This window comes from Lytechinus variegatus, chromosome 14 (assembly GCF_018143015.1).
Source record: "Lytechinus variegatus isolate NC3 chromosome 14, Lvar_3.0, whole genome shotgun sequence".
In the NCBI taxonomy this organism is placed as follows: Eukaryota; Metazoa; Echinodermata; class Echinoidea; order Temnopleuroida; family Toxopneustidae; genus Lytechinus; species Lytechinus variegatus.
In genome coordinates this window covers 2,078,744-2,150,832 of record NC_054753.1, presented here as the reverse complement: position 1 = coordinate 2,150,832, position 72,089 = coordinate 2,078,744, and the positions used below count along the sequence as shown (strand labels likewise).

Here is a 72,089-nt window from a genome sequence, read left to right as displayed (position 1 = left end):
GAGATTGAACTTAACACCAAAGAGTGTAAATGTAACAACCAAAGGTGTTGTAATAGAGATTGCAACAGATCAACAGATTGCATTAAATTTCTATTAGACCTTTAGTATATTTCTGCTGGATTTCCAGTAGACTATAAACAGTGCGTCCCACAAAAAACGAAACCAAATTTTATCGATGATTTATCATCAACTTAATCACAAATACAATAGACAAATGACCTACCATTTTAAAGCTTAGAATCACCTCTTTCATCCGCAATCACTTAGATATTACTCATTCAAGCATAAGCGAGCAAAAACAATTTGAAGAGGGGATACCAACAAGTCATTTGGCGGGCTGTATCTGGGTTTCAAAAGAAAACCACACTTTCAAAAAGTTTATTATTTGCTCTTTAATTTGATACCTCAATAACAGAAAATGGTCAAGAAATAAGCTGGTTATTTGAAATAAGGCTTGAATTTCAATAATTTCATAAAATGAAGAGGTTTTAAAGGCTAGCGTTCAAACTCACTTGACACTCCGTTTTGTTAACTATGCATTAAGTCTTTTGTTAATCATGCGATCATAGCTTCAGTGGGAAACCGGTGAAAACACGTTTATGGAAATACAAGCAATGTTTCGAGCGAACAACTTTTTTACTTCTTTACCATTTTTTTGTGATTAAGGTGTCAAATAAACGAGCAGATATTGAGCTTTTTAGGCATGTGATTTTCTTTTTGAAATTCAGATACCCACCGCCAAATGAGTTTTTGGTATCCTTTCTTCAAATTGTTTTTGCTCACTCATGCGTGAATGGGGAATAATCTTAGTAATATCAGATGAAAGAGATTCTAACATGTCTAAGCTCTACATTGGTATGCCATTTGTCTATTGTATTTGTGATTAAGTTATGAAAAATCATCGCTTAATCTCGGTTTCGTTTTTTTGGGGGGACGCACTGTACATATGTGTGCCGAAAGAATGGAGCGTTGTGGCCCAGTGGATAAGTCTTCTGACTTTGAAACAGAGGGTGGTGGGTTCGAATCCCAGCCATGGCGTAATTTCCTTCAGCAAGAAATTTATCCAGATTGTGCTGCACTCGACCCAGGTGAGGTGAATGGGTACCCGGCAGGATTAATTCCTTGAATGCATGAGCGCTGAGAGGCATCTCGAGCTAAAGCCGGGGTAATAATAATGATAACAACGCGCCTCGGAATAGAATATTTCTAGATAGATGGCGCTATATAAATGCCTATTATTATTATTAATTGTCCAGTGATGTCGATCTATATGGGTCCAACAGCCTGCTTGACTTTCGACTCATTATTCATTTCATGCTTTTTTTTCTCCCTTTTTCCTAATCTGTCTACAGAATAAAGTTCAAGTTCCTAGATTTGTCGAGCACCGAAGAATCCCAGTTACTTGGACTGTCTGACCGGAAACCTCTCTTTTTCCATCTTTTAACATGTTTAATGGAATACCAATCAACCTTCACGAATCATTGCTTTATTTTCTGTTATCCAACTGGAGTTATCGAATCATTTTCTTGCAACTTAAATGTGAATCGGGCGATTCCATACGTGTCGTACGGGACATTTTGTCAACAATTTCTAGTCTGATTGCTTGAGCAATGTACAATTATTATTAGTCAATAATAAAGTTATAGTTGGTATCATGTGAAAAACTGATTACCAACCAAAAATATGTGATTATGGCTGAATTAAGGGCGAAAATGTTGTGTGTCGTACGGGATTCAGAAATGTCCCGTACGACTCGCTACATTTTCACCTCTAATTCACCCATGGACAGCATATTTTTGTTGGTTGTTACTACCCAGTAGTACTCTATCATTACCACAAAACAGGTTGAAGTTCTGCGTTCGTTTGGACAATAGTTTGAAAAATGTTGCGAAAATAGCTGACTTTTCTAGCATGGAATCGTCCATGAGATTTACCGCCCTTTCAAACGGTAAAAAAAAATCGTGATTTTAACGATGATTCCAGTGAAAATAAGACTAATGACGAATTTTAGCACGTGTGAAACCAAACTAGAACATGATTAGAATCACGAACGCCTGCAATTATCATTACAGTGATGATTCAAGATTCACGTGTGAAAAGGCCCGAAGTTTGTTGAAATAAATCATCAGCGAGTTGAAATTGTTCCTCTGTAACGGAAAATGATGAAAATGGTTTATTCGTATAATTGTTTAATTTGATGTCTGGTTCGATGTCAAGCTATCGCAAAGATTCTATTGACTATAAGGGTTTGAATTATTTATCGATGATTATTCAGGATGCCAGTCTGAATATATTTAGTGGTATACAACTATTTCATGTATTAGAAAAATTATATTACTCAATAGATGATAAATGTCATATTGATTTGATTTGATGAACTTTCTTATATCTCTATAAGCCTTCAGGATTTCTAAAATTAAAATCAATAACAAAAATGTAACTGAAAATCATTTTCTCTCATTTAGAATATCAGTTCCAAAAATAATACAGAACTGAAAGAAGTGTGTTGCTATGGTAGTCCCAGTGACCTTTCCATGTTTGCATTGATTTTTTTCTTGTTGGGGGTATCATAAATATGATTCAATCGTCTAATGTGCAGAAATAGTGATTAAAACAAGCAGAAATCTATTATCATTTACCTTTCTGTATTCATTTCCAAGCGTCAGTCTGTGTTCTTAGGAAATGTCAAATTACTTCCTTGTTATGACTCGATGTCATTCACATGTGTATGTATGTAAACAGTGAAAAGGCACGAGTGTTATGGTACGAGATTTTGCATTAGGTGAATGAAAGATGCTCTATAATCCAGGGGGCCACTTCCATTCACGAGTGGATACCATGCGCGACCATGGGGTCTCGAAAAGCACCCTAAACACGTAATTTCCATATTCTGAAAGTGCATCCCTTAACAAGTACTAGCGTGTGAAACCCTACCCTTGGCAAATATTCCCCGAAATGAACCCCTAAACAAGTACAGGAATGTTTTATTGTTACGGGTCATTCGGTCGTCGGCTTTACCTTATTTGGTTTAGAACGACCCCATGCACCTTCTTCTACACCTCGCGCAAATCGGACTCTAAACACGTATTGGGGCAAAAAGGACATCCTTTATAAAACATTTTAATTTTGTTCTAGCATCCCCGCAAAATGGACCCTAAACACGTAATTTTCCAAGAGATATAGATACCCTTTTTTCATTATTTTTGTGTTTTTGACACCCTTATCACGTTACGTACGTAACGTGCCCTATCGTGAAAAAGACATCCTTTTTACGTGTTTTTTTTGGGGGGGTCGCGCATGGTATCCACTCGTCAATGTAAGTGGCCTCCCGGGTCTATAATCCAATGATGCAGTAGCCAATTCTTCTTCTCCTCCTCTTTCTTCTCCTTTTCTTCTTATTTTGTTTTATATTACATACAATAATAACTTAGTAAGAATTAATCTTTATACCATACATACAAAAATAATATTTAAAATAAAAGCGATTTTCAAAGATTTCCTATTAAGTAGGGAAAAATCTGAAGTAAAATAGCGTATTAAATATTGAGAGTATGACATCAATATGGCAAAAAAATTATAGGCTTATGATCAGAAATTAGCTTTAAAACTATGATATCTTTAAAAAATGAAATGAAACCATTCGAAATTTATTGTAACATTAATTAAAACTGGATCATTTCTGAATTAGGCTAACTAGTTTGTGCCGTGTGCGGGCAGTAATGCTATTTTACTTGCTGATAACATGGACCTTCTTTATGGGGTCCATGCTGATAATATTGACTGTGGAATAGGCCAAGGGCGGCAACCGGTTCTGAAAATGGTGGGGAGCATTATAATTATGAGCGAGAGAACGAAGTGTCCGAGATCGCGAATCAAGCGAGGGGTGTAGATGTGTCCCCCTCCCGGAACAGCAGTGACGTAATGAACCAGAAATTTTGGAACAAAAATTCAAAAATTCGAGAGCATGCAAAGGATCGTATCTCTATGCCCCCTCCCGCGACAGAAGTGGCATAATAACACCGAACTTTTGAGAGGTGAAAAATGGTGGAGCAAAGACTCCAATGATGATGATTTTGATGATGGTGGTGGTGACGATGATGAGGAGGAGGAGGCAGATTATGATAGTGATGATGATGATGTTAATGATGATAATGGTGGTTGTGATGATGATGATGATGATGATGATGATGATGATGATGATGATTATGATGGTGGTGATGATGATGGTGGTGATGATGATGATGATGTAGATGATGATGGTTGTGATGATGGTGATTATGAATTAGGTGGTGGTGGGAGGAATGTGGTAATGGAAGCTTTGATAAATTTTGCACTATCCGCCGTTTCTGCCCCCGAAAGATTAGACTTGTAAACCCTCTATCCCCACCCCCTCCTCCACTCAAAGAAAAGAAAATCCTTCACAGGAAACATTTGTGCCAGTCATCCGCAACCTCACCCCCCCCCCTTTCTCTCCCTCTCTATTCCCATTTTCCCTATCTCTCAATTAATCTATCCTCACACTTTTCCTCATTCACTATATGACTCTTACCACCCCCCCCCCCCCCATCATAGCAATCCACATTATTAATTCACTTTTCTCCCCCCCCCCCCCTTCCATCGTCAATGTCTTACAACACAGAAATATCACTCGAAGCCAATGTTTAATCTTTTTTACCATTTATTTTCAAGTTCCAAAAGAAACAACAAAAAAATCTCTAGTTTTACATGCACATGAATAAAGATAGAATGAAATTTCCAGACCGGACATCGTAGTATAACCGTGTATATACCGTGCATGAACGGACATTCCGCACTGCACAACACGCAATAAATTCACTCTCTTTTACAACAAAGAAGTCAGAAAAATGGAGAGAAAAAAATAATGAAAAACCTCGGTGCACTGCCTACAAGTTAGTGTGTGAGTATAATACAAAGGTGCTCCGTAAGTATTCACAGAAAAATCACAGGTATCATAAAGGTCATTATTTATATCCAAGATCTTTATACACCAGGGTACCGCTTCAAGACTACGCCATCTTTACCTCCATGGTTTCTCCCTCCCATGGAAACATTCATTCTGATTGGCTGAGGAGCCATGTTACCATGGTAACAACCAGGACTGTTACCATTATCATATTCCTTGATGTGAGACAGGGCTCTGGATATGGCAGTTATGAGGTATTCTTCAAAGAATATGGGCATCTTAGATATTTCATCATTTACAGGGTCTATTATTATACAAAGGAATATAAATATGCGTTGTCATGGTTACAGCTTAATAAGAGTCATGATGTAGGTTACAATATTAAATCAACAAAACAGCACATTGCAATAGGGAAATACTTCATGAATTTCAATGATTCAAATGCTTCTATGAAATTATTTCACTTTCAAATCAAATTTACAAATTGTGCTTTCAAAAAACTGAAAGGGGTAAAATGTCAAGTCATAAAGTCAGACGTGATTACAAATACGAAATTTGAAAATTCCATCTGCTAAAGCAGCAAAGGTCCACATAGCAGAATATGACCAATGCAAATATATGTGTGGTATACCTCATGCAACTCATCATAAGCAACACACATTCATTTCTACTCCACTCGTTGCAAAACGGTCCCTAAGTATATTTTGAAAAGTGTGGGTATCAAAAGATAAATAGAATTTGAAGGCCCAATCTCAATACACATAAACACCCTTCTTCACAAAATAACATCTCTATCATGTAATATATAACTTTGTGGCAATGAGGTATATTATATATATATATTCTTTGATTAAAGGTGTTAAAATACTTATTATTCATACGCATATCCGACTGTCTTTGGTAATCTGCCTGAAGGGCTGTTATATGAAATTAAGTTTAATCTTCCCAACGGCTAAAGTTATGCAAAGAGATAAGTGTCAAACATTTTGTTTACAATGTATGCCTCTTGTGCGATCACACATTTTTTTTCCACAGAGCCAATTGACACACATTTTTTTATTATCTATTCTGTTCAAACTCATTCTGAGATTGTTACCAGAACTGGTATTTATATTTAAACCCTTATTTATATCATGGTTTAAGTTAAATCAGAGTTCAGCATACCACATGGGCCTGGCAGTAAAATTTCCTCTACCATGAAACTGTGAAGGGAAAGAAATTGGGGGCGCCATGGAGAGATCCGTCCCAGAGACAAATTTTACTTCAAATAAAATGAAGAAGAACTCCAAATGATGATAAGAATGTTAGTTTAACAACAAGCATGGGTACAGACTACACCTGGAATGCATTGATGATAACTCAAACACAAATACTCCAATAAACAGCACTGCATTCTAAGAAAATAAACTCCTCCTCCTCAGAGATAAAACCAAATTATAAGCAAACATGTAGAGTACATCATGTTGTTCTAGTCACATGTTATCAGTTGCATTGATTGGCTTTTTCTTTAAAATTCATCCAAACCTTACATTGCTTACAATGAATGAATTTGTGAAAGAAACACGAGGGCTCCGTAACACAAAGATTAGCGATCAATCGCTAAATGAACTGACCAATCAAGATCAATGTTACACGCGCATTTGTCGCAAAATACTGACTAGGAACCAATCGGAAGTGTTCTTTCATATTTGCTATTCATCGCAAACCTTTGTGTTATGGAGCCCAGGTTTTATTCCAAACCTGAAAACTCTATTATATCATTCAAACAGGTGATGTCTAATCACGAAAATGCAATTTTCCAAAGAGACAACAATTTGCAGGGAAAAAGACATGAACTATTCAATTACTGTCATCTCTGATGAGTTCATTGAGATAACTCACCCTCATGGCACAATAACTCAATAAGCAGCATTACAGAATCAACTCTACTTTGTCTTTTGTGAAAATTAAATGCAGCAAAAATGACCAAGAATCACCTAGATATACAGCCCCATGCACAGGAAATGATGCAGTCAAGGTTCTGGTAATTATTTGATGCATAAATTTGGCTATAAAATCAACAATTTTGTATTGTCTGGTATCATATTTTCTTTCTAATATACCAGGTGGGCGTTTCACGAAGCTGTTTGTAAATTATGAGCAACCTTACCCAACGACTGGTGATCCTATCTATCTATGGTAAGTTATGAGCACCTGAATATCATTGGTGTTGATTAAACTCCTAATTAATGATCACCAGTCTACTTATGAACAGCATTAGGAAACATTCATCAAGTCGCCTAACTTCGTGAAATTAACCCAATGGAGACTTTGCCTGCATATATGCAGTTCCGGAGCCCTGTTTTCCAAAGAGTTACGATTAATCCAATCAATTACAATTATGGACGGCCAGCAACGTCAACATCTATAATAATGCATGTTTGTTCAAAATATTTTCTAACTGTGATGTATTTTCATGCATTCATTGTTTTCTTGAAAATTCACTGTGCTTCTCTTTGTTTACAAAGGACATCGTGCCAATCTCCTCTTAAGAGAATTATGACACTGATGGATTTCCGTACAGTTACGATTGATTGGATCAATCGTAACTCTTTGTAAGACGGGGCCCTAGAATCTATTTTTAAAAATGTTATAGTGAAATCATTCATTATCCCAACAAGTTAAACACTTTGTTTACTGTACCTGAATTTCAACACAACATTTCTGATGATTTATCTTTTCTTATTTACAAAACAAATCAACACCAGAAAAAAAAAACATTAGAATTCTTAAACAATGAACAAGTCAATTTAACGAATTTACATCACAACTACAAGAGGCTACATTCTACATCATTAAAACGGCTGTCAAATACACTAATCCAACTTCTAAATCACAATCTTTAACTCTCATACATATCTAATTCAGCAATGCAAATAAGTGCATTGATGAATATAAGTCCGAAATTAAATAATTACAACCAAGAAAATTAAATTTGTAAAAGATTATAATTTCCACATAATTATAGTTGTCTTTTAAACTTCATATGCGAATGGGGTACAATGTCCATGATCAAAGCAAAAGTTCAAACAATTCAATCAGACAAAATCTATGTATTATAAAAAAAAGATACTTTGGATAATCAGCTGTCAAATAAGGAAGGATGCTGTCCATTACAAAATGCAGTTAGATTTTAAAAGGTTCCAATTCGGTGCCTTAACCCGGTCTGCGATGCGTCTTTCAGCAAGAAACGTACTCGGCTTCTTTCGTCTGTAATTCTCACATTTCAATGTACAATCCACAACGGGGAATGCAGGAATGAAAGTTACATGTATGCTAATGAGATTCCTGCTGAAAGGACGCAGAAAGGACGCAGAACAGACTTTTAGTGCGGTGCTTGTTGCAGTTATTTTCATTGGCCCGTATTCTGAAGTCGGGTTTAACTTAAACTCGGATTTAAAGTTGTGGTTTAAGTATGGGAAGCCAAAAGTATCAAAAGTTTTATTAAGTTGTACGTTTCTCATGTTTACTGTGCTCTTTCCTGATTCATCGATGGTGAAGACAATCATCTATGTATACTTCCTACACAATTATGAATGATTTGAGAGCCGAATGAGCTGAAGTATGATATTTCTACTGTTAGTGATTATGTAACAATTGGCCGTCCATACTTACACCACAACTTTAGAGCCGAGTTTAAGTTAAACCCGACTTCAGAATACAGGCCATAAAGTTTAAAGATATGTCCATCAATACTGCACCATGGCTCATCAGCTGGTCAAGTTATTAAGCTGCAATGCTGTTAAAAAATTATCTTTGGCGTAGGATTCCCGTTATAAAAATACTAAGTAAATTGAAATAATTTGGCACCCAAAAATATCTAAGAGATATAGGAATCAAAGAATATAATACTGATTTTAATGCCATAATGTCCACATTCCCATGATAAAATATATTGTTTGATAATACTTTGATTGTATTGGCAAAGAGTGAAATTCAATAAATACCTTTAAAAATTTCAAAGGTTTTATTTTCAATTAAGATAAAAAGATCTAAAATGAGATTGAGATATTTTTCACAAGATGGATGATCTTTTCAATCTTAATCCAACAAAATACATCAGATGAATCTATTTTTCTTGACTGCATGGGAAAAATCATTTCATCAAAGTATTTGATCAATTTAATTCATTCAAGTGCACCTCCTAATGACAAAATGCATCTTCATCTCCTCCGTAAATGCTAACTTAAGAATGTTGCGCTCTTCGTAATAACAGAAAAGTGTTCTCTTTAATGTCTTAAAGGCCAATAGATAATACAAAAAATACCGAAAGATCAGCTAGTGTGACCTGTGCTCATCCAGTTTGACCTTTGACTTACGATATACCACAGCTTTTCCCACACGACTACACTCCCTGTATGTTATAGAATACACAGCTTATAAATATTAAACTCTATTTTGTATGAGTGTTTTGAAAATAATAGAATGGTACATAATATACCACTCCTCTTCACCACAACTCTAGTTGCTACTCACTCCCTACAGTGCGCTATAAGAAAATATCGACCAAAAGGCACTTCATGTAATATTTCCTATAAGTTGGAGTGGCAGGATAAGAGCCGACATTCTTTACTACCCTGTGCGCAGTAATGTCTATGGAATGCTTTTGGATAATCTTTTATATAATTCTTTTTTATTGAATATTCACAGGAAGCTCATAATGTTCATGCATATTTTTCCCATTTTGTTTCTCTACAAAGTGGACAGATGCATATGAAGATTCTTGTTTCAAATCTCCCTAATGATACTGAACTACCGTGTATAACATATTTTACTATGAGGTAGTTCTACTTCAAAGCTGATTTGAAAAAAAGGGGGGGAGATACATTCATAAAGCCCAGTCCTGTTTAGTAGTTATCAGACATATTTTGTTTATATTTGTAGCTTTGTTTAGATATATACAGGAGAACTGTTGTTGGCCTAGTGCAACAAAAAAATATTTGGGCGGTGCGTCCACTCTACAAAACACCATTATCATTATTCCAAGTCAAATTCCTAACTCCTTGTTATAGAGTAATCATCATATCTATTCTCCCTATGGAGCATTTGATAAACTAACTCGTATGATTTCTTCCCATCATTTAGTATACATGGGACTAACAAAAGAAAACCTGAACATGCATTGACTCTACATTGCAAAACTGAAAAGAAACAATCCAAATCGTTGATTCTCTCCAAAAAAATATATATACACTTGATCTCCATGCGCATGCCCAGAAAAATATGATACGACACACGAATGGACTACATATACACTACAACGTACAAAGATAGAAATTATTTGCACAATTTGTTGAATCAAAAATATTTTACACATAACAGTAGTACCCTGTGTGACTGTCAAAACTTATAATCTGTCGCGATCACTCAGTAGTGAGTATTGGTGAGTTTCACCGACTCGTTTGCTCTCCACCAATCAGATGCATGGATTTCAGTAGCTTATAACGACAATCAGTGAACGTCTCATGAAACGATCCCTTGGAGACACTCACATTACAGATGCTGCCTGCGGTTAATACTGACCGAGTCTTGTTAATTTTCACTTCATTCAGTCTAATACCACACTGTCAAAATGCCTGCCTGGTCTCATCCGAATTGCGCTAATGAAGTGGACGTTCCATAAAGCTGTTCGTAACGTTTCGCACAACTTTACAAACAACTGGAACGTGTTCTTAGGTGGTAAGTCAGTTAGGGATACATCCATGACAGATCACTGAGCAAAAGATAGGGTCACCAGTCTTGCATAAAGTCATTTGTAACTTATGAATATCTTTATGAAACAGCCTACTGGTGCAAGTAACAGAAAGCTAAGCAATCATCTTATAAGAATATCTTTGCCACTGATTGCATCGACTACAATGCACAATCAGTCGTAAAAATCAAGCATACGATTAATCGCTAAACTTTGTGTTACGGGACCCTGAGTTCGTTTCATAACATTTCCTCAAGAATGTATTAGGATTACAGTCACACTAACGAATGAAACAGACTCCTATCCAATCCAACGTAAGAGCATAGATCGATCTGGAGTAGGTTTCGTTGGTTTAGACCTCCCATTAGGTCTAAGGATTGAGACTAGGCAAGCAGTGTCAGATTATATCTGAGAATAGTCAAAATGATATTAGACCAAATGAATAAAGCCAAAATGCTAAATTTGTCCAATTTGGTAGAATATCACCAGAAAACTACATCATACAAGTCAATAGTTTCAAAGATTCATAAAAGAAGAATAGATTTTCATTTCAGAATATATTTCATTTCTAGTGCGGTTTACAACAAGTAATCTGTTAACATAAAATACACCTCCTCATACTGTCCAAATATCTGCTATACAATGAACAAAAAAGAAACAATTTGAAAATCAACTTGTGAAACTCGTCAAAATATACATCATATGTATTTCTCCCTATATACCTACTTAGTTTTCATATTTTTATCATTTTTTTTCTATTTTTATAGCTTATTTTCTTTTCAAATGTTTTTTTTTTTCATAATTCATATCAAATCATCAAGCTTTTAGATTTTTTTTTCTATTATTTGTCTAACTATTTTATTGAAGTTTTAGGTTGACAATGGTAATGAAAAGCCAATTAAATTCTACAAGGTTTTTTGTATATATCATATTAAGAGGAAGAAAGTCATTATGACACAACATCCTTCTTGCTCCAGCTTTATACATGAGACATCTGCTGAATGACATAAGGGCATCATTTTTGGTTGAAAAGAAAATGAATCAGTGCCTTTATGCCTCTCAGCATAAGACCGACGGGTGAGAAACAAAGGGGAGTTATCAAAACAAATCTCTACAACACCATTTTGTTTCTCACCCGATAAAATACATAGATACAGGTATGTATATAATATACATAAACATATGAATACATATATACATATGTGTACATACATACATATATACATGTATGTCTATATGTATATATATATATATATATATATATATATATATTCTTTTCTACAACTAGAATTCAGCCGTAGGTTTATATGTAGTGTGGCATCCCTCTATATTATGTTCAAGGGCCTACTCAAAAATGTGCAAGCATTGGGAGGCAACGATGAATCTATTATTTTTTATGTAATATGCTTTTAAAGCCTGACCACCGCCTGTGGTTAAGGCAACATTTGATTGATTCAGTGTAAGAAGTAATTCTGCTTTGACAGATCAACCCACATTTTCATGTACAGTTTGAAAGAAAGAGAGGCATGTCTTTAACACCTATACGAGGAAAATCTTTCTGAAATTGACGACATTTTCATCAATGTCTTTCCACAGATATTTCATATCACTTTGATCGTTTTTGTTCATCCCAGAACCGAGAATATGAAGTTTTTATGCAAATTAAATACTAGTCGGGTATTACGAATCAAACATTTATTTAAAAATACACTCTTTCCGATGCACACAATTTATTTGTTGTTGTCAAATTTGACTTTATAGCTACCAATGTAAAACAATTAATGGGATCCACCAGGAAAGCGATCACTGAGTAATTTCGGCGTCCCCCTTGAATTGCATGCTAGCTCTCAGGGAGGAAAGACATAAAGTGACCACTGCATACAGGTGACCGCTGCATACAGGTGACCGCTCCATACAGGTGACCGCTCCATACAGGTGACCTCTGCATACAGGTGGCACTACATACAGGCGATCACACAGGACTACCACTGAGGCTTGACAAACACAGACTGAAAATCATCTACACGTACAATAACCACTTTTCCTACATGAAAAAGTGTTTTCTAAGGCCGAAAGTATGTTGCAAAGGGTCTGAATTCGGACTTAAGTCTGAAGAGTGGCATCCCTGGACCACAAGACGAGTGACCACTACAGACTACTACAGATGTAAGTATGGATAGACAAGATAGGCTGCACCGTAGGGTTTTGGACTTCACACTACATATGATACGGTCTAGATGAGCATCATCATGCTTTGTTGGCGTTGTCTTGGAGCTCGTAATCACCGCCGCCCTTCTTTGACTTCCCCTTCCTGAAGCCGCTGATGATGTCGTCGAACGTCCTGTTCTTCGTCTCGGGAACGTAGAAGTAGGAGAAGATGGTGGTTAGTATCACAAAGAACATGAAGACCAGGAAGGAGTATGCCTTGATGGTTTCCTGCGGGTCACAAATAGAAATAAAAAGATGGATTTTGGTTAAATTCTTGCTGATTTCAGTGAATATCAATCGGCTACTGTCCAAATTGCCATGGTGCACTAGCAGACGAAACAGCTCAACACTTGCTGCTTTACTGTGTTCCCTAACCCCTCCCACAACCTCACAAGATATCATACACATTCAGTAGGTTTAGAAATGATTATCACACAAAATGGTGAATGGACTTATTAGACAATTAGACCAGATGGTTAGTTGTCATCTGGGACCGTAACACAAAGATAAGTGGCTAACTGAAATGGCCTATCAAGATCATCGTTGCATGCAAATTTTGTGCTACGGTACCCTGGTGTGACTGTATCCATGGCGATGGTAACAAGAACAGAGAACTCAGCCAAACAAAGGGGGAATGGCCAGTTTACCTGTGCATGACATGAACCTTCCCACCCCTCCCACTTTTCTCCCTCTACCCATGGTGACAACTACCAAGCAAGGGAGAACTCACCTACATGTAAATAGATGGGAAAGACCTGTTTACCTGTGCATGACAGGAACCTTCCCATCCCCTCCCACTTTTCTCCTTCTACCCATTGGTGCCAACTGCCAAGCAAAGGAGAACTCACCTACATGTAAATAGATGGGAAAGACCTGTTTACCTGTGCATGACAGGAACCTTCCCATCCCCTCCCACTTTTCTCCTTCTATCCATTGGTGCCAACTGCCAAGCAAAGGAGAACTCACCTACATGTAAATAGATGGGAAAGACCAGTTTACCTCGTGACACAAACCTTCCCACCCCCTCCCACTTTTCTCCTTCTATCCACTAGTGCCAACTGCCAAGCAAAGGAGAACTCACCTGAATAAATGGGAAAGTAAGACCGACGAGGAAGTTGCACCACCAATTTGTCTGGATAGCGATACTCATGGCAGCCGGGCGGGGTCCTTGGGTCCAGAGCTCGGGAACAATCACAAACGGTACAGGTCCTAGATGGGGAAGAATATATCACAGTGATTTTTGTTTTAAATGTTGCTCATTTCGTAGGTAACTGCCTATAATCATTTGTAGCTATCAATGATTACACATGAATTATTTGTTAAGGGCCTATCCACAACAAGCTTTTGCTTTACTTTAGGTCCATCCACTTAGAATCTGCATTTATATTGTAATTATGCATACTATTTAGGAATCAGTTGTATGTTTTTCTTTGTATTTTGATTGATTTGTGGAAAATAAATGAAATGAAATGAATGAAAAGTTGACCTTCCATGAGTTGAATAATCTTTAAGTCGAAGCAATATTTCAGACCAGATTATTAAAAATGTGTTATATACATGTACCTGTTCTAAACATGTTAAATACCTCTTCAAAACGTGTTATAAACCTCTTCAAAACGTGCTATATATCTCTTCAAAACATAGATAATTGGAATAGATGTGCTCTTCAGGGCCCCGTCTTGCAAAGGGTTACGACTGATCAGATCAGCCACAACTATAGAAAACAAGCAACGTCAACATCTATAAGGCATTTTTGTTCAAATATATTCTAGATGTGATGTATAATCATATATTCATTGTTTTCTTGAAAGTTCAGTGTACTCTCTTTGTTTACAAAGGACATCATGAAAATTTTCTGGGGAAAAAATTACGACATTGTTGGACATCCATATAGTTTAAGGTCGATCAGATCAATCGTAACTCTTTGTAAGACGGGGCCCAGGAATTATTTATACATAAAATAGAGTACCGAAGTGTGACGTCATCAATTTTCCAATTTGCATTTCATCATTTTTTGATACCATATTATGGTAGAGCATGATGAAATACCTCCACTCCCAAAATTTGGTGTGAATCGGTCCATGGGGGGCTGAGATATGACTTCATGAATACATAATTAGCCCAACCAGGCCAGTAATACATTGACTTCAATGAGGCTAATTATGTATTCATGAGGTCATATCTAAGGCCGCCATGGACCGATTCCCACCGAATTTTGAGAGTGGAGGTATTTCATCATGCTCTACCGAAGTATGGTATCAAAATTTCTAAAATGCAGAAAAAAAATGTGTGATGTCATCACTTTGGAACTCTATAGGTTTTAAAACAAGAATTTATCCCTCACCTGGACCAACAGCAAATGATATAATGTAGGCGTAGATGAAGATAAGAGAGAGCCATTTCATCCAATCAAGGGTGGGCTATAATGAAAAAAAAAACAGAGAAAATAAACACTTCAAATGATATCGGTGCAATGTTTGAGTAATGAAATATTTCATATCAATTAATATCCAAGTCCTTTGTAAGCACATAGGGACGTTATGTTGTAATGCGATATGTATGCACTATACAAGAACTGCACTATTATTCATTGTGTATTTACAATGCTCATGTAATATTGTTTTGCTTCCATTTTGTACAAATTAGCACTTTTAATCCTAGTCTTAAGTGTTTAATAAACTTTAGTATTACTCATATTATCATTATTTGCAAGGTTAGGGTGGATAATCCAGGCAGAAAACTGTATAATTTCGATAAATTATGTTATTTGTTGATTGTTATGCATAATTTTTCACACGAAATAATGAATATATAAAGTAAGAATAGAATGAATAATTATGATACAATTAAATACTAATGACAATGATAATAATCAAACAAAAACAAAGGAAATGTTGAATTCCATTCACTAGCCCTCTACAATTTGCCATTCAATATTACACATTTATAGACCAAAAGGTTTAGGAAAGCAAATTTTATTGTTCAACATATTTACAGTGTGCAAGAGAGTTATGGGTACTGTAGTTTATTTGTTGCATTTGAACGTAATATTATCAAAATATTTACATTACCAGTTCAGTGTTGGGCAGCTAATGTAAAGGTTTTTATTCTTACCTGGAGATTTAAACTGACGGTCAACAAGGCTAAGCATATAGCCATTAAACCAAAGGGGACCACGGTCAATATACGACGTCCAGCACGTTCAACCATGTATACCTAAAAAAAAAATGGGAGAGATTAATACAGTCTCAGTTTTGTTTATTTTTATATCTCACAAAATATAATACAATGTAACATTCACCTAGAAAGAATAAAACATGAATGATAAGATAGTACATTGAAAATATTCAATATAAATAAGACGATGGTAATAAAATTTTGAAAATCCAGATCACTTTGTGAAATCTTTGCTTACAAGATGGCATTTTATGCTACTAAGTTTGTTATTGCCAAGAAAACTGGAACTGTTTTACTATTAAACTAAGGGTCAATTGAATAAGTTACATTCATATTTCACCTCACATGGGTGGATATTATTATTGAAATAATCATTTCAGCATAAATTTATGTAATTTCCAGAAGATATGTGATTATCATTCTTTTCAAGTAGGGCAGTTAGTATGATAAGAGTTAATGGGGGATTTTAGACTTACTGATATAATCGTCATGACAACATTGATGGCACCGGTTCCGATGGTGGCGTAGGCAACCTCCTCTTCTCCCATACCGGTCTGGTAATAGATTTCTGTGGCATAGAAGAGGACCTATAGAAAGAGAAAAGAGAGAAAATAGGGAGATCAGTAAGAGGGATTATATAGTATAATAAGCAAGTAATATGGATCATTTCTATATCAATTTCAGTATGAATATCACTTTATCATACAGTTTTTTCTGACCTCATCCTGAACTCCAAAAGCCATTGTTGCTTCAACAAGATCTTCACTAAACTAGAAGTACCATGATCATCATTATCAATATCATCACCACCATCATCATTATCATCATCATCATCACCATCATTATCATCACCATCACCATCATCATCACCGTCATCATCATCATCATTATCATCACCATCATCATCACTATCATCATCCTCAAGCTCATCATCATCATCACCATCATCATCACCATCATCATCATCACCATCATCATCATCACCATAACCATCATCATCATCACCATCATCATCATCACCATCATCATCACCATCACCATCATCATCATCATCACCACCATCACCATCATCACCATCATCATCATCATCACCATCATCATCATCATCACCATCATCATCATCACCATCATCACCATCATCATCATCATCATCACCATCATCATCATCATCATCACCATCACCATCATCACCATCATCATCACCATCATCACCATCATCATCATCACCATCATCACCATCATCATCACCATCATCATCATCACCATCATCACACCATCATCACCATCATCATCATCATCACCATCCTCATCACCATCATCACCATCATCATCACCATCATCATCATCATCACCATCACCATCATCATCACCATCATCATCATCATCATGTTCTTCATCCCCTTTCTCATCACTGCCATCACCTTTCTGTAACCATCTATCTCCGCTCTAAACACTTTCCACAGACAGTCTTAATTTTACAAAATAATGATTTTTTTCTAAAACGATGTAACAACTTTATACTCCAAACTCATTAGCAACTACAGAGAGAGAAAGAGAGAGAGAGGGATAAGAAATTATCTAGGTTCATACATAGCTTCACCTATCCCCCCCCCCCCATTTGCTTTTTACAGGTGCCAGCATAAAATTTTACATGTATATCTATCACCATATTGGGATATTACAGATCATATTGAGTCTATGCATCATCACACAACAAATGACCCATGAATTTTATTTTTTTTCAATGAATTTGGTTGCCTGTGTGGAAGAATACGAGCCGATGATGTAACTGCAGTGACCTAAAAAATATGAACATGCATTATTATGTAAATACCACTACCTACATGTATTAACTATGAAAACTAGACCTTTGCTCTTGCATAAGTTTTTTTTCTATCAAATCAGGGATGGGATATTTAATTAAGAAATGTAACTAACAATTGAGTTCATTAAGCTAAACGATGAGAATGGCATACTGCTTCCGGCACTTTTCTTCCTGCTTCCAGCAGTTTTCTCATCTTGAAACCTTGGGAGCAATTTTGAGAAGACAAATAGATTTTGCTGTGTCATTTTCTACTCTGAGCGTTTGCATTTCTTTTAGTAGGAAGTAAGGAGCTCCTGCTTTTACTATATTTACATTACCTAGACTGCCATAAATATTGAGGGTTAACCTTGTAAACATAATTATCAGAAAATTAAAATTCGCAAATATGTGAAAATTCGGAAAAGAAAATATGAATTATATAAGACATCAGGCCTTGGTATGCAAATATGACGTCACGTATGCCGTCAGAGTTTAGGGTACATACACACGAATAGATATACAACAGCTGATTAAATTGAACAACTCTCTTGTTTCCTTTCCCACTCTCTCTCTCTCTCTCTCTTTCATCCTTTTCCTTATCACTCCCCACCCCCTCTGCTCTCTCTCCCCCTCCCTTTTTCTTTTTATATGATCAAGCGAGATGACGCAATTAAAGCCTCAAATTCCCCTCATATTCTCCAAATCTACATTTCAATAACATCTTCAGTATCTGGGGCTCCAATCAAGGTTACATGGCAGAATATTCTTTTATCTATTCATCTCTGGCACTTTCCAGCTAGCTCCATTTGTGATTACTTCTGATTCATCGCAATAACACAAGCAAGGCTTTTAACATCGTTTTTCTGTATCTGAACCACTGAAATAACTCAAGCAATGCTCTATCCATGGACACTACTTGGTAGGGTCCGCTTTATCATAGAGGCCGTTCTCATTACGCTTTCTAAAACTAGTTTACTGGAAGCCGATTCAGGAAACCACTTTGGAAGATCGCTTTGCTAGCGTTCCCACTTTATCACACGAAAGTGGTTTTAAAAATCACTTCACGTAAAGCGCTCTTGTTGATATGGAAACGCTCTCAGTGGGGCGACACGCTTCGCGCGAAATTTGAAACCGCAGCATAGGCTCAAAATGTGCGAAGATCGCTTCCCGAAGAACGTTGTATCCTCACTTAGGCTAAAACCAGTTTAACGAGGCAAAGCGATCTTGAAAACTACATCGCGAGGTGGTTTTCTAAACTGGTTTGGAAGATCGCTTCCAAGACCGATTTGACCGTTCTCACTACGCGTTAAACTAGTTTCCACTAAAATAGTTTCCAGTAAACTAGTTTTAGGAATGTAGTGAGAACGGCCTCATAATGGTTTCCTGCACTTGAAAGCTGCTCTTGGTTTATATTTACTTTTTTTACGAGTGAAAGGGAGGGGTGTTTACCGACTATCATCTAACATATTGATCAAGCATGCAACCCCTTGAGAAGAGCGACACCTGTTACCTATGTCTGGCCTTGCAGCATGGAAATCAGTGGTACATCCAGGCAGACTTCATGTTTAATGATAATTAAAAACTAAAGAGCTTTGTAACCTACTGCAAGGGAAAATGCAATCCAAACCAAAATCAACGTGGTAAAGCACCTCTTCCTTGCTTGAATACAGCAATGTACAGACCACTACACGTGTTTTTATTAAAAATTACTTGCTAAGAATTCTACCCTATAAATGATACACATGTATTTCAGTTGACAAAGACTTCATCTTTACAACTCTATAAAAAAATAGCATATGCTAAAATCATGTAATCTGTTTCAGCTATGTTAGAATATAATTTTAAACTTATATGCTGATAGTAGTTTATATGAAAATGAATTATTTTTACAGGCCTTAAATTTCAAAATATTCGAAGCACTGCCACTTTTCAAAAGGGTCCATTCGTATACTACAGCAACACTGGAAGAAAAATTTAAAAAGGAAAGAATAAATATCCATGGCCTATGATATGGTAATAATAATTGGCATTTATATAGTGCTTTATCAATCTAGGACTGTTCAAAGCGCTTCACAATTATTATGACCCAGTCCCTAGATTTATAGAATTTCAAGCAGCCTGTTAAGCGCACACTTGCTAAACCAACCACAATGACGGTTGTTTCCTACCGGTACCCAACTAGCACTTGGGTGAGTGGCAAAGTGTGGATTGACGTCTTGCCAAAGGGAGCTAGGCCATGGTGGGATTCGAACACACGACCCTCTGATTACAAGGCGAGAGTCAGAACCACTACACCACGGCGCTTCCATGGTCACATGACATTCAAATCCAAGGCCTTAATTTGGAATAATTAAGACTTTGCAGTCCCTTATGACCTCTAAAGATAAAAAGATTAAAAGATGAAAGACGAATTGTACAAAATGCACAACTTGTTAAGTTTGAACAAAATTCACTATAAAGATCCATATATTTCTCATGGTAAAAGGGATACATGTATTCACAACCTCAAATTAATCTATTTTGAATTCTGAGTAAATTTCTGAGAGTGAGTCTGTGTTTGATGGTTGAGTGGTTTATTCCTTGGCATTCAGCCAATTAAAAGGTGTTTAACCAGACCTTAGCAAACTTGCCTACAACGTCAACATCACAGCTGTGGACAAGGGTTGGTTTCAATCAGCATTACCTGACCATAGAGACACGTTTTTCAAAGATACACAATCCACTCTTAATGTTCAAGCGATTGTTATCGGTCTTGAAAAAGAACGCCTTTCAAAACACAACCACGATTTGGTATTTAAAGGCGACCCTGCACACTCCTGACTCAAGCTGTGCCATAAGATATCCATAGGTTGGGTTTGAACGGTGATCATCACCTCCACCACCACTACCACCAACACCCTAACTACCTTCTCATACTAACATCATTGATACCAGAGACCTACATTCCACAAACAGGTGAGCTCCATTCAGGGTGATCACCCATCACCCATCATCACTACCACCATCATCATCACCACCACTACCACCACCAACACCACCATCTCCTACTTACAGCATTGATACCAGACAGCTGTTGTCCTCCTTTTAGGACCATACAGAGAAGTTGAAGCATCTTTCACTATCAAGGGTGATCATCACGATCCCTACCACCATCACCAACCATCACCGCCACCATCACCACCATCTACTTACAGCATTGATACCAGACAGCTGTTGTCCTCCCTGTAGGACCATACACAGAAGTTGAAGCATGTTTCATTATAAAGCATGATCATCACGATCACCAACCATCACCACAACCACCATCACCATCATCTCCTACTTACAGCATTGATACCAGAAAGCTATTGTCCTCCTTGTAGGACCATACACCATCACCACCATCTACTTACAGCATTGATACCAGACAGCTGTTGTCCTCCCTGTAGGACCATACACAGAAGTTGAAGCATGTTTCATTATTAAGCATGATCATCACGATCACCAACCATCACCACAACCAACATCACCATCATCTTCTACTTACAGCATTGATACCAGAAAGCTATTGTCCTCCTTGTAGGACCATACACAGAAGTTAAAGCATGTTTCATAAAGGGTGATCATCACGATCACCACCACCACCACCATCACCACCATCTACATGTACTTACAGCATTGATACCAGACAGCTGCTGTCCTCCTTGTAGGACCATACAGATAAGCAAAGGCATCTTCCAATCCGAATCCTTGAGGGTGATCACATCAACGATTCCAACCTTCTCCTCCTCCACATTGGCCTCTTTCTGTCCCTCTTCTCGGATCTCCCGGATCTCTTCTTCAACGTCATCTGAACCCCTTAGTCTCATCAGGGCTGAGGAAAGGGGCATTGATAATTCAAGTATTAATCATGGGGACACCTAAAACTCATCTAGTTGAAGCCAACAATTTCATGAGAAAATCTTTAGAATCAGAGTTTTTGTCACCATATCATAATAGACCTACATTTGGGACATTTACATGAACCTATTAGGTTCATAGTTAGGACCTAACTATGTGAGAGTTCGTTCTCATTACGCTTTCTAAAACTAGTTTACTGGAAGCCGATTCAGGAAACCAGTTTGGAAGATCGCATTGCTAGCGTTCCCTTTTGATAACACAAAAGTGATTATTTTTAAAATCAATTCATGTAAAGCGCTCTTGTTGCTATGGAAACACTCTCAGTGGGATGACACGTTTCGCACAAAATCTGAAACCGCAGCATAGGCATTCTACACCTGTCGTGTGGAGTAGCGCGCTCAAAATGTGTGAAGATTTCTTCCCGAAGAACGGCTGTGTCCTCACTTACATTAAAATCAGTTTAACGAGGCAAAGCGATCTTGAAAACTACATCGTGAGGTGGTTTTCCAAACTGGTTTGGAAGATCGCTCCCAAGACCTCTTTGACTGTTCTCACTTCGCATTACTCTAGTTTCCACTAAACTAGTTTCAGGAACGTAGTGAGAACAGGCTCTGAAATCATGAATCGTGAGCTCAAACTATCCCAGTGACGATTGCTGACACTTGAAGCAATGTGGGATAATGTGTCATTATTGGTGCTTAGAAACAGACCCTACACCTGGCTACAACGCCATGCTCATTTTGCTTATTTCTCAGCAATTACACACAAACACTTAGGTACTGGTAGTCATTTAATTGAATTCATTTGGAACTGATTACGAGGTCATTACCACAACCATCATTCATGTTAAAGATACATGTATTTGACTGATTAACATCAATTTCATATTTCTTTTTTACGTAAAACTTGTCAGATCAAATATCTGTGAATAATTCCATGGCTTAATTTTGAATTTTCTGTTGCATGTAGCTATTACGGCAGGTTTGGCATGGCCACCTTGATCAGGCTTTAGTCGCATTCCTACCTCCTGGTTATCAAGTTAGAGAATGGCAATGTACATTTAGATGTATGCCTTGCGAATGGATGTGAGTGCTTCAGTGGGATTTGAACCCTGGACCTTGTGGTTCAAAGTCAAGAGACTAACCAACACCCCCAACACCCTCTATGTTACTATTTTTTCTCATTTTTACAATTCTCTCAATTAAATTTTCATGAAAAAGTTTCTTTTGTCTTTACGATCAAACAATGCTAACAATAATAGTTACACATATACAACACTTCATACAGTGTACTTTGTGTTTCTAAGCACTTTGCACATAATGTACACCATATCTACTCCCTGGGGATCTTCCTTACCAGGTAAACATTATTCAATATTTGTTTGTTTTGGGTTTTTTTTTTTTACCTTGTCTGCATTTCTCCACCCTATTCTTGTTGAGGAGGAGCCATCTTGGACTCTCAGGACAGAATGGGAGCAGGATCAGCTGGAATGCACTCATCACGCCGATCAATCCTAGAAGGATGGGCCAGCTATCTGAAGCCGTGAAGGCATACAATCCTAGAGACTGTGGAGACGAGAAAGAAATTTATATTGGTAATGTCAATGTCCACCCTAACACATCTGAACATGTACAATCCATATGGAGGCTGCAGCTCAATTTTCGCTGTGATTCCAAAACGTATAAGCGAAACATCTGATGTAGGGACAGCAATTTTCTGTTTTACTGGTAAATAAAACTTAAATTCTGTTTGGTTCTTATTCTTTTCAAGTAAAAATTCATGGAATTCACCTTTGCAAAATGGAATTCAGGTTTTTGCTGTGTACATTTTCAGTGACAAAACTAAATTTCCATTTTTAGATCAAGTTGAAACGGAAAAGACCATTTTTTGAAACGGAAGATCATTGTCTCTTCTGATGCGGAAGACTTCAAAGCCACCGTCTATACACTCCCGACTTGCTTTAGTCGTTGATGGATTCAGTGCAGGTTTTTTAGAATGAAAAACTGCCATTGGACATTCAGACTCGTTGAAACAGTGACCATCTGGTTCCAGTGATGAATGGGTTAAGAGACTAACCTGAGCAATCAAGATACCAATGGTAATCATCAACTGATGTATGACTCCTATAGCTCCTCTTAGATTGATTGGAGATACTTCAGCTAGGTACAACGGGACTATCGTGATGGCAGTTCCTGTAAAATACAATCAAAGGAAAGTGCATTCCATTAGTTTTTTTCTTTATACTGAGTTTCACAGCCAGAAAGATTATTATTAACCAAACTACGTACTGTATAAATGATACTAGTTTGTTTAGTTTTAGCTATGATCTGTAAAGAAGGATCACCTATCTAAAAAGAACTCTAGTTTGGTTTCCTCAAGATCTATTTTCCCCATTAAAACATGTATCACATGGTCATGTCCATACTAAAGACCAGAAACTGCTCACAAAGACCACTTTTCCTGTCTCCCCTGGGTGGTCTTTATAAACAGGTTTCAATGTCCTTTATTCATCATCATCAAATTTAACAGGGTTTTGAAAAATTGTGTTGAGGTACCCACACAGCAATGCGAAGAGAGTCCTGCAGTGAAATGAAACCATTTTGTGTAGTGAGGCATGTGTAATAAATGCATCTTGATTTTACTGTTTTAAGTTACTAAATCATTGCATCTTCACAAGTATAGTGATTAATAATTTTTACTTTCTTATTGTTTGTCCGATATTGTTCAAACTTTCACCTAACAACTTATCTGATCTTATTTGGGTTGGATTCCCCTTTAACTGTTGCAATGTCTCGGCTCTATTCTCTAATTTCCCAGCACATGAGCTGATGCTTAATGAGTTGATTATAATCTAAAATGTTCAACATAATACTGTACTTTGTACTCTCATATGCTTTTCACACTGCATTTCCTTAGCCCCATACTATCCTTAATCCCGGACTATCCTTAGCCCCATACTATCACTTTTTTTTTATTCACACTGTCTTTCTTAACCCCATACTATCTGCTCAGCCGGGGTTAATGCCTTAACCCCGGACTATCCCTCAGCTCATGAATATTGATGATTTTACCATAGAGTGTGATTAACGTGCCATTCGACTTCTGTGATTGGCTAATGCTTAGCCCCACTTTCCTTAGCCCTGTTTCGTTTTCGCACTGCATCTCTTAGCACCGCAATTGTGTTGCTAGCACCACAATAAGCCGGCTAACCCTGCTTTTTTGCAGGACCAGATAGTAGTACCGTACTATTTACCATGCTAGCCCACTTTGCTAAAACGTAATGTGAAAACGAAGTGGGCTAAGCTTAAAGGTAAATTATGCCAGTTTTTGTAACGATGTCAAAATGACTTTTTACAGAATCCAATATAATGACCACCCATGTGTCTGTTTATATGAATAAAAAATATGTGCCGAAGGATTCTTGAAGAAATTGTGTAATTGCTGAGAAATAAGCAAAATAAGCAGGGACTCGGGCACTTCCATCGGGGTCTTTATTCCAGCAATAAAATATACACTGTCCCGCATGTGCCTATCTGTGTTGGCGATCTTCAGTGTGATTGTTTTTCAGCTTAGATTTAATGATTTCACAAAGTTCAGTTTATGTAACTGTACCAGATCTAGATCGACAATGATATATTAATACTTAACCTTGGTTTTACAGACTTTCTCACGAAATTAGTATTTTACTGCAACTACTATCATTTAGCTTTAAGGACAAGAAGTGCAGTGTGAAAAGCATATCAGTCTACATAACAATGTTACGTCCAAGAATGCACCCTGGAAAGTAAATTTCCCCCCAAGAAAATAACATCTGAAAGTGACTTAGCACTTGATCACATGCATTGTACCGGTGCTTCTTCAAGCTGCATATGGTAAATCAATACAAAAAAACTATGCACAATGTACTTTGGACCAATAGGTTATCAATAAGGGAATTTTTTTCCATCTTTGAACAAAAAGTATTGACATACATGCATTGTTCTTCAGGGGCATAATTCAGGAGTTTGGTTTCAAACAGCAGAGTCTATTCTTTCTTATCTCCAGACGAGCATGAGGTCAAGATTCCATTGATACATCAACACAATCCTTCACCTTGAATTGGAAAAGCAACTGATTCAATATTTAATCGCTGGGCCCGTTTTCTAGAGCATGATCATCAATGGAGCTCAAATCGTAAAGTTAAAGGGGAATCCAACCCAAATAAAAACTTGTTTTTATAAGGAAAAGAAAAATCAGACAAGTTGATAGGTGAAAGTTTGAACAATATTGGACAAACAAAAAGAAAGATATGAATTTTTAAAAGTTGTAAATATTGGTAATCACTATACCCATGGAGATTTCAAATTGGCCACATATGGGATGTCATAGTGATGTAAGGCAAGGACTACTCTTCCATGTACTCCAATACATATTATGGCTAAAATGTCATTTTTCCCAAAAGTTTTATTTCAAATTATATTTTTCTTTCATGAAGACATAAAACAATATACTACATGGGTTATATTTAGATTACTGCCCCAGGGGAATGGGTACTTAGGAGAAAACCACAAATCTCTGATAATAAAGTACATGGCCTATGGGAAAGTTGTCCTTGCCCCTTGTCATAATTTACTTACCCAGTTGCCAATTTGAAATCTACATAGTATTAGTGATCTCAATTTTAAAGCAGCTATAACTTTCTTATTGCTTGTCCAATTTCTTTCAAACTTTCACAATTCTGTTTAATTTATTTTTCTCCTTCCCAACACAACATTTTATGGCCAAGGCTGGATTCCCCTTTAAAGAGTTAAAAGTCCACTTAAAATTCTCATATACATGTATGGCTGCAATGCTTGGTGATTATAATCTATTTGAACAATAGTCATAATTTATGGAAAGGTGAGATCAACTATTACCTGTACACAGACTGTATGCAATAATCAATGCAAGGTGTAATTGTATCTATACCATGAATTTCCTGATCGAATAAAATAGAAGTCACGCAATTGCTTTACAAAGAATGGACATTCTGAAAGATTTCTTGATATAAATCTCATCAACTCAGTGGAAGACACAAGAGACATCCTCCCCTTTTAATAGGAATTCCTCATTGGACAAAAATAATTATAGAGCTACAACAAACAAAGTTGTCATCTACACCCACTTTATCTTAAGATTTTCTGTTTGTCCCACCCCCCCCCCCCCATATCTTGGGTCCATGACTGAAACTACATGTAATAATGATAATAATAATAATGATGAGGATGATGATGAGGTTGATAATAATGCAAATAATGATGATATAAGATAAGAACAAAAATGTTCTAAAATGGCTTGATATTGATGATAATGAATATTCATAAAACGATCCCTTATTAGCTATTCATATTAGGATATCTCTTTTTATGTTATTTAACCTCATCCTAAAATGTTGTTTTCTCATGTAATGTTGATGTACAGTATGCTAATTTCCAGTGTACAAAAATCTGCAATTCAGCAATTGGGATGCAAGTCATTGTTGTTTGATTAACCATCTTTATTCATTCTAATCTCTCCTATTCTAAATTCTATTCTATAATCTATAGATGTTAAAAACAAAAGTTATGATGCACAAGTTATTTAAAGAATTTACACATCCAATTGTATACATATCACAAGATAATCAAGAGGAAAGCATAAAGCATATTTTTAGGAGATGATACATTATTTTGGTTTTACTTTTCATCACTGGTTCATAGATAACCAAGCTTCCTTTAATACTTGCTACTCAAAAACAAAAAGTGAGTGATATTAGCAAAGTCATTCTGCCAACTTTAAAGGTCAAGTCTACCCCTGAAAAATGTTGATTTGAATAAATAGAGAAAAATCAATCTAACCCAACACTGAAAATGTCATCAATATCGAATGTAAAATAAGTTATGACATTTTAAAGTTTAGATTATTTTCACAAAGCAGTGATATACACAACTGAGTGACATGCAAATGAGATAGTCGATGATGTCCCTCACTCATTATTTCTTTTGTTTTTTATTGTTTGAATAATACAATATTTCATTTTTACAAATTTGACAATAAGGACCAACTTGACTTAACCATATATTATTAAACAATGCTAATTCCACATGATCTGGGAGGAATTAATCATTGTTTCACATGGCAATGATGAGAAAATTAAAATATTTCATATTTCATATAATAAAATACAAAAGAAATAGTGAGTGGATGACGTCATCAGTCTCCACATTTGCATACAGACCAGGATGTGCATATAACTGGTATGTGAAAAAAAGTGAAACTTTCAAATGTCATAACTTTCTTATTTTATGTGCGATTTTGATGAAATTTTCAGTGTTATGTTTTTTGGATTTTTCTCTTTTTATTCAAATCAACTTTTTGTTGGAGTGGACTTGTCCTTTAAGGAAGTCAGTCTTTCCCATTGTTTGTAGTCCATGGTCCCATCGTTTCCCTCAAAGTGATACAACATTTGGCTTTAAATCATGGCAGGAGGTGATAGTTTATCATATTAAAAATCAAATTGGTCCAACAGAAGATAGTATGGAAAATTATTATAACAGAATTCATTTACTGGAAAAAACATATTGTTTCCATAGCTGTGTTTTGCGATTCCCAAACTCTATTCAACTCAAGCTAATTGTTCACCTTCCTAAATAGGCAATGCAGTGAAAACTTTGATATCACTATTCAAATTCAAACTCTTGTATGTTAATGCATTTTTTATTTTTACTCATCTTATACTGATATATATTTTTCAGGGTATATCAGAGGGAAGACAATTTTTTTTCAAGACCTGTTGCTAATTTGAGGATTTAGAGCAGACTGATTTAAAACTTGCGTAAATGTTGTGTGCCTGTGTCGGTAAATGCTGCCAATCTGGGGGTGGGGGGAGATAATCAAAAGGGATTTGGGTACGAATACTAGTACAGGTTTGGCAAGCAACAAGGTCCAACATGAACATACTCATTAGGGCATGTCATAGATGCTGGAATCTGGAGCCATTTTGAGAAAAAATACTACAGAAGTATCATTCTTACATCGACGACCTACATGTGCAAGCATTTTGAATAGGAAGAAGTCTATAAGTATACATCATGATGTACATGACAAATCAGGATTGAAATTTAATGTACAATAAAGGTTCAATAAACTCCCTACAGTATTACAACTTCTTGTTCTATTTCATCATTTAACCTATGACATCTATCGCTGGTATTTGCAGACCACTTGGTTATATTTAGAAGAGGCCAGGTTCCTTGGTCTAAGTCAATACGTTTAATTGTTAAGTGAGATTTTATGGTGACCCCGCCCCCACGATCAGTGCCATATCGCTTGCACACAGAATGCTCTCATTTATTCTGTGCTATAAGTTGAGTTAAATCAGAATTGAAGCTGTTACAGTGTTGGTTCGAAATTTTACTCTAAAATATCATGCAATTATTTATCAACCAGAAATCATCAATAATCAAACCATCAAAAAAATTTTAACCGACGCATTTGAAAGCATCCCCCCCCAAAAAAAAAATACTAACAACTAACTAGCTAACTAAATAAATGAATGAATGAATGAATGAATGAATGAATGAATGAATGAATAAATAAACAAATAAATAAATACAAAAAATTTAATGTGACAGGCAAAAAAGACTAAAAATGAAAAAAGTCTTCTGAAACTAAATTCTGTTCATCGTACACCAACATGAACAATGAAGATGATAAAGACAATTACAACTCCAAATCTCGATTGAATATCATAGGCCTACTAGTGAAACTCAAATTAGAAGAAGAATATTTCATTTTCCCTGAGTCCAAAGGTGTCATATTCCTTTAATTGTTTGCGGATCTAATCTCTGGAATGGAACATGCTTATCTCTATGGGTGAAATATAGTGGTTCTGATTTGGTAAACATTGTCCATTGTCTTGAGACAATTAGCATACATATGTATCTTTTCATTCAGAATAAGAGTTCAACGACTAGGCATGTGTACTTGAACTTCAATCTCAAGGGCAATTTTACTCCTCTGAATGAGGATCAGAAAAGAGAACTGCTGCAATGAGGGACCTATATAGGGGCCCCGTCTTACCAAGTGTTACAATTGATCAGATCAATCGCAACTATGGACGGCCAGCAACGTCAACATGTGTTATTCATGTATGTTCAAAATATTTTCTAACTATGATGTATATTCATGCATTAATTATTTTCTTGAAAATTCACAGTTCTTCTTTTTGTTTACAAAGGACATTGTGCAAATTTCCTGTAGAAAAAATTATGACACTGATGGATTTCCATAGAGTTACAATTAATTGGATCGATCGTCTTTGCAAGACGGGACCTTGGTCAGATCACATGACAGAATTTCAGCCAATCATGTGATTAGGATTCAAATCACTATTTTATTATATTTATTATACACCATTCCTTACCAACATAAAAGCCATGAATAAGCCTGCCAATAATGACCATTTCATAAGAGTTAGCCATCTCAGCGAAGCCAAATAGAACCGCAGCTACAAGGGAGAAGATATTGATCATCAGCAATGCACCTTTCCTGGAATACAAAAAAAGAATTAATAAAATGAAGACAAGAAAAAACATTAATATCATCATTTGGAGGGCACTGAAAATGATAAGGGCAATGTTCTGCTACAGACATACTGCAGAAATCCTACTCCAGACAGACCAAACCTAAAGAGTACAGAAGTGATGACGTCACAGAAATAACTTTTTGGGGCATTTCAGCATTTTTGATACCATATTCTGGTAGAGCATGATGAAAAACCCCCACTTCCAAACTTTGGTGAGAATCGGTCCATGGGGGCCTGTGATATGACCTTATGAATACATAATTATGTCCATTGAAGTCAGTGTATTACTTGGGGTATTACTGGCCTAGTTAAAGCAAAGTTCATGTTCTGGGGAGCATTTCATCATCATTTTCTATGTGATAATTTGTCAGATCTTCACAACTTCCATTGATTTTGATTGGCCGATTATCTCTGCCTATAAAAACTGTTGGATAAAACAGAACTAGCAGGATAAAACATCCATTAATTTGAATGCAAGAGCGCCTGTAGGTAGCATGGCTACTGCCAGGGTAATGATAGCAGTGCTTTGTATCCTCAGGAAAAAGCGCTTTAAACATCCAGCTATTATTATTATCATTGTCATTATTATAATCATTATTATTATTATCATCATTATCATTATTGTTATGAAAGTAGACAAAATGTGTCGTCCAAGGGGTAATTGACCTTAACGTTGAAGCGTTGGAGGCCCAGTGGATTAGTCTCCGGACTTTGAAACAGAGGGTCGTGGGTTCAAATCCCAGCCATGGCGTAGTTTCCTTCAGCAAGAAATTTATCCACATTGTGCTGCACTCAACCCAGGTGAGGTAAGTGGGTACCTGGCAGGAATTTATTCCTTGAAATGCCACCGCGCTGTAAAAGGCTGCGAGGCTAAAGCTAGGGTAATAATATCCAAGTCCTTTGGAAGCGCATAGAGACGTTATTTATAATGTGTTATGCGCTATACAAGAACTGTCCATTATTATTATTATTATTATTAACTTCCTTAATGACGTAACATATAATCATCTGTTCTGAATGTCCATGAACCAGAAGATAGTTTGCACAAGGATCACTGGTTACTTAAGTTCTTACTTGTGAGAACTGGGACATATTATTCAATCATGATTGAGAGATATCGATAAAGGGATAAAAATGTTTACTCAGGCTGCTTTACAAAGACTTTAAAATAATTCTTAAATGGTACACTGGCTGAAAAATAATTGAATAAAAATAGATGGAGTATCCATTAAGCAAAACGTTGGACACTTGTTTTATGAATCTCAATTTCAGTGCTGTACAGCAAACACCAGCTTTTCAGCAGCAATGTTATTGTAACAGCACTAACATTCAATTTTGAGACAGTAACCTCCATTCGAATTCATTTCAAACAAAGACATTTATCTTTGTGAAACACCCCCTTGTTTATTTCTGATGGGATTAAGTGGGCATCCACCTCATAAGCTTTTAAACAAACCAGATAAGTCACAGGGATTTGCATTTAGATAGGTTTATCTCCCAGTGTCATCAATCATTGGACTAATTATCGTTATATTTTCTGGTTCTTTTATTTCAATGTAAAGGACAACACATCGTGTGATACGAGCTAAATAAATCATCGAATGGCCTCCACAGGTGTACGGTAACAAGAAAATGAAACGATGTGGATTTTTTTATACAAGTTGGTTTTCTTTATGAAATTAGGGTGTACTTTTCATGTTTTCATATAGTTTAAACACATGTTTTTTTTCAATTGTAACAACAACATTAAATATTCCTTAAAGGAGAATGAAACCATTGGAATAAGATAGCTTTTGTGAAAACAGAAAAATCAAAGAAACAGATCAACAAAAGATTGAGAAAAATCGGACAAATAATGAGAAAGTTATGAGCATTTGAATATTGAGATCACTATTGCTATTGAGATAGCAAATTGGCAATGCGACAAAGATGTGTGATGTCACTGATGAACAACTCTCCCCATTACTTTAGTATATATTTCACTTGAATTGTCTCTTTTATCACATCTATCCATAGATCATGTGTTCTAACTACATGAGGGCATGTAATAAATATTTTTTAAGAATATATAATGGATAAAGAGTTTGTATCATCGTAAGAAAAAGCAAAAAAGAGACAATTTGAGGGTATTTTATAGTCCACCAAAGGGAAAGTTGTTCATCAGTGACATCACACATCCTTGTCGCATTGCCAACGGGATGATCTCCATAGCATTAGTGATTGCAATATTCAAATGCTCATAACTTTCTCATTATTTGTCCGATTTTTCTCAAACTTTCTTTATTCTTATTCTTTGATTTTTCTGTTTCTACACAAGCCTATTTGTTCCAAAAGTTTCATTCCCCTTTAAAAAGTAACTGTACCCATTCACCTCACGTGGGTCGAGTCAAGTGATAATGAGTGCAGCACAATGTGGGTTAATTTCTTGCTGAAGGAAAACACGCCATGGCTGGAATTTGAACCCGCGTCCCTCAGATTGAAAGACGAGAGTCATATCCACGAGACCATGATGCCATATTGTCTAATCATAGTTTGCTTTATAGCCAATTCACCTTTTATGAACTATTCCATAATAATACCAACACGCTTTATATAGCGCATATCACTGCCAAATGCGTCCCTATGCGCTTCATTGGATATTATTACCCTGGCTTTAGCCTGGCAGCCTTTTACAGCGTGGTGGCATTTCAGGGAATAAATTCCTGCCAGGTACCCATTTACCTCACCTGGGTCGAGTGCAGCACAATATGGACAAATTTCTTGCCGAAGGAAATTACGCCATGGCTGGGATTTGAACCCACAACCAAGTCCGAAGATTAATCCACTGGGCCACAACGCTCCACACAGTGCACAATAGTGCACATTTTAACTCAGTGGCCCCTTTTTATAAGCTCTGCTTTCTCCGAGGTCACCAAATCATCATTCTATTGTCATATTAAGTATTTGCATAATTATCTATATTGGTATGTATTTAAATTGTTTGTATCTGATGATGGTTGAATAAATAAATTGAATTAAATTGAATAATTACCTTAAAGCAAATGAGATTAAATTAAATAAAATCAAATTCTACATTCAAATTGTACCTTCCAAGTCCATCACTAAGGTAGCCACCAACCATGGCACCGAGAGCACCGCCGATACACCATACTGACACCGTTGTAGACCAAAGCCAAAGGACACCGGTATCACTCAATGGTACACCATTCCTGTCATAGTTAGACTGGTTGTAGAAATCTTGCATCATCTGGACATGAAATGAATGTAAAGATAATCTGTTGCAATTTTGAGTGCTTCAAAACCAGCATTCATCGACATACAGTAAATCATCAATAAAGAAGGAAAAAAAGGGATTTAAGGGAAAAAATGGCAAATGATATTCTTATCTGAATAATCATATTTTCTACTTAAAATGTATTACTTTCCATTCGTTCACTTCTCTTGATACATTTACCCAGAATACTTCTTCCCTCAGAATCTTTTTCTCATGATGCCTCAGCACTATTCAGGGTCTCTTTGTTCTATTCCACAATGACGACTGAACATGCATCTCGATTGTCAAATTCAAATGCCATCTATTTAGAGTAAAATGTTAAAGCCCATCTAAAAGCTTGGGAAAAGGGTCAGGAATGTGAAATTTAGCATACTTGACTATCATCTTAGATTTCAATATTACAATAGAGAAGAGGTCATGGGATGTTTTTTAACCATTGGACTTCAAATTTGCAATTTTTTCAGCTGTTTACCCAAACTAAAGGTCTAGTTTAATATCAACTTACAAACCACTGTCATAAATATCCTTTCAACTATGTATCCTTAAGATCTACGAGATGGCACCATGACTGGATGCTGCCTTTAATCTCACCACCCTCCCCTCTCCCCCCTCCCCCCCCCCAAAAAAAAATGCTTAGAATAGTATTAACTATTTTATATTAAACATACAAATCACACTTGATCACACTTGATAACTGGGCGTTGTGGCGTGCGCCTGTAATCCAAGCTGTGGGGAAGTTACAAATTGATGCAGAGGGTCGAGGTTCGAGCCCTGGTCACGTCTTTCGGATGGTGACGTTAAAGGTCGGTCCCAGACGTAAATAATCATATCTGATTGATACACGTCTGACAAAACTCAAACACACACGCTTAAATCAAATGTTATAAGACTGATATCTCTTTAAGCTGTTTTATTGAATTACACTTATTAAAGTTCACATAGTTGCAGTGATACCAATTTGTTGAGGGCAAGGATAAAGAGGAAATATTTTGAGATCCATTTTATATCAGACAAAATAAACTGTTTTATCTCAGCTACAGTGCCTAGATTGAAGACAAAAGATACCTGTAATATCTTTCCAAAGTGAGAACCATTTTATCTCGGAAAGTTTGATAATATACTACAATGCCTCTTACTAAATAGAATCTGGGGGATATATTGTTAACAAAATAAGCCAATGATAAACTTCGTTATGAATTATTCTTTAATATGTCACTTAATATTAGTGAACAAAAACAAACAACCTACAGTCAAAGTAATGCACATGTACAATATAGTTCGACAAGAGTTCCAATTTGATCACGCTCGGACCAGCCTTGTTTTCATACATCGTCTGCCTCACAGCAAAAAAAGGCCTCTGGTCGGGTCAGCAAATATCTATAACGCATACTCTACATATTCTGTGACGTCACGACTGTTACGTCTACGGAAGACAAGACGTCAAATTTTCGCCGTGTCTTTAAATGGGACAGCTTGTCTGTGGAACTCTCACCCGGCGAGCTACCCACGTAAACGCGTTTCTCGGTGAGACACTTGTCTTTGCCAAGGAGATGCTATAAATACGCGAGGTAAACAGTGCCAGAATGAAAGCTAACACCTCGCAAGAGGCGCCAAAAGAATTTCCTTCGACATGGGATTCGGAATGCATCACTAGCATGCATGTCATTGAGACAACTTTCAAGACATTGTTACGAGTCCTTTCCCCGCTTCAAAGCGATCTGAAAATGATGTGTAAGTCATTCTTATTCGAGAAATAAAATGGAATTTCGAAATTAAGTCATTTCAATATCTCAAAACTTTGAAGAACTTTTAAATATGTCGATTTTTTTCATTCGTCAAAGTACAAAATGACGCCTAGGCTAACGTGACTTATTTTGAACAGGCACGATCAACGCTAATTGCCAAATTTTATCAAACAAGTTCAAATTCTCCATACAAATTTTTACTTTCATTATGAAGTCTTGTAGAATTTTCATCTACAACCCTGACACTCGAGTCTCGAGCAACTTAAAATGATTCCATCGTTCGCTTATATTTAATAAAAACCAATTTACTTTGTAAAACTTGTGAAAAATTATGTATCCGACTTCCGGCACGCCGAGATGGTGAACTCTAAACGCAATGTCATTGATCGCATTCTATCATTTTATGAAACGACAAAATGTGAATTATCGATTCATAAAATACCATAATAAAATGTAATTTGCCGAGGTGCTTAAACTTTACAAACTTTAAAAAGGAGCACCCATCGACAATCAAACGTGGACAGGTAAACATGCACGTAAAGTGAATTTCGGGGGCATGTGACTCATTGCTTAATTGTCTGCACGTCAGATTATAAACATGATACCCCATTTAAAACATGGTGGCCAAACAGTCTCACCTAGCTTTCAAGGGTTCATAGAAATGATATCCGTAGGGCAAAACTGCTTTTACCATTCCCTTTTTTTCTGGCGGGGTCTACTTTGGTGGAAGACAAATCCCTCAGGACAATCCCCCGAGATTTGAATGATGGTGCTTTTTACTCGAATAGAAAGTGCTTGGCAGAATTTTAGCGAAATGCATGTAATGATCCAATGAAGACTGATAACGTCGCGTAAAACAATAGTTTAATCGGTACTATTGGACGTTTGTATTAATTTTGATGAATTTATCTATCTTTTTTCTATCGTTCGACTGAGTAAATCAGTCAACAGTAACACTGTATACAGTCTCAATTTTATTTCACAGGTTTCTCGCGCAGGCACAAGATTATGCGGCACCCAAATATCAAGAGCGTTTGGGCCATTTTCGTTTCTCCTTTTTTTCGGGAGGGGGGGGGTCGTAACCACAGACCAACGCCAGGTCGACATTCGACTTTTACGGCATCAATCAAAACAATCTTAAACCCCATATCTGTAAAGGTGAAAGCCTTTGGCGTCGTTGATACATGTAGGTCCCTACTAGCCTTTTAGCAATTGGTGATGTTTCCAAGAGGGCAGAGGGGGAGATATCAGCATGGCATTTCATCTTACACACAGAAGCACCCATACCTCCCAAGCATGCCGTTTAAATAAGAAACAACTATCATCATGATCACATCATGAATGTCACAACATAGTGCATGTTACAGATAAACGTAATCAGAGTCGGATGTTTCTGCTTAGGTGATACCTTCGAAAAGCCTGTACTTGACCTTCTTCACGCCCTTGTCATAACTGAACTCGGTGGATAACATTAAGGTTATGAAAACATGGCATACAAGCATTGCCCTAGGCCTATATCTCTACATTGGTCTTGGTGTAGCGCTCCCGACAGAGGAGAACTACCGATGATATCATTAATACAGATCAAGATATCCATCCGTAAGAGATGCAATAGGGATACCCGACATGATGATCGGTCCCCGCCACTACCTAGAGGATTGTATGACATTACCAAAGACACTATCTGTTCTATATCTGTAAGTTTTTATAACTCGACCTACATGCACTATAGTCAATCATCCGGATGGTATATCAAAATGAACTTTTACACTACCATTCCGTATCAGGCTACATCACCCTGGCTTTACGTGTAGCAGACGACGTTCGGAGTCTCCGATCACACTTGTACGTCCAGGCATGGACATGAGGGACATGAACAACATGATGATGATGATGCAGACATCGAGTCTTAACATGAATGTACAAAAACAAAAATCCCTGGTCTTGCCAAGAATTCAGATTTCCTTCTGACAAGACGAGTCAGTAAAGTCCATGGTGTATGGCGTCATGTTGCTCCTCAAGGAATAATAGATCTTACACCGACGCCTGAGCACATTCGACGTGTACCTTTTGAAGTGGAAAAGAAAAACTGTCCTTCCATGCATGGGACCCAGTCCTGGAGCATACGTCGTGATTATTTATCTTTTGAAAATAAAGTGTTAATTTCTGAATAATAAATACTTCTTGGTATCTTGGGACAAAATGAATATTTGGAAGTCGAGTTTATTGTATTGGGCAAACCTCCTGTGGTACGAATGTTGTACAATAAGAAAAGGAATCGTTGTTCAACTGGGCAAGATTACACTGTGGGTGGGGATGTTGGGTCTGCATGAATATACTCGTATAGACTGGGGCTGTATTGAGCCACTATTCTGCTCATTCAAACCTCTAACCCTGTGCAGTCTTCAGTATCATGGCAGCTTCTTCTTCATCGATCATTGTCACTTCAGAATATTACTTGGTGTCTAAGCGGAAAGCCAAGACACGTTCTCTTGATATTTCTTGCTTGCTTCCTTGTGATCTTTCACATTGCCAGGTAATCCACCAGGAGAATGCCAATCATGCATCGGCACCTACATCTTGGGTTTCATAAACCTTAACCAGCTTCCCTTCTCATATCTGTAACACCTCTTGTATGGTGTTGATGTGTGCAGTCTATGAGGTCAAAAACTCCACACACATCCTGGAAGGCACTCCGAAAGGGAATTAAAATAATCTCATCTATTTTATACGGCCAATCCTTTATTGTATAATTAAAACAAAATATTTTTTAATAAGTTTTCAGAAACATAGTCTAAGCTCCAATTTGTAGTTTTTAGTTAACCCATCACTGATCAAAAGAGTATCAACCACCTTCCAAAAATGCGGAGATGATCTTAATCATATTGGAACATTGTTGTCATTATCCTCGTCTTCATATCAATATCAAACCACGCGTCCAGATGAAGGATGTATGGCAAGGATTCGAAAAGACTGCACAAGTTCTTATATTCAGGATTGCAGCCACATAAGAGGCCTCTTGAAAATCCTCGTCACATTGACCATGTTGACGAAATTGTGCTTATTGAAATCAAGAGACGGTCTGATCCATATTCAAAAATGCAGATTAAATGATTTTGATAAATCGTTCGTGGGTACGGCAGATCAATGGGGATTGATTCGAACCTTCAAATCGCGGATTGTACAATTCATTGATGCAACTATATAGTACAGACGGACACATGTCTTACTTATATACTCGCATTTATTTTCTTCCAAATCTAAGATCTATCCGAATTTGAACGATGACTAGAATAGTAAATGCAACTGGTTCCAATAAGAAGTGAAAATGTAGAAACTGATAATGAAAATGGGATATTTTTCGTTTGAAAATATCTAAAATAATTTTCAAACATGCTTATATAAATATTCCTCAAGAGCCTCCAAATTATTCCGTCAATGACTATCAATTCATGATACAGAAAGTTTCCTCAAAACATTGGGAAATACTATCATAGGCAGATGTGAGGGATAGGTGAAAAGAAGGTCGCCAGACGACATATTCATCTATCATAATCGTTTGTAAATAGGTCGTGTTCGTATTTAGAATCCATTGTGATTATTTATTATGCATGACAATACTAACAATCCGTGCATTATGCAGGGTTTACTATCAATAGTGAAGTGGATTCTTGCTGATATCAGCTGATTGCTCGAGACCCTTATCTCTCTCCCAAACATGCCGAAATTCCAACAGCGGACCCCATTTATGCTGACTTCTATATTTTAGCTTTGTTCGTATTGAGTTATTACATTAAGACATTCTGCGGAAGAAGCCAAAAAACAAATAATCTGCTATTAATCAATTATAAGAAAATATGGTTCAAATTTAAGAGGTTTTAGCAAATCTGAGGCAGACTCTTCATTCACGGTAAATCATCCACAAAAATTGCAAAAAATAATCTTTTTTACCCATAGATATGTAGACACGACTGTATGTGCATTGTATACCCCCCCCAAAAAAAAAATACGTATATCAGCTTTGGAGAAAATTATTAAATTTATTCAGCTATTTTTTTTTTTTGACGTTTCAGAATAACAATAAAAGCCGATGGTTAAAATTAAAAAAAAAATCTGGAGCGTTCTTTTTTTTACATAAAATTTTCGCTTAAGTTCGCAGTATTATTTGTATTCCCAAATAATCGCTTTAGAATCGCTGATCAGTGGAATGTTAACAATAGGGCAATGTCTGGCCTAAAAATGCGAAAGTTTATCTCCACATGATTGCGAAGAAAGGAAGTTAATCGTATTGCTCAAATATTGCAATAATGCAAATATTTACAAAACATTTTGTTTTCAGTGATAAAAATCGACGAGTCATGGAATACCATGAATACCGTGTAATACTTTTTGAATGATGAGAAAAGAAGCCATCAAATTATTGTTAGATTAAGACAGTGATTAAGCTTTAATTTCAAAGTTGCTTGCAAATACTGTAATGTAGAACGGTGGAGCAAAATGGGCGGTGTATTTCAAACACCAATGAATTGAATATGTGCACACTAGAAGATATAAAAGTTCCCGAAGCCTAAATCAACAATGAAAATTTTCCAAAACAACAGGCAGGACATGATGAACATAAAATCATAGATCAACTTCATCAACCGACGAAAACATATTCATCCATCCATACATCTATGCCATATCGGGTATCATTATTTTGTAATTTTCAATTTTAAAATATATGATAATGGTTTTTTAACTGAACCAAGGCAATCTGGCCTTTACACTTTAAAACACATCACCATTTTTGCAACTGTTTACAGACCCTAATCGTGCTTCTGCGACACCGTTTAGAACCGGGCCTGTCGTGACATCGTGACGTCACACTTCGGTATACTCTATTTCTATAAACTTAAAAACTTTTGACAATTCCACAAATATCCCCAACATTACCAAAGTTTGTTGACCCTAAATGACCTTTGACCTTGGTCATGTGACCTGACTCTCGCACACGATGTTCAGGGATACATCATTACCCTAAAGTCTAAATATCATACACTTTTTACTTTTTAACAAATAATCTTGGTTAAGATTTTGATACTGATTCCCCCAACATGGTCTAGCTTCATTGACCCTAAATTTCCTTTGACCTTGGTCATGTGACCTGAAAGTTAAGCAGGTTGTTCAGTAATATTGGCTGCCCTTATGTCCAAGATTCACCAGGTCCATTTATGTTAACATGACATTTCAAAAACTTAACCTTGTTAAAGATTCAAATGTTTGACAACGCGGCCGCCGTTGCCGCCTGTATACAATTGTGATACGCGGTTACAGGTAAAGATTTGTCACTTCTTGAAATTCAAGTTTTTAAATCAAGCTTGATATTGCCAAAACGGTTTTCACGAAGATCTATAATCATGTGAATGGCGTTTATGTTAACCATATCAGACTGTTTTATGAGGTGTGTGGGTGTGTGTGTGTGTGTGTTAATGTGCACGAATTAACGATAAATACATATAACTCATATAATACATATAACTCATGGAGTTTGTCAATTGGTCACGGTGAAAGCTGCAAACGTACGCTCGAACAATCAACATAAATAAGCCAACAAAAGCATATGGATCTTCGTGTAAATACTGAGGAATGAGAACTGTGCTGTTATCACATGCAGTAGAAAAAAAAGACCCCGATTACAATATAATATAATCGCGATTTCATTTGCGTTGACAGCAAGCATGTTCGTGATGATACTGATAGCAAAGAGTTCAAAATAAATTAATAGGTATGCTAAGCATGCTGATGATCTAACAACCATTCATAATATACCACGTCCAAGCGAGTGAATGGATACCAAAATGTGAAAGTTCAACTGACCGACCATCCCCAACCGGAGTCGCTTTCGTAAACATGGTAAAGAGGAACTATAGAAGTGCCATGTGATTTTAAAATCAAAAGCTTTTTTGTAAGGTTTTAAATGTTTTGTTGGAAAGTATGACCCTATTTTCCACGAACCCCTATTTACTCATGGGGAAATAGGGGAGGTCTACATGTACTATAGTATTTCTGGCTGAAATACTGTAGCAAACATTGTGAAAAGAACCAAATAGTCGATTTATCTTACATTTAAGTCTGGTACAAAGAAAAACGTCGATCAGCACGAGAGCTCAAGAAATCGAGAATTTTCACCTAACAGCCTAACTACCGTATGTACACTTGTCAATATTTTTTGGAAAGCCGACTGTGGTTCCGAAGATCTTGGTGATACAATGTTTTAAAAATAAGTTCGTAAAATCAAAACCAATTACTGCAAACTTATAAGCATTTCGAGTCTGTCAATCGGAATCCTTTGACGCCAGTCGCAATTTAATTTTAAAATGCTTGAGCTTATTTTCCATAAAATATGAATGAACATATATATTTCCATAGTAATCGATGTTGGCTGTATTTCTGTATAATAAATGTGGGGACGAGAATATGAACAGCATAAACAATATCAAGGGGCGACGCCAGGATAATTTTTGATCGAGGCGGGGGTGGGGGGCCACCTAAAGATGACCGTGTTCTTCTTGAAATATGGGTATTTCAGAGTTATGAGGTTCCTGATGTTTCCTTCCTATATTCTTTCTCCTTCCTTTCTTTTCTCCCAACACTTTTTACCCCCTTTTTACATCTTGAAAAATCCTATCGGGAGCAGTCGCCCCCTACCTCTGGATGTAGGCCTAAACATTTAACGAACAATTGATATATGAACGAAACTTTATTGGTGAAGATTACTATGAGCTGCGAAATTTAATCCCCAGCAATATGAGAATAAATCGTGGTCAATTATTTCTCGGCTAAATCTGCTGGGCGATTGCTTCTTTAACATCATTATAAAGACAAGACGACGATACAATAATCTCTAAAATGTCTGCATAGAAGATTCAGTACGACTCTTCTTTTTTCTTCTATAGTTTCCATGATCCATACTAATATGATAAAATTGCTATCATTATTATAGAAAAACGATGGATATGGATCATAAATAAATCTAATTCAACTACAGCGCGTAACCACTAATCCATGACAGACATGATGTACGTGAGAGATTTGCGCTTTGCGGTCTCTTATAATTTTTTTTTTTAAATAGTATTCCTTGGAATGAAAAATCCACTGCCGTGGTTGTTGTAGGCCCATGATCGCATCAATCCGGTCGTTTTTAATGCGGTTTCCTTGGCAACCACGAGATCAAAACATTTCAATGACGGGTTTTTCTTTGAAATGCCAATTCTAACGTTCTTTGAAGCGCGAACAGTGGATACCGATCATTATAGACTATGACCGGAAAAGTAAATCGAACAATATTACCGCGAGGCGAACATTTCGGCAATTAACGGTTCAGAAAGGAAATGTGGACTTGCTTCAGCCTGAAACAAAGAAATTAAAACGTTGTCATATTTTGATTTCGATCAAATACATGTAATTATAGGATACAAACTTTTCGTCAACATGTTCCGAGAGATATTTACTAGCACGGGCTCATGATATTTCCTCAAGTCTAGGAATGACGAATCGTGGGTTTGAAAACTCTCGAGATCTTATTCAAGGAAACGCGGTTTCTGAGTACAAGACATGAAGGGTGACACGTAGATCATATAAGTCATCTCGTAAAGTGATTCATACTTTCATACTGAGAATATAGTCGATAGTGGTTGACATACAGTCTGTTTACGGATAAAGATAAGCTGATAAGCCAAAACATTATTCCTCAATAAAGGATGTGGTAAAATGATTTCAATTCAATGTAAACATAGGCCTATCAATGTATCACTTCCGTCTGAATTCACCCCCCCCCCCCTCCAAAAAAAGGCGAAAGGCTCCCTCCATGGGCGGATCCATGGGGCCCGAGGCCCCCCCCCCCCTTCTATTGGCGGAGCAATAAAAAAAGAAAAAGGGGAAAACAACAAGAAAAAAAGAAAAGGAAAAAAAGGAGAAAACAGAAGAGAAACATAAGAGGAAGAAGAGAAGTGAATTGTGAATAAAATAAGATGGAAAATAATTTCTAAAATATTTCGTGAGACTAGTCACTATACAAAATTTTCACTAGCGCTTCGCGCTCACATTGCCTTTTAGGTGATTTACATATCCTGCTCAATATGGAGCTTAAAATATCAAATTTTGAATATCTAAAACACATTTCAAGTTGGAAATCGAACTTTCATTATTTTGTTCGATTTACAAATTGATTTTCAAAGAGTACTGTTTTATGGTCTGAATATTGACATTTACTGCTCGCGCTGAGCGCTCATAAAATTTGATTTGTCAGGTACCTCTTATTTTCCTGTATTCCATAAATTTCTCAAAATATCCCCATTCGGGTCAGATTGTCAAAACATATCGGCAAGCACTGTAAACGCTCACATTTTGATTGGTGCGTCATGTATATCTCAATATCAATTCTATAACAAACTCAAAATCCCCATTTCATGACAGTTTATCAAAAATTTCGGCTCGCGATTTGCGCTCGCATTGATTGTTGAAAATAATTTAACCTTTGCATCTTATTCATAATTACAGAAATACTTAGTATCCCGTTTTCAGGCCATAATAAAGATATTTCACGCTCTCATTACGCTTAGTAGATTAATCAATCAATGTAATAATTACATTAATTTCCAGAATGGAATAATCGACAAGTTTTATCTTGCGTTTAGGAAGAGAAAAAAAAGAGTCCTTATTTTCATATGATGGCAGAACTACTATTACGTGCGTAATTATGCCACATGCATCCGAGAATGTAGCAATAGCATTTAGGCATATAAAGTCGGCACGTGCCATTATATACGCTCCTGATGACGTCATCAAAGGTCTCTGACTTACGAGGAGGATACCATTTCTATTCTAATCTGGTGAATCTAGTTTGATCAATATCTTGGGACGGAATTCGAAATTCATTGAAGAAATTAACGATTCGAACTTGATGACCGAAGGAAATCAGTACTTTTTTTTCAAACTTCCTGCAATTTCGGTAAATTATTTCATGAAACATAATATGATCTAGACTATGCTTAGTGTAATAAGAATGTTTGAGGGGTCATACCGTGAGGGAAAAATCATCTTTAAAAAATCTGCGAGCGAACGAATTGAGCTAGCCAAGATTTTGTCCTTTTCAATTCCAAAATTGCATATTTCACCTTTTCCTCTCTTTTTGATAATAGTTATTTTTGGGGAGGGGTCTACCATCCATGACCCCCCCCCCCCCCCCAATCTGTGCGCCAGTGTGTATTTTGTGCCTCGAAGAAAGAGGAATAAGTTCAAGCATATGGGTCTGGGGGGATTCGTTTTACATGTCATTCTTTATGAAGGTGTAGAAAACTCTCTACAATACACACACTCACGCATCCTTACAAAATAGAGCGCAGATACACAAAGCTAGTATTACTATTTATAGTCCTCTCGAGTAATTTCAACAAACGTGATCCTATTCCATTTACGCCAATACCGACACAATCATGCAAATCACAACATCTGCACGGATTGCGCAGATATATCCCGCTACGATCAATAATAAATATTAACTTGATTAGCGACAGACAATGCGGGAAATGAAAGTGTAAAACCGCACGTAGGCTGTATTAGTAAACACACGAAAAGGTCGCGTAGTAATTCAGTACCACACACACACACACATGGGACGAGCCTCCGACACACCTCCTCATCTCGACGCGACATCCGATTGTGAAGTATCATTTTCCATTTCCGCATCAATCCTGTGACAATATTTCCAATTCACACGATACGAATATGAATGATTAATCTTATCATGATCCTATCATAGAGCTATTAGCTCCATGATCTTATGTTACAAAACTAGGAGTACGGATAACTCCCGGGATAACTACAACACATAACCTACTACTGTAAATGACTTTCTTAGAAGATAGGGAGCACAAAGCTACTTGTGATAAAAGGAACGTTTGTTACAAAGCTTAACAGGAGTATAAGTATCATGTAAGAAAATGCCATTTCCGTTCATGTAATTTGGAAAATCTGCCAGATATACTGTACATGCAGGTACAACTCCACATGCGTAACTCATAATATTACAGGCCTAACCGATAGCAATTAAAGCTGTTCATATCATTACGGAAGAGGATACAATTTCCCAGGTTGCCCTCGTACACATGTATGGCGGGACTCTTTCATAACTGTCCCCTTCGTGAACTTTAGCGTAAAATAGTCTCATTTCACAGACCACTTTCCATCGTAGCAATAAGCTCAAAATTTATACTTCCTTCAAACTCGAAATGATACACAAATTAAACTTTAATAATTTTAATGACATGTCCATTAACTCAAGAGATATAAAGTCCAAATCATACGCAATTAAGCTACGATTTTGTGCGTTAACAGTTTATCGCAAAGAGGAAACACAAATCTCTGAATGGGTAGGTCGACAATATTATCTACGCTGCTTTGTTTACATCGGTTTCGTGCGATCATGAGCTCTACGCACGATATTTGTAGCTACATGAAACATTGTCTGGGCTTTTTACATCACCGGTCCAATAGAGTAATTGAAAATCCTAACCATTCCTGACCGAATATTCATGCTTAAAATACCGCTTCCCGGACAGACCTGATTGGGGTTAGCTTAACTTTATTCGTTTAACATCTGTATTATGTTGGCAGAGGGGTATCTACATATAACTATTTTGCCAGACAGACATGTTATAGAGGGAGCTGATATACGTAATGAGCAACATGAAAAAATATCGATGGCATGCATCTCCCCCATTGAGATTTTCGTTGTCCCATACCATACACTCAACATGGCGCCAGTGTTTGGGTATGACGTCATGGAATGCATTATTTTGAGAGGCATACCGAGGGTGTGTTTGTCACGTGACCTCATCAGCATACTACGATGTCGTGAGGGCACTTGTGCCGATCAGTCTTCTTTATTTCAATGCATACCAACCCAGACCTCCTCGCTCGCATCCAGATAACCCGTCGAGATTGCACTTTTGATGCTGTCTAGACGTACGAGGATTTGATATTTAATAGATTTACTGAGTTGAATCTGAACGGAACGTGACCAAAACAAGCCTTGTGGTATCAGTGACCGGGAAAAGCTAACCGCCTTGTATCCCCCCCCAAAAAAAAACACACACACACACACACCCTCACACGGATGTTTTAACAAATGTATCATCACTATTTTCCTCACTGAAGTCATTATAACGTTTCATCATTTTGAGGAAGAAACTGAAGATTACATTTCATTATTTCATTCCTTGCTTGCCTTCAAGCAATTTTGAACATGAAGAGAAATATTTTCTTATTTGATTGGAGAGCATATTTGTAACACCAGCTAGAGTGTTGCTTTTGATATATCCCTTTTCATGCACAACCAAATACCTCGAATGATACTTGGGGAAAAACAACAGACAGACAGCACAACTTCATGGGATCTGGACAATCTTCGCCCACCCTACCATCCAACTGCCCACCTCAACCCCCCCCCCCCCCCCCAGTTCCTTCCAGTTATCACCATTCACCAATGTAGATGGATATAATAGCATAGGCCTACTACTTTATATCTGATGGACAGGGACGCCTGTATGTCCGTATACTGGAGCGCGCCAAGTGGAGAATGTGAACCTTTATCTTCCACAAAGGCATCAATTCAAGAGAAGACTCATCTTTCTCTGTCTCCGAGCAACCAGGTTGGCAGATTGCCAGTTCTCTTGCGCCGTCAATAAATTGTCTGGAGAAGTCAATCGCATAAATGGCGATGTTTCAATGCGTCAATAGAGCAGACATTTCCCCTGAGAATAGGGGGAAATTTAATGATAACAAAAGCGTTGCCTCACTTGACTGTATCATTCAAAAGGTAAACAGTATTCACATATCACAATATCGCATCGATTGAAAATGTTGATAGAAAAAGAGTAGCCCGACAATATTCCATGTTAATCCTTTTATGAACTTACAAAAAACGGTCTTTCGGCTCCATGATATTAAAGGGATGCTCCGGGCTGAAGATATTTTATATCTCAAAAAATTCACAGAGCAAAATCCTGAAAAAATCATCAAAGTCGGATAACAAATGCAAAGTTATTGAATTTCAAAGATTTGCATTATTCCGGTGACAGTTTCTAAGCATGTCTTCATGAATATTCGTTAGGTGGGCTGTAACCGACCGGAGGAACGGATAACGAACATTTTGCATATATCCACGTAACACAGAATGCTCGAAAGGTGATTCAGGATTTATGTTCAGAAAGTCCAGGTCAGTCTGTTCAAGGCCAAGGACAGCTACACGAGGCCAAGGACTGAACATCGTAGGCAAAGCACGATGCCAGTGCCCTACTGCCCGAGACCAGGCCAAGAAAAAGACTTCGGCAGTCAGGACATGGTCAAGGTCATATGCCGTGATTGAAAATGAAACCGACCTTGGCCTTGAGGAGCACATCATTGCGGCAGTAGGCCTACATCTTGGATTGTAAGAATATACATTTTTCATTTCCCTCCTCTGTCCTGGTAAGCGACTTAATAATGCATTTTTTTCGGGGGCTACTTTATTTTGCCCCCGAAATGTTCAAAAGACCCCTGGAAAATTCACCATTCATTGAAATTTTAAGAAGCTTATCCACTGTTGCAGATTTAGGTAATAACTTTTGTTTTCCCTGCTCAATACTAAATCTGACTATTAAATTCTTACAAAATGACCATTAACAGCTTGTGGGTTGAATTCAAGGATGCTCGTATAAAATATTCGCATCCAGGGTCCACCAAAACAATGTAGCCATACTGGCGATCTCTGACTTCTCCTGGTCTTCTTTCCTTTCTACGTGTCATACTTGAAATTGATGCATTTAACAATTGTTCAAACACTTTAACCTTAGCAAGGAAGGGGGGACTTTCCGTTAAAATGTGAAAACAACATAAACATTGGAGTTTGGAATAACATTGAAATAACGGGAGTTTAGTAACTGCTGTATAAACAAACAAAATAAAAAGCAAAACATTGGCACGTAGATGGGTTTATCATGTCATGAACTGCATGTAGCAAAAGTCAATGATCATGCCAATGTCCTTACCGGAATGTTGGACCATACGTATATACATGGTCCCTGGTTGGACCAGGGACGTGGTTTGAACTACACAAGAGGGTTGCGAGTTGCTGGTTCAGAAAACACAAATGACAATTGCCATTGAGGGTAAAATGTTGAAATTTTGCTGAATGTCTGTTGTCCGTAGTAGTACTTGTATAAACATGGACCAACAAATTTATTGTCATTATGTAAAGAAAAAAAAGCAGCAGAGTAGCAAGCGACTCCTTACAGATGGCAGAATCATGGAGGTAGTAGAATACGTTAAGGCGTGTGTTTCTTGCCGAGAATGGCCAACTCAGTGCACCTTTTTTTTCATTCACATACTTGAGCAAACCGGACATAACACTGCATAACACACACGTGCTGAACGCATGAGCCGAAGAATCACACTGAACTTGACCTACCGTACGATGCTAAACGAGTTGCGCACTTTGCCCTAGCTTCAACAAAGTGCACGGCAATTCCCTGAAGATTTGATTTCGTAACGAACATGTTTCCTTCAAGTTCCCTTGAAGACATCAGATATGATGGCGAGTATAGACTTACGCCCTCCCCTAGTCGTTAACAATATTATTCAATGCTTCAATGGGGACTGTCTTTCTTTTTGGTCATGGGATGTTCAGTGATCATCACCACGGGCGCCTGGCACTAACTCACAAATAAAATAAGAGTTAAAATACATAATACGACCAATGATTTAGCATTCAATGTTTCTTGAAGACACTTTCATCAGCATATGACCGGGACCATGTAACTTTCGGACAAAAAGCTTAGCGCTTTCTCGTATGGTTGATTTCTATGCTTGTTTTCATCATAATGTGCGATCAAACGTTTATAAAAATCAAGTCTACGATCAATCGGGTGAATTACGGCTCCCATGACATTTGCTCCTGCGACAATATTGCTCCGATGGAAAATCTGGACTTTATTACCAAACATGAAACATAATTTCCAAAACTAAATAAACCCTATCCTTATTTTTACCTTCTGAACTATTAAATCTATTACAATCCTAACTTTAGCCCTATGCCCTCGGATAAGTTAACACTGGAGCAAAAAATTGTCGCAAGAGCACATTTCGTGTGACTCGTGTCACCCTCGGTTCGAATCATATACATGAATCCATATTTCTTACAATAAATTCTGAAGGGCATACATGATAAGCCTTCTTGTAGTTGTAGGTCCATGATGGAACTGACTGGTGGAGTCATCTAGATCCTCGAAGCTCCTTGTCGTGTGGTACGACACGATAAGGAGTGATTAAACTTCACTATCAACCGGTTTAAAGCATTTTATCGGGGGCCGCAGTGTGCTGGTTTTGTCGAATATGTTGAAAGCGGAAGTTGCAAGGCTCCGGTACCCTCATAAAGCTGAGTCAATCTCTTCACAAGATACTGCCAGAACTTCAACTGAACCACTAATCATCCAATTCGCGGTTTTCTAATGCTTGGTTTGTCCCGGGGGCTTGTCATATAAAATCTTCATTTATTAATGAATCCGGCGTCAGTTGATCCCGTTTGGTGTTAATTCACGCAAAGACTCCTTCAGTCAACATTATGAACTTGCTCCCCACTTTGACAGTTGCCGTTACCCGGGCACCCCTGAGTTTCCTTTCACTCTGCCAGGCTCTTTTACTTGTTTAAATCAAGTATCGAGCAATTGATGTATCAATTGAATTATGACATTTCACCCTCCTTACAGTATGACGTTCGAGTATCATTGTTGCTGGTTTATGACTGTTAATTTTCGTGAAGTCTTCTTCATGTTCAAGACAGAACAAACTCATGGCAATGTATCCCTTAATGAAGTCAGTGGTGGGAAGCGAAACAATTAAATGATTAGGAATTTTGACATCCCAGTGCCTCGTAAAATGAAATCACTCTTCTGAGTGGTATCATTCTTAGGTACTTATATTTATAATAAAGACGATCTATGTATTTATAGGCACACTGAAATCATGGAACTGACAATGCCCTACTGAAATCATGAAGCATGTTGCCAAAGACGATTGAAAAGTATCTCAAGGCAATTTATTTCTCATTTACTTTTTTTTTCGGTTCGTGAAATCATGGACCAATTGCCGACATCTATTCCAGACCTCACCGTTTCAAGACGTAGAGACCGGTAAAGAAGGGATCAACATGTTGTGATTCTGTTCTGTGCGTGGTCATTGCGAAAGAGGACGTCTTGCCTAATTGGCTCCAGGGATGAACCGCAGACCTGGGCAAATGCAGGAAGTTCATGAGTGCAAGCAACAGACCACGAAGCAATTGTAAATGGACCAGGTGCCATACAGATAACTTTTAGTAAAAGCGTTATGAAATTCGGGCTCCAGCCTATCGATTTATATTAAAATGAATTCCCTGTCATCACACTCAGAAAATATTACTGAAAAACTTCGGAACCAAGTTGCACCCTTCCTGCAATTTCCTGTAACTGTAAAGCATGGGAATTTACCAACTTGGGACCATGCATGTGTCCTAGGACCGATCTGTCATTGGGAAATTTGATTTTGGGAAGCAGAACATTAATACACATGACTGAAAAGTAAACCATCCAAATTCCATACTAACAAAGTGCGCATTCATTCGGTACAAATTAAGATGCAACTATGTGCATGTGAATTTCCTAATCAATCTCAAAGTTCAAAATGTCAAAAGCGGTTCCCAAGTTTGCAGATGTGGTTTATCATTCTGAACTTCTGATGCACCTGAAGTTCTGAACTTCAAATATATCTTTTTTTTTCTTTACTATGTTTAATGTAAACATGAATATAATTAATTAGTTGTTAGTTAACGACCTAAAAATGGTTGGACTGAAATCTTTCAAGACAAAGAGACATGGGGAGCGTTTCATTAACATTTTCGTCCGGCAAGTTGTCAGGGGAGCGTTTCATCAACATTTTTGTCTGACATGTTGTCAGATCTGACATCTTTCCTTGATTTTGATTGGCTGATAAGCAATGTTACTATGGTAACTGTCGGATAAATTGGGACTTGTCGGATAAAACGTCTGACAAGTCCTTTCATGAAACGTTCACCATGCAGGTCTGACATCTTTCCCTGACAATGACTGGCTGAGAGGCACTGTTACCATAGTAACTGTTGGATAAAACAGTACTTGTCTGATAAAAACGTCTGAAAAATCTTTTCATGAAACGCTCCCTGCAGATTATCTTAAAAGTTGTCAGATCTGACAACTGGAAAGTTTCCCTGATTTTTATTGGCTGACGAACGCGGGTATGATCTGTTCACTGAAGAAAATGTCGGATAAAACAGGTTGAGTCGGATGAAATATCGTACTACACTCAAATTAAAAGATCTTAAAATATATCACGATCGGCTGGTGACCATTCGAACATCAAATTTATTTGTGTATTCTTAATGTCAGAACAAATACTTCACAGGTCATCAATGTGAAACAGTGTGCAACAATAATGGGGGCTAACAGAAACTTAAAGGACAAGTCCACCCCAACAATAATATGACTTGAAAAAAAGAGAAAAATTCAACAAGCATAAAACTGAAAATTTCATCAAAATCGGATGGAAAATAAGAAAGTTATGGCATTTTAAAGTTTCGCTTATTTTCGACAAAATAGTTATATAAACGAGCCAGTTACATCCAAATGAGAGAGTTGATGACATCACTCACTCACTATTTCTTTTGTTTTTTATCATATGAAATATGAAATACTTTTATTTTCTCGTCATTGTCATGTGAAATGAAGTTTCATTCCTCCCTGAACACGTGGAATTCTATTATTTTAACATTTTGTGCTTCAGGCAAGAAGGTCCTTATCGTCAAATTCGTAAAAATTGAAATATTGTATAATTCAAACAATAAAAAAACAAAAGAAATAGTGAGTGACATCATCAACTCTCTCATTTGGATGTAACTGGCTCGTTCATATAACTATTTTGTTGAAAATAAGCAAAACTTTGAAATGTCATAACTTTTTTATTTTACATCCGATTTTGATGAAATTTTCAGCATTGTGCTTGTCTGATTTTTCTCTATTGATTCAAATCAACATTTTTCTGAGGTGGACTTGACCTTTATACAGTAGGCATTGAAGAGCACAATGAAGTATTCATTTTTATATACATCTATTTTAATAGAATCTGGACGGAAGCTTCCAAATGCAGTCTTGTGGCGTGTGTCTGCATATTTACACACTACATGTACTGGAAGCATGTTGCATTTGAGTTGGGTGTTTTCTCAAGGCAGGTAAATTTTGTTTGCTACAAGTACGTAGATTTGAATCGAACAAAGGTTCGTTCGTGTTCAAGGGTGTAAAGGTCTGGATTGGACACGAGCAGTATGCATGATACATCTTCATTTCTAAAACGATGTCCTCCCGGGATTTTTCTCTCATACTCCCTCACTCTCTCTCTCTCCATGTCACTTTCTAGAAATTCTAGATTTCTCATTCCCTATCGAAATAAAGTGAGATAAAACAGATTATGATGTTACTGACAAACATTGAACCCTATCATAGAGCCGTTGCATTTTGAAAGGAAAACAACTCTTCTAGATAATATTATTTTGAATATCAGTCTAGCATCCCCCCCCCCAAGAAAAAAAATCGAATACTGGTGTAACCAAGATGGAGCTAAGTGTTGACATAGTGTCAGACTCAAACATATGCATTTTTTTTTACTCACGAGGCTTCAAACTTCAGAGTCTCAAGCCTGTTCAAATACCATTGTTTCATTTCGTCTTAAAGTGAAATGAAAGGATAATCGTGTAGAGTTATTACTGAAATATACAGAAGTTGACCTGCATGGGCCTAGCCATATTAATAAGTACATGTACATCGTGCATGGAAACATGGACCTACACAATAGGTCCATGATGGAAGCCGGCAACATGTAGGTTCGGGGTTCAGTTCAGAGGTAAAATGTGTACCATCGAGGACCACCACGCCCACTTGTTCTCCTCCCCATAGCGAGATCCTGATGCATCAAAAATACAAATACATGCAGATCTTCCTTTCCTATAGTATAGAGACCCCTTTTTTTTGTTCAATTATTTGTATATCTTTGCTGGGATGTGCCGAACACGACGAGTAAATTATATACCACAACCATGACATTCTAATCTTACTTTATGTAACCACATAATATTATTTGCAGCTTTTTTTTAATGTTCGTTATCAAAGCAAAATACCATTACATTTTGCAGTTCTATGGTCATATAAACATTAATTTGTGTTTAATTTTTTATCGTGCCATTTCCACATTTTAATTACTTGTTTTTCATGAATGATGTTGATTAATGCAGTAAACCTGTGTGGTTCGATGCCGTCTGCATTGGTACCAGCACAAAATTAATTGAGCGGAAATCATTACTGAGAAAAGGTAGATCAAAGAAGATCAGTACATACATGTAGGCCTACACCTTTAAATGAGGGTAGAGACGCTGCAGTGGTGTCAAATTTTACAAAAACCTTGGATATATAATTACTAATACTATTCATTGACACTACGTCTCTCACGTCATGTCATTGGTAAATTTTACAATATATTCACTATCGGAATACATCATATATATTCGTATAAAAAAAACCTAATCAAACCGCCGATATCCCCACAGTACAAGTGGAGCATTTTATTTTAATAGTTTTATTCAGGGACGAAGCGACAGGGAACAAAGTGGCTGTCACACCACCCCCCCCCCCCCCCTTCCTACGGCCCTGTCCCTCCCCCGTTTCGAAAAAGAACAGAGGAAGGAATTGGGTTAGTGTTATGGGCACTTAGGGCACTGTTTATTTGTTGTATAACTGTTGACCGTTATGTTGCGTTGATTTGTACGCTGGGGTATTTTTACCGTTATTCCCATTGTGTTTGCAGATAGAGCAAAATAAGCCATTGATCAAAGCGATTACGTAATAGCTAGATGCATGAGGAGGGCGGAGGGGGTTTATTTCAAATTCGTCTAATGCTGAAGTCGTTCAATTTGCAACTCGTCTACTATTATTTGGTCTACCGTCAGTTCGTCCACTAATTGCCAATTCGCCAACTCACCATTTTGTCTAATAACCCAGTTGGTCCATGCAATAGCTACTTAGTCCCATGAACCATTTTGGTCTAATTTACTGGGCGAAATGAATGAAAAAAAGATGGGTACTTAACCAAATTATTAATGTTGAGGGACGGAATGACAGACTAAATGAAAGTAGACCATGTAGTGAGTGGACGAGTTGGCAGCAGATGAATTGGCGATTTACCGGCGGAGGCACCTCTGTCTAGAAGACATGTCTATATTGTAAGCCTTAGAACTACCAGGGATATGGAACAACCATGGTCCATGGAACATGTACGTCCATGAGCACAGCAAGAAGGATCTACAGGAAGGCTTGAAGATGGATCAACAGCAAGGCTTAAAACAAGCCTACAATAGTTCCAATGTTTCAAGACCCGCTTATTGATTGATGTTCCAATGTGAATCTGTGTCTGTAGAGTGTAGACTACAAGCAACAATACTGGCCAGAGCAAACCAATACACGATTATTGATTCCTCTGGAATTATTTAAGAAGTAATTGTAATCGGTTGTATAACAAGCGAGATTGATGACACTCCACCTTTATGGTAAAGCTGGTTGGCCTACATAATAACCAGAACATGTTAACCCCGGATGTTAACAAAAATCGCAGTTCGCAGTTTGAATCTGACAAATGGTTAACGTAAATATTGTTAATGATCAATTGGTATTTTGTTTATTGGATTGATAATAATTAATGACAATATTAATGATAATAATAATAACAATAACAATTGAATAATAGTATTTTATCTCTCTCCATATATGATGCTCACTTTACTAAATTGTATTCGTATTTCATTTATTGTGAACCAATATTAAACGCATTAAACATATATATTTTTTGCATATCAATATAATAGGCCTACACATTCAGATATAGGGTAACATGCCAAAGAAAAGGGGATTGAAAACTTGGTCAAAGATGATTATATTGTTGTGAATAGTACTACTACAGGTCAGCATCGGGTGATGGACAAACTTTGTAAGTATGCATGGTGTCCAAGGTTTGATGCCTATTACTTTTCTCTTCTTTCTATTATTACGTAGTCGTTACGTAATTCACTATTTGCTGATAACAAAACCGTGAGGATGTAGGCCTATTGTTTCCCCTGTGAGGAAACCAACCAGCACATGGCACAAAGGGATAAGGAATTTATTCTTTTCTGATCAGTCGAGTGGAAGATATCGTACAACTAGGGACGTTTCATGGTACAACTGAAGTCGTTCACGCATCAAGTTGAAATGATTTACTTTTTAATGACTATTTATAGTAGTAGCCTATACAATGTGCTTGTAAAGTTGTATGTCTACCTCTACAATAAGTGTAAATTAGAAAATAAATTGTAATGATTATGCAATATAGGCCTACATGCTTAATATCAAATGTAGGCCTACATGTAGGCATATAGGCCTATGTGTTTGTATTGATAGGCCAATAGACCTTCATGGTACTTTTAAAATGCTGTAATCATATTTTCCATCATCTCTTGTATTGCCATTATCACCATCATTCCTCTCGGGGTGTCATTCAGCAATAGGCCTACCTGTAAGCATAGAGCTATTAATAGCTCCATGCTGTAAGCTTTCCCCTTTCGCTTTGTTTTTTTTTCAGTAGGCCTATTTACTTTTCATGATTGTGGCACAGCCCAAGTTTGCACGGAATCTTTATTAAATGTTTCCAACTTGTTTCATCTCACATCATTAATGCAATTTTGATGAGATTGTATGAGAACTCTGTATGACACTTTATAGTGAACTTATGAACTTGAAGAGATGTTAGACAGGATCCTGACTCATTCATAAAAAGGCTCCTCATCTATCAGAAGGAAAGATCTGAAACCTCGCCAACTCCTACACTATGCCGATTCTCTCAGGATAATAGTCTATGCTACTATGTCTATGTGTCATCTCATTTGGTTAGGAGGGGGTAATAGGGGTGAAGGTATGCAAATTTGAAGGGAGGGAAGGGAGAGGGTATACAGTTCAATTTTTATATTAAGTCGACCTAAGATAAGTATATTATTCGGCAAAGTCGCCATTTACTTATTCATTTTTGCTTGTCAAATTTCTCGGTCAAAATCAAATCCCCTCCTGGGAAAAAGATCTCTCCCTGCATGTAGCCTACACTGTAAAAACTGCGGTGTTAAAACTGACACCAATTGGTGTTAATAGAGGACCACACCCTGAGGTGTTAGAATTATTGAACACCCTAGAGATTGAACATAACACCAGAGTGTAAATTTAACAACCATAGGTGTTGTAATAACACTATAGGTGTACACTCTAAATTACAGGGATTTAAAATAAGTCCAGATGGACTGTAGTTAGGGACCAATCGATTTCTGGATTTAGTTTTAATCCTAAAGACAAATTTAAATCTCAAATGATTTAGATTTAAATCTTTCGAGAATTAAAAATGAAACTTAGGGATTAAAATTAAATCCGGAATTCGATTGGTCCCTAACTACAGTCCATGTGGACTTATTTTAAATCCCTGTAATTTAGAGTGCAAAACTAACACCACCAATTTAACACCGGTGTAAAATAACTGGTGTGGTCCTCTATGTACACCGGTTAACACCACAGTTTTTGTTGTGTACCAGATTATGTAAAACTAAAACATAATACTTGGAACATGGACCTAGTATTACGAATTTTATAGGAGCATACCTCCTGAAGTCAAATTTCTACCAGTAACATTTTCCGTGGTCCTATAGATTCGACTGGATAAAACATATTAAAGAGATGGTCCAGGCTGGAAATATTTATATCTAAATACAGTTCACAGAAAAAATGTTGAAAATTTCATCAAAATCAGATAACAAATAAGAAAGTTATTGAAGTTTTAAAAGTTTATCAATATTTAGTGAAACAGTTACATGCAAATAGTCATGAATATTCATGAGGTGGGCTGATGATGTCACACCCACTTTCCTTTTTTCTTATGTTATTACATGAAACCATAAATGTTTCATTTTTTCATACTTGTGAAAATGTGTCTCCGTTATGATGAAATAAGTTGCGGCAATAAATAACTAATGCACGTAATCAGTTCCCAATCAAATTGTTTTAGTTCTTGGTAGAAAATTTTTGAATAAACCTAATTTCATATAATAAAATACAAAAGAACAAGTGGGGATACATGATACATCATCAGCCCACCTAGTGAATATTCAAAAATACATGCCTACAACTGTTTCACCGGAATAACGCAAATGTTTAAAATTCAATAACTTCGTTATTTGTTATCCGATTTTGATCAAATTTTCAGCATTTTGCTTTGTGAATTTTACTCTATTTATTGAGATAAATATTTCCAGCCTGGACCATCCCTTTAAGGTTACCTTATCAGGGAGACGTACGGGTTGAGGACGGATAGGAGAAAAACGTGATGATGCTTGGCGCAGGTAAAACGACATGGAAGGTGTTAGTAGGGGATGGGTAGGGGCGGGACGGGGGCGGGGCAGAGTAGGAGTGGCCCCTTTCAATGCTACGCACATATGTATGCGTGTGTTAGTACAAATTCAAGTTTGAGTCATAACAAAAAAAAGCAGATTTTGAATTCACATAATAACCACTCAACACTTCAGAACAATTGTTTAATCTGACATTGAATTCACTAAACCCCAAAAAGGTCACACGCTCATATGAATCGGTAAAAAGTAGGTAGTCCCTAAATATATTCCCCTATCGGTTTTCATTCAGCATCTTGAAATGTTCAAGAAATTTCACTTTACGTGTATAATTTCTCTGCGATCTTATGTCATAATTGAATTTGTCATCACATTGCCTACATAATATGGAAATAGTGACTTATATTCCGTTTATTTCCCCCCTTAATGCCTCTCGATAACTAGAGTCATTTTACTAAATTTAAATTATCAATCGGGCTATAAGCAGTTTAATAATGTTCATGCGACAAACAAAATTTCTGCTGGAAATTTTGTTGTCGATCTTTCGAAATATCTTTTCCAAGATCTGAGTGTCCTTAAACAAATTCAAATAAATTGATAGCTTATCGTTTGCTAAAAAGTTTCACTGAAACTAAAATGGTTGCAGTTTACTGAACTACACTTTTCCACTTCAGAAAACAGTTACTTCTAATATCTGTCTGTAAGTCCGGTGGAACGTTGTAGGGAAATATGGACAACGTTATCCAATTATTTGCTTAAGACGTTGTGTCAAGACTGTACTAGTGTTTGCAGAGGGGAGGTGGTAACGTAAGCCAAACTACTTCTTTTTATTTTATTCTTTTATTTGGGAAAAATTGTCGAGCATTTTCTTTTCTCCATGTCCTCTGACATTTCCAGCTTCTTGAAGAGAAGACAGCATAGATTTATTCAATAAAATCAAAAGTGACAAAGAAAGAGGGATTACGATCAGGAAATTGTAATTCGAGGCACGTTTGTCACGATGCTTGGGTTGGAAATTGCACTGAAATTATTGCGTAATAGATCATGAACGTCAGTTACATATTACAGCAATCGATATGTTGTAAATATTTGTAATTGAAAAAACAGTTAAAAACATAGATAAAATAGCTAGTTCACAACTTTTCACACTAATCAAATTATATCAATCATGTCAATCATATTGAACAGTCAGTAATATGACGGGGATATTTGGAAATCAATAGTAGTCTCCCTAACTGTTCCAGGGTCCATTCAGCTCGTTTGGTCACTGACCAGTAGTGACCATGAAACTTCCGAATTGGCAGCTATCCAACACACGCTTTATTGTCCAGGTGTTTTATTCGAAATATTTCTTTTATCTACGAATTGATCACCCTTTTTTGATCGCGTGCTTTGAAAGAGGGGCATCCTACAAAAGTATGACTGGTGAAAGGGTGAAAGGGGAGAAATTCGAATTGATATGATTTGCCGTTTGTTAGATTTAGAGAAACAAGATTGACGGGTTAAGTAGACCTATCTATTTTCTTCTTCTTTTAGATATTTACTTTATTCATCGGAAATGGGAAGTTGAGAACTCAATTTCTTCCCACATTTTTTTTTAGACTCAAATGCAGACTCAAGTTATACAAATGCATCATACCATATCACACCTCTCCAGTAATAAACTAAGAAATTAAGAATGGATTTCTGCAATGTCGTTGATTTTAACTATATTTTCAATCAAAGAAATCGTGAATTGAAATCATTAACTTTAAGGACAGTTTCAACAAAAAAACAGGATTTCAAAGACGTTTTCCATATTAATATCAACAAATTTCTCAGTCATGTTCCTCTATAATTCAGTATTTCCATCAGACAAGTCAACATCACATCACTATTAAATCAACATTCAAGATTACTAACCTCTATTTGGGAAACTTGAAGTTTGAATAACTTAAATTAAAATAAACAGATTTAAAATGCTAAAAGTAAAAGTTCTTACGAAATGTTTGAATAAGTCTATAACTTAAGAATCGATTTGAACGCGGGCGAGTCTGAATTTATCATCAAACCCGTCCAGGCCAAGAGATGTTATTCAATTAAATCTAATCTATTAAAGTAAAACGTTAAGACCTAAAAACGTTCAATCATTACGTCGACAACTTGATTATTTGAATTCAATTCAATTGACAAAGTCAATAGACTTAGAAAAAAGGGGGATTAAGTTAATGATCATAGTGATAAAACCTATAAAAGCATGAGACAAGTGCGTGGAGAAGTGCAAATAAACCCATCTATCCCAAATCAAACATGATAAGATTAAAATGATAAACAACGACTTACCAAAGATGGACCGGTGAGAACGCCAATACCGTACCCGTACTGGGCCGAGCTCCCGAAAGTCACGGCGATGACAGAAATTACCAGCCATACAGTCGGTCTTCCCTGCGAAGGAAAAGTGTAACCACCGCTAGGCATTTTGTTTGATAGTTCAAGTTTAACTTAGAGCTAAATACGAAGTAATAAAGATATCCTAGAATCACTTCACAAATGGTTAAGTTAAAAGTCAGAGCGAATGATGTTGGTGTCGATTCGTTCAAGTTCCCAATCAAATTGAGCTCCTCGCGTGAATTGAGAACAATAATTGATCGTCGCTGGCACACTGCATGCAAACAACCCCAACATGTGCGCGTGTGTCGTCGTAGTACCGGTGCCGGTGTGTAGTCAACAAACACGAGGAACGCCTCCTTGTTTTATCTCTGAATTGAATTACAACCAACCACAGTTGTATCAAAGCTAAAATCACGTCGATTTTATAATATATTATTTGATGCAAAACTTAAGGCGGTTTTCTCTTCTCAAAATTCGCAGATATACGACAATTTTCCTCAGATCCAACCCTGCAGAAATCAATTCCACAGCGGCGAATTACTACTGGTATACGAATACTAGTCTTGGTACCAGCCTCTTGCTAAGACACTTGCGCTGAGGCCCGGGCCGTTGTAACTAATGCTTTTAAATGTTGGGGGATTATGAGGCTTGGAACATAAGCCAGATGGACTCTATTTTATCAAATAGTTCATTCATAATTTCAAATATGATTTTAGACTTATTTCATCCTTTTAAATTACAAGAAATGAGAGGATGAAAATTACGCCTACTCACAAATAAGGCTTGTTTTGATAGACTAGATCAGTGAAAGCGATGAATGGGTCATAGTTTTGTCATTCAAACACTTTTCGACAAGAAACAATTATGCAAATGGATTTACATAATTTGAACACTAGTTAAGGTTGAACTGGAAAACGGATCAACTTAACAGCAACGTTGTGAACCGATTTTGTAAATTCATAACTGTAAATTGCTTTCACTGTGAAATTATACTCGGGATGTGCACGTTTTGCACTGCATTTGCAGACTGATTTTCGCGGTTGTGGCATTCGTGGCGCGATCGATCGATGCAAATCGCTGCTTTTTAGGGAGAGGTTAGTTTGCGCATGCGCTCCCCTCTCACCCATCCCACGACACACCCTTCACACGCCCAAAATGACTTCTTGTTGCTCTCGTGTTTTGTTTTCATAATTATTGATTGTAGATTGACAACAGTGGTCGAACGAGTTAAGAATTTTGAGGGGGGCAGCATTAGCGTACCTACGGGGGGGGGGCGGGGAGAGGGGGCCAGACTGCCCCCTGACGAGCCACAACCCATGCAAGGGACGTATCCTCGCCCCCCCCTGACGAGGCTGATCCCTTGCCCCCTCCTTTTTGTGTGTGTGTGTTTGCTTGTCAAATTATTTTCTTTTACGAAATCCTTTATTTTTGGTTGAAGATCTTTTTTTTTTTGGTCATATTTTTTTTCTGGTAAGAAATCCTTCATTTGTGGTTGCTTTTCGCAGAATTGTAGAACAAAAGTTAGAGAATTATTATCGACCCCTACCCCCCCCCCCAGTAAATATCCGACCAGCCGCTAAGTCAAGCTCCTCTTTGAGGGCAAGGCAGTCCCCTTAGCTCATACCACTGAATTGTTTGGGGGGTTTCCGTCAATCAAAGAAAAATATTTAGGTAGTCAGCTTATAGTGGGCGTATTATGAAATGGACAAAAGTACAATGACGGAATTCCTAAATTGAATTTACTGCCGGATATCTTCTTTCTTTTTTATTCATTCAATATTTAATTTTTGCTTTCATGGCAATTTTCCATGGTAAATAGGCATAATAAATAAAGATTAAAAGATTTGATTGAGTTCCCATGATCCGACGTCGCAATGATCATCGCAGCATGAAAATATTTTGCCGAAAATTCGGATTATTATTAGATAAAATCAGATTATCAACATAAGCCGATCAAGCATTATCTGTTCAGGGAGGAATGGTTTCGAACAGAGTCATGATTTGCGATAAGTTTAGTCCATTTTCTATTTTGCTTTTTTTTTCTTTGTATTATATGTCATGAGAATATGGGTTAAAGTTCAAGGTTGAACTCTTCATTTATGTTGCCCATATTTTTCAAATAACAATCATTTAGCCTTCTCCAGTCATGAAATTCATATGATCAAAATTAGGTTTCGTTAGTATAACTGGAGCATGTTTTGTATTTTATTTATTCGATTTGATTTTATATAGACCGGAACTATAATAGCTGGACACTGAGTTTTTTTTTTATTATATTTTATTTCTTCCTCTTAATGATTTTACAATTTCAAAAATCACATAAGTTTTGCGCGACGGTACTGATCGAGCGCCATCTATTGATTTTAGATTTATAGTCTTGTATATTTACATGTAGTCGAATATGCAACCACTATGACAGTAGTGAATGCGACCAATCCCCAACCATGATTACAAAGCAGTACCCGGCTTTAATTCTTAAAGGGAATTAAACAAATTACAAACCCTTGGATTTGGAAACAAAAGTACCCTTGCATGTTTTTTTTTCAATCAACCTCGGAGTAAATCTAGGTTGCTTCGGTAAAATCAGTATTTAAAAATAAGTATTACAAGTCTCGCATCAGACTTGAAATAGGATAGAGAGTACTTTTTTCCGGGGGGGGGGAGGGAAGAGAGGTGAAAAATATGAAAAAATCCAAGAAATTTCGGGAAATCCGGAAATTACAATTAAGGTGTAAGAACTTTCTATATTCATGTTTTATTTTAAGAAATATTTGCCTCATAGGTAGCACCATAAGATTTTTGCAATTTTGTTCCTTCTTTTTTTTAAGTGCATGAAGAAAAAAAGTTTAAATTTCTTGATTTTTGGTCACTTGAACCAAGTCTAGGCTCGCTGTATTATTGTCCGATCTTAAAAAAAATCAAACTTGAAAATTTCAGGAAATGTATATGAATTTCGGGAAATTTGGTATTCAGTTTCGGGAAATTTGTTTTGGATCTGTGGAAACACTGTTTTCTAAATCATGTCGGGTTTTGTATGGTCAAAACGTTTTTCGTCCTGTATCATTGATAGTTACACTGTTTTATCGTTTATTTTTCCAATTCTCAGAAATGAATCAAACAGGTGAAAAAAACCTGGGGAGCGTTTCATCAACATTTATGTCCAACAAGTTGTCAGATCCGACAACTTTCCCCGATCCTGATTGGCTGAGAGGTACTGTTGCTATGGTAATTGTCGGATAAAACAGGACTTGTCGGATAAAATCCTTTCATGAAACGCTCCCCTGGAATCGCCAAGAATGCATGTTTGGAGATTGCATAGGTTCGTATATCTGGTTTTATGATAAAATGAAATAATAAGAAGAATTTCGTCGTATTTGTCAATCATTACGTGCATATGAAATGTTATAATATTCAAATGAAAAAAGGTTGTTGTTTACTTTATGAGTTTATAGTGTCGTTTATCCCACTAATCCCACGAAGCGCACAACATAGCTTTCACTCGTTGCACTTGTCACATCAATTTTTCTGCTCATTTCGAATAATAATTTCGACACAATGACAAAAAGAATTCAGTCTGAAAATTTCAGGACAAATATATGATCCAAGTTCTATGACGTCATCAATCCCCCCCCCCCCCCTCCGCATCACCGTCGTTGGGTGAGAAAGGGTCACATACTTTCGATGAACGTATCAACAAACAAGACTGTCGAGCATTTCATGAAGAGTTTTCTTATTGATTTTCACCGACCAGCTTGCTCTGAGCCAATCAGATGCACGGATTGTCAGTAGCTTATAACATCTGTCGTTGAAAATCACTGACAAAACTCTTCAAGAAACGCTCTCGTGGTCCCCCTGGATTGAACGGGAGAACATACCGGCGCGAAATATGATCTCACAAAAAATGTGTTGGATCTAAAAGTGTTATAACTAATATATAAACCTATTTCTTGCAAGGGACTAGTGAGTGGTTCAAAACATTGTTTTCTGACAGGTTGTAAGATCGATCCGATATCTAGTTTGATTTTGATTGGTTGAGCACAGGCGTCTTACTGTTGCTATGGTAACTGTCGGATAGAAAGGATTATGGTTGATAAACATCCGGCAAGCCCTCTCATAGAACGTTCCCAACCAAGTTGCAACTTCCGACTTGATATGATTTTTTTTTTGCGATTAAACATGATAAAATCACTCGAAAGTATATATTCTAGAGTAGATCAGCTATCGTTTTATTCGAGGGACTAAGTACTTTATCACGGCCTGCTCATAGTTTGCAAGACTATTTTTTAAATCAATTTTATGCTTGCAATTAATATCATGATAGAAAATCGGATTATCAGAAAAGTTTAGTTACTTGTGCGTGTTGGTCAATAAAGCAGATCTTTACCTTTTAAGGAAAAGTCCACCCCAGCCAAAAGTTTTTATTTGATTAAAGTTCCAACAAGTATAACACCGAAAAGGCTCATCAAAATGGGATACAATTAAAGAAGGTTATGAAAAATAAAAATACCTTTAATTTCACAAAACAGTTATATGCACATCATGTTCGGTATGCGAATGAAGGGACTGATGACGTCACCCACTGTTTTGTTTTGTATTGTATTGCCATGTAAAACAAAGTTTTATTCCTCCCTGAATATTTGTGCTTTAACGCTTTACGGTTCAGTAACGTTGGTCTCAAAGGGATACTCCGGCCTGAAGATATTTATTCTGGAATAAATAGAGTAAATTCATAGAACAAAATGCTGAAAATTTCATCAAAAATCGGATAACAAATAACGAAGTTATTGAATTTTAAACACTTGCATTTTTCCGGTGAAACAGTGCTAGGCATGTCTTCATGAATATTCATTAGGTGGGCTGATGATGTCACATCCCCATTTCCTTTTTCTTATGTTATTACTTAAAATGATCATTTTTTCATAATGTGTAAATTATATGTCTCCTTTATGATGAAATAACTTTTTTTTCCAATGTAAATCAAACCCTTTTAAATGTCAAAATTAGCATCAATCTCAATTATCAATATCAACATGTTTTCGTCACCCCTGTATATACGAGCGGACGCAGCGAGCGAGGAAAAACGGCTGTATTTCAGTGGAAGTAATAACTTGCCACAAAATATACCACGGATCCTTTTCATTAAAACCATTTTGTCTCTAATTTTATTTTTATTCTATAGACATATAGGGCCTATACGAGTGAGGGAAAAATGTATTACGAAGGAGCGCAGCGACTGTTAATGTGTGAATGTCGAGTTAATTGAAGAAAAATTTTGTATGTGAAATCCAGTATGTATGTTATGATCGTCATTTAATTCACCACCTGACCACCCCTTTGTGCTTTGTACAGAGATTCCCGTCTGGAATACCTATCAGTTATGTAATTGTCTGACTCCGGTGTGCTTGTTACTTCTATTTGTATTTAGGTAATCTTCTTTTTATGATTTACCGTTTTTACCAAAGCTGTTTGAATATAATGTTATACAAGACTTATTTCACCATGTGGGTTTGACAAACCATTTGAAAGAATTGCCTCTTGTTTTCCTATAAGTTTTCTATGCCTGTAAACTTTCAAGAAAAACACTCTCCGCTTTTTGTTTTTACTATTAGTAGTAACATAATTGACCAATAATGGATTAATATTAATTGAGGACGAACAGCACATTTGCCAAGGGGCTAGGTCCATTTTTCATCGAATTTGATTTTTGTCTCGATGTATAGACTTTTAGTAGTTCTATAAGATGAAAAAAAATAGAAGTTGAATTCCCATCAAAAAGTAAATAAATATGGCTAAAAAGTCACCTTTTTTTCAAAAGGGGTGTAGGTCCATTTTAGTTTGGTTGCAAAAGGGGTTAGGTCAACAAAAAAAATTCTTGAAAAAAATATCTAAGAAAAAATATGAAGACAGGTGGATTTTGTTATACCCAATTTTATGTTCACGTGGTTGGGTATCATGAAAATTTAATTTCGCATAAGAATATTTCAATATGGCAAAATAAAGAAAATGATTTTCTTGGAGTGCACCTAACCACTTTTTGCAACCAAACCCTTCATATTGTAAACCGGGCTCGAAAAATATGTTCACAAGTGATTAAAACATCATTCATATGAAAATAGTTATTGCATCTTAACCATATTTTCGAAGAAGCTTAAAGGCGGATTCAGCGGATACCATCATGATCATAGGCCCTTTACAGATGGAGACAATATTGTAGGGCCAAGGATATAGCGCAGTAAATGAGTGACATTCGATGCGGATCGTGTCTTTCTCTCCTGACATAGCGCTATCATCGTATAATTCTCTCTAAAAACTTCCAAACTATAATTTTCATAAGTTTAAGAGTGCATAAATATTTCATACTCACTGTGGTAAACTTGGGTTTTACATCGGTGAGATTTTCTTGTGAAATATTCGCGTTGTAACCGTCAGATTTTCCGAATTCTTCCACATTACCGTTGGGTAGGTCTTCCATCTTACAGACTTTCCGGTGGGTTTCTCTTCTTGACGTCTACCCGAGTGAACTATTCGGTCGTAAAATCAACCCTGCTCCTGACGAATTCCCCTGGTGATTTATGCCGTGAACTTGGTTCGAGCCCAATACCAGATTGCTTCTTCAATCGTTAGAGTATTCTAAGAAGACGGGAGAGATATGAAGAAAGAAAGAGAGAGAGAAGGAGCACCGAAGAACATAGAAACGTTACGACGACCCCCTCCTGGGCGCGTAAGGTCACAATTCCTAATGACATAAAGACATTAAAAACAACAGAAACAAAAGCATTGATCTCACGTGTATTTTCACGCTGTAGGGAGTCTCCGAACTCGGCATGAAAATAAATAGTACATCGCCTGACAATGTTTGCAATAATTACATTTATTTGGGAACGACAAAAGCGCTATCTTGTTAAATTGTCAGCATTATTTGGCAACGTATTGAATTTTTTGGTTGTATAACGGTTTTTATCTCTTTAATCCGTTTAAACGTTAACTAGCGCAAGGAGTCTAAACGGCCCAGTGTATCTGTCTTAAGTAAAAAGGGCTGGCTACCTTGCCAATTTCGAGTTAGGGGACCCCTGCACTCATACAATAGTTGGGCAAAAAATTCCCAAATTTTAACCAGCCCTGGGCAACATACTGTCCACACAAGTATTGGTTAAAATTTCCAAAATTGGGTAATAAGAACTAATAATTGGAAAATATATATATTTTCTTTTACCAACATACAGTACATTATCCAACACAGTGGACAGTATGTTGCCCAACATTTTATGAAAGGTCTTGTCGGACGTTTTGTCTGACAAGTCCCAATCTTTCCGGAAGTTACCATGGTAACATTGCTTTTCAAAGTCATTCAAAATCATGAAGAAAACCTTTTTTTATTTATATGTTTTATTGAGTAAAGTTGTCAGACAATAATCATGAGACATTGTTCAGTATATGTGTCATCATTTAAACTAACAAGGATGTGTGTGTGGGGGGGGGGTCAAGCAAATGTTGGTGGGGTACAAGGGGGCGGATTTGTGTAAGTTTCATGGTGCAATTTATCTAACATTTCAGAATGAGTATCATGCAAGTTCTGAGTTGATAGAAGATATTAAGGGACGCATCATTTATAGACACCTAGTGGGGGAGGGGGGCTGGAAGTTTGTGTTGATGCTTCCCCCCCCCTTTCATCTTTGAGCAAAGTTTTTTTTTTACTTACTCCGTTGAGATAAGTTCTTTTTTACTTACTCCGTTGAGATAAGTTTTTGTTTGTAACTTTCAGATGTGGTTCAAGTGGATCAAGTTTTTTTTTTTTTTTTTTTTTTGGGGGGGGACTTCCAGCCCATGGAAATCTAATGGTGCGTTCCTAATGAATGAATTCAACTTTTAAGCCAAACGAAGGTCAAAGGTCATTTGCTGTCACATGTTTATTATTTTCAAAATCTTGAATTTGCCTTTTTTTCTGTTATTGTTGAATCAAATTATGATAAATGAGGCTTCTGAACTTGTACAAATTATATATATTGTGTAAACACAGAATTATATGTAAAAGAACTCATGCAGTTTTTTACTTCTCTATTTTGCATGAAAAAAAACACTTCTCTTTTTTAGTATTAAATGTTATTCCATCCCAGTTATTTCGCAATGAACTTTCTTGATAAATTTGGTTGTGTGCTATCGCAGATTGCTATAGTTATTTTCTCAAGAGGGAGAGACGTAACATCGGTACGATAGCGGCTTATCGTTTTGATAAGATTTCATATTTATTTCTATTTTTTGTTTAAAATTCTTTTGCCATGTTTTCATGCTCGTTGGAGTTATCTTCATATTATATTGATGTTCTGAAATTGTAAACTCTTTTAATTGTCAAATTATCTTGGCTCTCTGTAACTTCAAAATATTTTTTGTTTTGCATTCTTCGGCATGTACACACCCCCGGTCCTCCCCCGGCAGTCCCACGGCTACATGGCAACGAACTATATGTATCCAGTAGAGTTCAATATCTAAAACAGAGTGAGTCATTTTGTAGTCAATCAATATTGGACTCGCTAACAAGTAGCAAAGCGAACAACGGAAACACATTTGGATTAGAAAGAATTCATCCATCCATATATTCTTGTGACATTTCGGTGATCGTTTTCCGCCTAAAATGATAAAAACCCGTTGACCAAAGGAACGAAGAAAATGCTTTTTATATCACTGTTCATGGTTCAGTTTCAGATTTTTACGGATTAAAAAATATAATAATTTCCACTTAGTCTCATCGACCACATGCTGATACCAAATAAATAATAATGTAGATTCAATGAGGAAGGGGGAGGACGGGGGGTGCAACTCCCTTACTGATACGGGATCAGCAAAATGCTGTCTCCGCATTTTGTTGAACTAATGTCTCGTAACTAATCAAACTTTTTTTTAAATATGTAATAAATAGAACCTTTGTCAGTTGTTGGACATTACTCTTTACATGCTATAATAAACGCCGCACATCTTGGCACATAACGCGATTCGAAAGTGATTCATTCTTTTTTTTTGTAATTGCATTTTGCATTACAAAAGTTATGGTTCGAAAATGTGAAAAGTTCTTTCGTTTGTTTTAAGTTTGGGGCGGTATAGGAGTTATGAACATAATGAAAATGGGAAAAGGAAAATAGGAGAAAAGTATAAGGGATAAAGGATGAGCATTGAAAATATTCAAATTGGTCATAGAAGCGATACATAGACTTGAAGAAAAAAAAAGCCAAAACAAAACGGAATGGTCAAAATAACCAATCCTTAAACTTGATGAAGACAAAGATGAAGGCAAAAGCCAACAGGAACAGAATTAAAGAGGAGAAAAAAAATTGAAGAATAAAGAAAAATAACAAAGAAAAAAAAGAAGAAGAAAGACTAGAGACTGGTAACAAATACAGACGTCAATTACCAGCTAATCAATAGCCCAAGGACAAAACCTTGCTGGGATAAGAAATTATTTACATAATAATCTATCGAATTGCCTAAACGTATATTTTGGCAAAGTATTTACACTCCTTCACAAAATGGAGTTCATCGCCCAGAATAAACTGTTTGTAAGAATCAACAGAATGAACCAGTGACCCTTTACACTGCAAAAACGTTGTTTAAAATGTTAAGCACGTCTTGTTTAAAGGTATTGTTTAACTTTGTGAGCAGCCGATTTAAAAAAATTCCCAAACCAAGATGAAACATGTGTACAAGTGCATGTATTAGAACTAATAAACCCTGAAAACAACCATTATTGAGAATGAAAAGCTAAAACTACAAGGCAAACCCCGATTTTGTAAATAGGCGTCTTATAGACGTCTAAATAGTACACATAAGTGTATGGGATGAAATTAAGATGGTGTTTCCGGTCACTTTATATTTCAATTTTTGAAGCACTAAATAATTATTTTCGAACGCAATTTTTTCTGGGCTTCATTTTTGTAACATATCACAGACACAGGTGACAAGTGTGACCTTCTAGCTCAGATTTTAAAAAAGTCAAATCATTGTTAACCAATCACTTTAAGCCCGTCACTCTCACAACTTTTGTTTGGAACAATTGTTTAAACTTTTTAAACAACTTGTTTAAAAAGTTTAAACAATTACAAAAAAGTTTAGCACGTCTTGTTTAAGCCCGTCACTCTCACAACTTTTGTTTGAAACAACTGTTTAAACTTTTTAAACAATTTGTTTAATAAGTTTAAACAATTACAAAACAGCGTACTATGTTTTTATACTGTGTAAATCATGTTCCATACATTTGCAAAATATTTTCTTCAATATGTGATACCGCGTATACTTTAGCCAAAAATATCGCCACTAATATTAATATTTTTTTACTAATAGTAGGCCTAATAGTAAAATTGTAGCGCCATATTTTAACAATGTAATGCCCCATAGTCATAATAGTGTGTAAACTCATCATATTGGTGAGTCATGCATTCATTTACTTCATTCTAAAACTTTAAAAGAAAAAAAATGTTGCATCAGTGCTTACTCTTTCGACATGCAACAAGCCGTATTGTTCATTGGGATTATCAAAATTCAACATCCATATTCAAATTCAAGTTAGCATTTATATTTATTCGGTATATAACTGAAAATAAGCAAAGTTTACTAAACGTAAATTATTGTTGTGTTGTATCAACAAAAAAAATCAATGTTACACAATGTAAAATATAGATAATATGTAGGGGGGAGAAGATCCACTAAAAAGCTTAGCTGCTTGTAATGTGAGTCCCCCCCAGTGGCGTACCTAGGATTTTCCACAGGGGGGGGGGCAAAACCGTCCGCCCAAAAATTTGACAAGCAAAAAAAAAGTCTTCAAGCTCGTCAGGGGGGAGGGGCAGGGATGCGTCCTTTGCATGGGTTGTGGGCTCGTCAGGGGGGCAGACTGCCCCCGTAGGTACGCTAGTGTCCCCCCCACACACACAAAAGCAATAAAATAATAATAATAGTAATAATATTAATATACCAGAATATCATCATCAATGGTCATAAAAGCAGAAAAGGGGAGCGAAACATTAATAAAGTTTTGGCTATAAACCATCACAAAGCATAACAGAGTACTCGAAGTAGGAATATTTACTTTATAATTAGGAACACTCCTTGATACATCATTAATGAGAAACATAGATTTGATCTTCACAAACAAATACGAAATTACAATTTAAAGGATTTCGATCTGACACTGGCCTGCAGGGTAGTCTTGTATTAATTATGTGACGTAAAACCAAAAGTCGCAAACCATGCGAATTCTGATATTATTGGATGGATTTTCGTCGAATCTTCAATATACCCCCCCCCCCTAAAACAAATTGACGCTATCGGTGTGGGCTTTTATCAAGATATAATTTGAATTTTATGTGTGGTGCTTCTGGCTGTCATTTTCTTGAAACTTATAAGAATCTTGTGATTTCAGGGCTACTTTGTTCCTTTATCATTATGCTCACATGTGATGTGAGACTAATTCCTGACACGTTTCGCAGTGATTATATGTTAACAATGTGAATTTGTTCACCTGTGATGAGAAGATAAACAAAAGATTTACGTAACTGTTCAAGCAGATGATATCACCGATTATCTATATAATGCTCTTAATGTTTTATTGTTGCTCTTGCAATTATAAAACACTCCGTCCATCGAAAAGGATGCAAATGTTGGTCCCGTGTATAGGAGAGTCACATATGCAGGTTAAAACCAATACACGATTCGTCAAAGAGTAGGGTGTTCACCGGGTGTATTGCACTTGCCAGTCGCGGCAAAATTCTTCAGGTCGAGTCAATCTTGACGTTCAAATGCCATAATAATCAACATATTGATTACGGGCATTAACGGAATGATAAGATAACAATTATCAGCAAC

The 72,089-nt window shown here is 36.7% G+C and overlaps 2 protein-coding genes across 4 annotated transcripts in view; one reads left to right on the top strand and one right to left on the bottom strand.

Annotated features, from left to right (window-relative positions):
- The window catches only part of LOC121427730 (waprin-Phi1-like), a 25,912-nt gene extending 23,284 nt beyond the window's left edge, over positions 1–2,628 (top strand). For all 3 annotated transcript variants that reach the window (XM_041624269.1, XM_041624268.1, XM_041624267.1), the window contains one exon: positions 1,353–2,628. In XM_041624269.1, the coding sequence (XP_041480203.1) occupies positions 1,353–1,357 (5 nt within the window). In that variant the 3' untranslated portion in view covers positions 1,358–2,628. The remainder of the gene's footprint in view (positions 1–1,352) is intronic.
- An 8,894-nt stretch (positions 2,629–11,522) lies between these two features.
- On the bottom strand, positions 11,523–67,046 carry LOC121427336 (solute carrier family 2, facilitated glucose transporter member 5-like). Its single transcript, XM_041623680.1, has 13 exons — positions 67,030–67,046; positions 66,607–66,872; positions 60,195–60,296; positions 33,394–33,554; positions 30,146–30,270; positions 23,800–23,915; positions 23,129–23,288; positions 21,498–21,697; positions 16,517–16,627; positions 15,978–16,079; positions 15,208–15,283; positions 13,945–14,072; positions 11,523–13,091 (listed from the first exon to the last, which is right to left on the bottom strand). Exons 2-13 carry the CDS (start codon positions 66,712–66,714, stop codon positions 12,903–12,905), a joined length of 1,578 nt encoding a protein of 525 aa, XP_041479614.1. The 5' UTR covers positions 66,715–66,872; positions 67,030–67,046; the 3' UTR covers positions 11,523–12,902.
- Positions 67,047–72,089: the final 5,043 nt, after the last annotated feature.

What these genes read in the sequence shown, in the direction of transcription:
- LOC121427336 (XM_041623680.1), bottom strand. Translation starts at nt 66,714, where the DNA reads ATGGAAGACCTACCCAACGGTAATGTGGAAGAATTCGGAAAATCTGAC. An exon ending in AGCTGTCTGGTATCAATGCT is followed by an intron (nt 16,628 to 21,497) that starts GTAAGTACATGT and finishes CTCTTTCTATAG; the next exon opens with GTCCTCTTCTATGCCACAGA. An exon ending in CCGTCAGTTTAAATCTCCAG is followed by an intron (nt 15,284 to 15,977) that starts GTAAGAATAAAA and finishes TTTTCATTATAG; the next exon opens with CCCACCCTTGATTGGATGAA.